The sequence below is a fragment of the Polypterus senegalus genome, chromosome 4 (assembly GCF_016835505.1).
Source record: "Polypterus senegalus isolate Bchr_013 chromosome 4, ASM1683550v1, whole genome shotgun sequence".
Classification (NCBI taxonomy): domain Eukaryota; kingdom Metazoa; phylum Chordata; class Cladistia; order Polypteriformes; family Polypteridae; genus Polypterus; species Polypterus senegalus.
This window is the reverse complement of record NC_053157.1, coordinates 245,965,565-246,037,653: the sequence shown is the minus strand read 5'-3', so window position 1 is coordinate 246,037,653 and position 72,089 is coordinate 245,965,565. Positions and strand designations below refer to the sequence as shown.

Sequence of the window (72,089 nt, the reverse complement as noted above, 5' to 3'; positions counted from 1 at the left end):
AACCATGTGAGAATTTTTAAAACTATTTTTCATTTAGAAGCTTTATTTTGCTTTTTTTCACCTGCACAAGAGTAAAAGTAGCTGGGTGTTTGAAGGTGTGTTTGGAAATGTTACTTGTACTTGTATGTGTATTTGAAATAGCATGAAGGAGGCAGGGCATTAAGCAGGAGTAACTGATATCGGCATCTGTAAGAAAATATCCAAATAACTCGTTGTAGCAATATTAGTTAAAAAGTAACTGAAACAGCGATTCCTTAGTTTAAAAGATTAAAAGGGCAGAGGCTGACTTCAAAGCAATAAAGGCTCAGCTCAGCGTTGCGCAGGTCAGCGGCCAGCGTTAAGACGCCAATCAGGCACAAGGGGCTGTAGGAGCAGATAAGGTAGTACAGTTTTATTTATTTCTTTATATTAGATTAAACAGTTCTTAGCGGTCCAGAGGTAGAACAGTTAAGTGGGCGACAGCGTAAAGGTTCATTAATACGGGGGAATATAAACAGTGTGAATGGAGAGCTTTTAAATAAGGAATAAGAGGAGCGCAAAGTTAGGAGAACAGACAGAGAAAAGTACAGTTAACCTCATAGAAAGACAAACAGCTGGGAGGGAGAACAGTACAGGAGCTTAAGGAGACAGTGTGACGATGCGGGTTCTGGCTCCACGCTCCCATTACTGTTTAGGAAGCCCTTGAACCCTACACCGTCGATAATGTCACAGAGTGAGCTAGACAGTGAGACAACATTTGAGCAACGGGGTGGTAAAAAGTGCAAAAGTGCTTTTATTTAAAACAGTCAACAAAAACAAAGTGTCCATAAAGTGCAGTGATTCAAATTCTTCAATAAATAAATAAATAATCCAATAAAAGAAAAATGTGGAGGTTAAAAATACACACAAAAACAATCTTAAAACCAGAGGTTAAAATGTTTCCTTCGGAAGCAGTCTTTAAAAACAAATGACAAACCCGGTGCTTCTTTTAACTTGTGACTCCCCTGCTTCTCCCTGTCCAGGCTTTGCAACAGGGGAGCCGCTCTCTCTCTGCACCTGCCCTTTTCCCTTCACTCACACGAGACTGGAGACCTCCCAATCCCTGGCTTCGGTCTGGCACTCATCCCAGTCCCCGAGACTTGATTTCCACCAACGGCCAGGTCGCCCACGTTGGGGACTCCACCAACAAGCCTCCCGACTTCCGCTGCCTTTCCGTGGCCTTCTGCGGCTAGTTGCCTTCCCCTGGTCACTCTCGCTACGTGGTCGCTCAGCGAGAGCAACATCATCTCAAACGCCTGGGTGTCGGCCTAACACCCAGTTTCCTTGCAGCTGCCCGCGAGCGCTCGTTCACTCGCCCACACGCTCCGCGTGTCTCTGTCTCCGACTTGCTTCCTCGCTCCCTGTAACCTCCGTTCTCTTCCTTTCTCGTTCTTTTCCTTTCCTCATCTGTCCTTAACTGACTCACGCTTCTTTTAAATGAAGAGGGGCCATGACAGCTGTAGCATATTAGCCACGGGAGCAATCACGGATGTGGGCAGTTCCTCACCTGTGCACTCGGTGACAAACGCCCACACCGCAGATCGACCCGTGGCTTGCTATGGCCCAACGCCCCCTCGCTAAGCCACCGCGAGAGCGGTAATTATTTATTTTTAAAAAATGGCCTTTGCTCAACGAGCTCAGTGAGCTATGGACCCGCTATACCACAGACAGAAGGTGTAAAATATCTGTAGCAGATCTAAGTGTTACCATTCAAGTTAAAATACTTAATTTTAAGAAAAAAAAGTTAAGGCAGATTTACTAATCCTGAATCAAATTTTAATAATGAGGCCAGTGCAATGCAAGTCCTGTTGGAGGTTGGACCCTTTAGATGATGGCTTGGAGGAGCCAGTTGTCTATGAGGGTCACATCTGCTGTTGATGGCAGCTGATCTGGCACCTCGAGCTCAGGGTTGCTGAACTAGCCTCTGCCGTAGTAGAGAATTGACGGACCTGGCCCAGGTGTCCTTTAGAGAGATAGTGTGCACCCCCAAGGTGGTGCAGGAGGAGATTCCAGACCAGACATGTAGGAATAGGTGGGTCACGGTCACAATGCGTAAGGTAAAGGGTGCACACTGTCCAGGGGCATCAACCCCAAAATTAGATGAGTCAAACCGTTAATACGTCCTTGTGGAGTTGGATGGTGTCTCTGGTAATTCTGAGGTGGTAGGCAAGGATGAGGAGCTCCATAGGCTGCCTCTAAACCACTTCTCAAAAAGAGAGAGGTAGTGATAGTTGGGGACTCAATCATTGGGGGGATTGAAGCACAGGTGTGCTCCAGAGAGAGAGAGTCTCGCACAGTGTGTTGCCTTCCGGGTGCACTGGTGGGGGACCAGGATAGAATTGAGGTTGTAGAGGTGATTAGACCACTAGGGTCAAGTGACCATAATGTAATACAATTCTCAGTATTTTGTAAGAGTGCAGATTCAAAGACTAAAGTTGTTAAGTTGAACTTTGGTAGGGCTAATTTTGAGCAGATGCGACAAAGTCTAAGGAGGATAAACTGGGATAAGCTTTAAAGTGTGGAGACAGTCGAGGAGCAGTGGAACAGGTTTAAAAATGTTTTACATGTAATGCAGGACAGATACATACCTAAATTTGGAATTCATAGGCAATTTAGTATAAAATCATCATTTGGCTGTCGCCAGGTTTATGTCAAGCGCAAAACATCAATGTTATGCTCCACAATGAAGTTCGCAATAAAAATTGATTTGCTATTTAAAGAGCGGACATGAAAAGGGCAATTTTCACATTTTGCATCTAGCTAGAAGATTCTGGAAGTTCTCAAAATTCAAAGCAGTAGACAGTCCAGTTGTGATAGCGGAGGAGCGACACAAATCAACAACAACAACAACAACATTTATTTATATAGCACATTTTCATACAAACAGTAGCTCAAAGTGCTTTACATATTAAAGAATAGAAAAATGAAAGACATAATTATAAAAAAATAAATCAACATTAACATCGAATAAGAGTAAGGTTCAATGGCCAGGGGGGACAGAAAAAACAAAAAAAACTCCAGACGGCTGGAGAAAAAATAAAATCTGTAGGGATTCCAGACCATGAGACCGCCCAGTCCCCTCTGGGCATTCTACCTAAAATCAAATGGTGTCCAGATCAAGTCAGGGTTTTTCTCAGTATGATAATAGTCAAACTTCTGAGGTGAGTACCTGGGCCGATGCAGAATTCCTAAATGACTAATCAAAAGGAGCGATGTCGGAGTACGGCGCTTGGTACGCTGAAATGCATAAAGTTCAGAAAAAGAGTACCTTATAGCCATAATCCAAGAGAAAAACCAGAGGATTCAAAAAGAAAACAGAGAGGCAGGCAGCAGACCATACAGGTAATAATATCCAGGAACTTAAGTGTTTTATCCACTGGGGAGAAACGGCAGCCAAAATGTGCCAACATAATCTCCTGTAACCCGGAAGTCCGTCAACGTAGACCCCTTATTGAAGGACCTGAATGTAGCAAAAAGTCATCAATGCAGGCTGGTGATGATGCTGTCAAAAAAGGTCCTAAGTGTCCCTCAGCTCTTCAAGATGTGTAGAAGGACCCTCGGCTTTGTCTTTTTCTTCTTCTTCCAATTTAGATGTCTGTGATCAAGTGACCCCTGAACTTTACAATTTAGCAGTGGATTTAGAGATGAGATCCCCCAACTTCAACATAAAATTAGTTTTTTAACTTTTAATATTTTTATTGTGTGTTTGTACTTTTAGTTAAAGTTTTCCTGGTCAAAGCTATGCAGCTCAAGACGGTGAAGAAATATGAAAAGTCTGGGACCATAACTAGCAAAGGTAATAAAAAAATAAACAAGTAATAAAAAAGCAAAGCAAAGCAATTAAAATAAGGCTGCATGGAGCCCAAGACATAAGCTGATCAGCAACTTGATCCCCTCAGAACTGTGGAGGACCACCGGATGGCTCTAAATTTGAAGAAGCCACCAAGGAAGCCTTAAGTGTGCTCAGTCCAGTTCAGGTCTTGTTCCTTTTCCTTTAACTTTTCTAAACTTTTTCATGACAGCTTTGGTTTACATTTGTGGTTTTAAATATCAGTAATCCAAATGTAACATTTCCTTTCACTTTTAGAGATTTTTTTTAGTTAAAAAATGTTTCACATCTTACACTGTTATACACAGCGCTGTTTTAGGATCCATTTGTTATCTTAGGTCCAGTTTACACTTCACACTCAAGACACACACATTGTGGCTGCCATGCTCGTTCATTTGACGTGTCCTCTGAGCATGTCCTCAGAAAATAACATGATATGTGTGTGAGTTGCACTACCGGTAGAAAATCAGGGGGCACAGTATGCAGTGTGACAAAGTCAGAACCTGATGTCAGAGTCTCTGTTTGCTATCTATATGTGACAGCGAGCCGTTTTGGAGATCATTCCAGGATCTATGTGTGTGCTTCAATGTATAATGAATGGTTTGATGTGGTGAAGCAAAATATTGGCATGCAAATGCATTTGTGGTGCTTTTCTTTTCATGTGTCGCATATTCCCCATCGTAATGAAGCAATTCATTTTTAAAAGTCTCACATACCATCTTCTGTGTCTTTTTTTTTGCACCTATTTGAACCACAGAGGAAAAAATCAGGGACACAAAGAAAAGGTCTGTTTTGTGATTAAAGTTAAAATTTCAGTTTTAATCTCAAAATGTTCACTTTAATCTCATTGGTTATTTTATCTTTAAAGTAGACCATCGTAATGTCATCTTAAAACCGACCCAGTTGTTAATCACTGTGTGCTTCTAGGGCTTCCTCCTGAAATGACAGTAGCAGCATGCAGTGATCACCACACAGAACACGTTACATTTATGATATTCTAACTCTCTGCACATTTAGAATCCTTAGATTTATACTTGATATCACTTTCATGATGAAATGCATTAAAGTATGTATGTTACATTTTGCAGACAAGTCGTTAACTTCATTTAAATAATAAATATTGATAATAATTACACAATCCGAGGCGGCACAGCGGTGAAGTGGTAGCGCTGCTGCCTTGCAGTAGGGAGTGACGTCCCTGGTGGTCCTTGCCTGGAGTTTCCATGTTTTCCTGGTGGGTTTCCATCCAAAGACATGAAGGTTTGGGGATTTGGTGACGCTAAAATGACTCTAGTGTATGTGTGTGTGCTTGTGTTCACCTTGCGATAAGCTGATGTCTAGTCCAGGGATTTTGTTTCTTTCTCACACCCGATGCTTGCTGGAATTGCCTCATCCCTGGATTGATGAATGTAATCATTAAACATCCATCCCTTTCAGAGATATCATGGCAAGGTGTCCTCAGAATTTAATGGATGTTTCAGGCAACTGTGGACGAAGGCTCAAACAAATAGCAGGCAGACACCAATTCTAATAAGCAGAATCTTTTATTTCTGACTTCTTGGTGAGCAGAGTGGCTTTTCCTTACAGAGAGAAAATGCAAGGAAGGCCCCCGACAAGGGGGGTTCAGCTGCATTTATAACAAAATCTTCAAAGAGAATGGATAGAAAAAAATAGAGCAGTTCCATCCAAGGCCACAGAACATTCTTTACAAAATTTTGCTGATTAGTCTTATATTTGAAAATGAAGCTTATCAGAAAGCTTGTCATATGTTTGGCATCTTACTTGGACAATAACCAGACACTGCTTGAGACAAGCCGGGGAGTGGCTGAGAGCTGCATTCCACAGCTGGAAGCACACTTCTGTTAATAATAATACCTAGCCACACAGAGAACATGCAGATTTTCATACAGAAGCTAGCAATAGATTTTAAATTCCATTCCACATTCCCCCCTTTTTAAACTTAAAAGTTTAAATAATAAGAGAGTTTAAGCTAAACAGTCCAGGTCGAAAGAAGACTGGGAAGAGAATTGGGCCTGGGAAAGAAGATGCATACGTTCTGTGTGGAGAAATTAAGCTTTAGTTATTGAGGCAGTGAAGACCAGTGAAGCTCCTCGCCACGCTGATCGGGCTGTCGACCATAGTGTGCTTGTGGACTTCCGGTTGAGTGGACGCTGGCGTGTTTGGCTGCCGCTGCTCACCGGTAAAACTTTGTTTGTTTGCAACTCTGTTTGATCATCTTGGGTCTGCTTACCCTGACGCCGACAAATATGTGGACTACTGCCTGGTTTGTGATCATCTGGGCTCTCCTACTGCCTGTACATTGGTTTGCGTTGGGATTGCTCCAGTATTCTGCTGTTGAACTTCTCCGGCTGCGTCCCTCCATGTCAACGCCTCCTCCTGCTTCTCTGCATCTCCATCCGGACATCATCTTCCAACCACGTCGGAGATACATTTATCGTGGATCCCGACGGTCCACCAGGATCCCTCGTCTGCAATAAAGTCTTTCTGGTCCAACTCTCGCCGTCCTCCTCGCCACGCTGATCGGGCCGTCGACCATAGTGTGCTTGCCAGCCTAACTAGGTCGGCTAACACCTCTACTACCCATGGGACTACCACCTTCAACTTCGGACTACTGAACATTCGCTCACTTACGAAGAAGGGGTCTCTTGTTCAGGATCTCCTCGTTGATCGTAAGTTTGATTTCCTCTGTTTAGTTGAGACTTGGCAAAAACCTAATGACTTTTCTGAACTCAATGAATCCACTCCGCCGGGATTTGTTTACATCTGTCAACCTCGCGGCACTGGCCGCGGAGGAGGTCTCGCGATGTTATACCGCGAGAAGTGGAACGTTTTGCCGATGTCTGTCCCTGCTTTCAACTCGTTTGAATGTACTGTATGCAAGTTACCTGGATCTTCGCCTACCATCATCGCTGCTGTTTATCGTCCACCTAAACCGAATAGTGACTTTTTAAATGACTTTGCTGCTTTCCTTGCTCAGCTTGTCATTGTCTCCCCTAATATTATTTTGCTGGGTGACTTCAATATTCATATGGACAATGTAAATAACCCTCTTACTAGAGAGTTTATGTCCTGCCTGGAGAACTTTGGGCTCCAACAGTTCACCAAGGTCCCCACTCATTCAAAAGGACACATTTTGTACTTAATTTGTTGCTCTGGTGTCTCTTCTCTCGATCATACAACTGATGAACTGCCTTTCTCTGACCACTCTCTCCTCACTTTTAATCTTCAACTCTCTATATCTATCCCGAAGCTACCCCGCACAATAACTTTTCGCAATATCAAGAACATTAATTTGGACTCTGTTCGATCCAGTATTGAATCACATATTGCCACTCCTAATTTAACTACCGCTGATGAGTTGATTTTGCATTATAACACCAGCCTTCATCATATTCTGGATTCTCTTGCCCCTTTTAAAACAAAGTCTGTTTCATTTTCCCTCTCTGCCCCCTGGTTTACGCGGAACTTCGTCTCATGAAAGCGAAAGGCCGGCAATTAGAGCGACTTTATAAAAAAAACTGGGCTCGCGGTTCACAAAGATATGTATTTCCACCATCTTTCACATTATAAGGATTGTATTAATCAAACTAAATCTGCCTACTATTCTAATATAATCAGCATGAATGAAGGCAACACTAAATCATTGTTCTCACTCCTCAAACGTGTCACCCAACCCCCTGATTTGTGGCCATCACATCTCTACTCTTATGCCTTTTGTAATTCTCTGATGTCATTTTTTATGAACAAAATCGAGAGTATCCACCACTACCTTGCTTTGCAATCCGCTCACACTACTCCTTCTGAATTCTTCCCATCTACTCACCCTTTTTCTTTTTTTTCTTTCTTTCAACTTCCCTCCACCTTAGAAATATCAGATATAATCCTTCATTCTAAGTCATCCACCTGTCTGCTTGACCCCTTACCTACATCACTTGTCAAAGCCTGCCTTCCATCTCTGCTCCATATTATATCTGCTATTATTCATTCTTCTTATTCAACTGGAATTGTTCCTGCTTCATTCAAAACTGCTGTAGTAACCCCAATTTAAAAAAATCGGCGCCGATCCATCTAATTTTAACAACCTGCGTCCGATCTCTAACCTACCTTTCTTATCCAAAATCCTAAAAAGTGGTAGCCAAACAGCTCCACTCTCACTTATCCCTGAATAACCTGTATGAACAATTCCAGTCTGGTTTCCGCCCACTCCATAGTACAGAAACTGCATTAATCAAAATAACTAACGATCTTCTCATGGCAGCAGACTCCGGCTTACTCTCTATCCTCATACTACTTGATTTGAGTGCGGCTTTTGACTCCATTTCTCATTCCATTCTTCTCAATAGACTATCCTCCATTGGTGTCACCCACAATGTCTATAACTGGTTCACATCCTATCTTTCTGGCCGCTCCCAATTCATACAGCTCAAATCATTTTCATCTCACTCTGTATCCGTTACCTCAGGAGTGCCTCAAGGCTCTGTCCTGGGCCCCCTTCTGTTCACCATCTATCTCCTTCCTCTGGGCAATATTTTCAGGAAATATAATATCCATTTCCACTGTTATGCAGATGACACCCAGTTTTATTTTTCAACTTCACCCACAATCACCTTCCCACCTACCACCCTTACTGACTGTCTGGCCGAAATCAAAAACTGGTTTACATTTAATTTTCTTAAACTCAACAGTGATAAAACAGAGATCCTTCTTATTGGTACAAAATCCACATTATCCAAATCCCATAACTTCCCTATTATAATTGATAACTGTACTCTATCCCCCTCCTCTCAGGCCAAAAGTCTTGGTGTCATCTTGGATAATAACCTCTCCTTTCTTTCACACATCAATACTATTACACGATCTGCCTACTTCCACCTACGTAATATCAACCGTCTCCGCCCCTCTCTCACCCCCCACTCTGCTGCAGTTCTTGTTCATAGCCTTGTCACCTCTCGCCTTGACTATTGTAACTCTCTTCTTTTTGGTCTCCCTCAAAAAACTCTTCACAAACTTCAATTAGTCCAGAACTCAGCTGCCCGTATTATCACGAGATCTCCTTCTACTCACCACATCACTCCTGTTCTGCATCAACTTCACTGGCTCCCTGTCAAGTTCCGCATCGAGTTTAAAATCCTTCTGCTAACCTTTAAAGCTATTCATGATTTAGCCCCCCCATACCTGTCTAACCTTCTCCACATCGTCACCCCTTCCCGTACTCTTAGATCATCCTCCTCAATTAAATTGACTGTTCCTTCCGCTCGTCTTTCCACAATGGGGAACAGAGCTTTCAGTCGTTCTGCCCCCCGACTTTGGAATGCACTGCCTCCTGAGATTAGAAACATTAATTCATTGTCTCTGTTTAAGTCTTCAGTTAAAACTCATGTTTTTAAACTTTCCTTCTCTATGTAAACACTGTACTGTATTGTGTGTTGGGTGTTGTGTAAAGTGTACGGTGTCCTTGAGTGTTTGAAAGGCGCCTATAAATAAAATGTATTATTATTATTATTAAGAACTTCTGGATAAAATAACGGATTAACGGAATAAGACAACAGCAAATCAAAAGAATAACAGTTAAAACAACTAAAAGGGAAACAAAAATGGATTAGAACCATTGGCCCAAAGAGCCAAAAGTGGATATAAACCATTCATAGGAAACCTTTGTTTTTAAATTATGTTCCTGGGCTTCCCACGGATTATACCCCCAGTCCTGGTCGCCAGTGTTTGCAAACACATCACTCCAGCTTGAACATTCAGATAGACTGGAGGAGGGATTTAAATCAGTCCATTTGTCTTGTCCACTGGACCCACAGGGAGCAATGGAACAAAAGTCAATCTGGAACGAGGCAGTTTTCCCTATTTGGAAAGTTAACGTGGGAAAATCCCATGTATTTGCTTCAATTGGTGAGCCCGATGGTCACCACCTGTTTGTCCTTGTCCTAAAGTCAGATGGATAAAAAAGATTACGACTAGCAAAGCAATGAATGCCATTTTTTGCAATGCGACGCGTGAATCCAGGCGGGAAGTCCTTCGACTTTAATGGCGTGAGGTGTGGATAGCAACACTTGGAATGGTCCCCTCCAGCGAGGTTGATGCCAGTGCTTCCTTCGGGTGTCTCTGACCAGTATCCAGGTTCCCAAGGGAATCTGTGACTCTGTTGGTGTAGGACTAGTTCGCCAAGCCTGGTTAACCTGCTCGTGGACCTCCTTCAGGGATGCTCGGAGACCTGTAAGACTGGAAAGAAGATCATTGTCCACAGTATGCAGATTGACATTGCCAATGACCATGCCAACAGGCATGGGCCGTCCGTCAGAATTTCAAAAGGCGACAGTCCCAACTGCCGGTGTGTCCTCCCTCTCAATCCCATTAAGGCCAGAGGTAAAGCGTCAGGCCAGGTTAAATTCGTCTGCTCACAGATCTTAGCCAATTTAGATTTCAGGGTGCCATTGCACCATTCTACCATATCTCCGCTTTGAGGGTGGTACTTGCAATAGTGATGCACATTTATCTGGAGCCAAGTGGTCAATTCATTTATTACAGAGTTCACAAAATGGGTACCATTATCAGTCTGCAATTTTTGTGGTATTCCCCATCTTGGAATGATTTCTTTTATCAAGGCTTTTGCCACAGTTTTTGCATCTGCATGTTTGGAAGGGAAAGCTTCCACCCATCGGGAGAACACATCGACAATTACCAAGCAGTATCGGTACCCTTTAGATGGTGTTAGTTCAATGAAGTCCATTTGAAGATGTTCGAATGGACCCATTGGGTTAGGTGTGATGGCGGGACTAACCTGAGTTCCTTTACCTACGTTAAATTTTTGACATAGCGCACAGCATCTGCAGAATTGCTCTGCATATGTAGAGAAGCCTACGGCTTCCCAATGTCTCTCGACATCTTGAATCATGGCATCCTTTCCGGCGTGGTCCAGGCCATGTGCGATTTTTGCCATACCTGGAAAAGAAGCTTTTGGAAGGAAAGGTTTGTTATTTTGCTTGTGAGTCCAGGCCCCATCAGAGAGGGATCTTTCCTCGGACCATTTTCTCTTTTCTTTGTCCGTAGCTGCACTCTGTAAAGAGATTATTTGATTATCAGCGTCTATGTCATCTTTCTGTTGAAATATAAAAATTGGTGTGTTATTGTAGGCAGCCTGTTTAGCAAAGTAATCAGCCAGGTTGTTTCCTTTGCTGACAGGATCTTGTTTCCCAGTGTGGGCCTGGCATTTAACTATTGCCAGTTTTGATGGTTTTATTATAGCTTCGAGGAGGGATTCGACTAATTTCTGATGTTGGATGGGCTTACCAGTACTGGTTTTAAATCCCCTTAATTTCCACAATGCTCCATGATCATGGCAGACTCCAAAAGCATACCTGGAATCTGTATAAATGGTTCAATTGTGACATTAGACAGAGTACAGAGTACTTTTTGATAGTGTATTGCCCTAGCAGTAGTGAGATGTGAAGTTTTGGCCTGTACTAAAATGGAGTATATGGCATGAGGCACCTTTACTGTTAGGGGGCTCATGAGCACTATATCTGTACTGGCTAGCACGGCCTCTGTTGTGGCTGCTACTGCTCTGAGACAGGTTGGAAGTCCCTTAGCCACTGGATCCAATTTTTTGAAAAATAGGCTATTGGCCTTTGTTTTCTCCATGGAGCTGTGTTAGTACTGCATTCATATATCCCCCCTTTTCGTCCACGAACAAAGTGAATGGACGAGAATAGTCAGGGAGCTCTAATGCTGGTGCAGAGAGTAGTGCACTTTTTAAATCACACAGAGCCTTCTCAGCCTGCTCATTCCACTGTATGCGGCCAGAAAGTAGAAGGTCAGCAGTGTTAGCTAGACTTTGCAAAGGCTGTGCTCTTTCAGAAAAATTTAAAATCCATTGTCGACAGTAACCTAAAATGCCCAATACAGACATAACCTGTTGTTTTGTGACCGGTCTGGGCAGGTTTTGAATAGTGGTTATGCGGTCTTTTGACAGAGCTCTGGTACCACAAGTGATGTCATGCCCCAAATATTTGACAGTGGTTTGAACTAGCTGCAGCTTGGCCTTAGAAACCTTGTGCCCATTTTCTGCAAGATACTTGAGCAATAATTCTGTATCTTGTGTGCATGCTTTCTCTGTTTCACTACAGAGTAATAAATCGTCGACGTACTGTATCAATGCACTTCCCCTGTCAGGCCAGAAGCCTTCCAGGTTTTGAGCAAGCGTTTGGCCGTATACACAAGAGCCTCTGTATAACCTTTGGCATAACGGTCCATGTCCAACGGCGGTTTTGAAAAGTAAAAGCAAACCAAAACTGAGAATCAGAATGTACAGGAATAGAAAAGAAAGCATTTGCTAAGTCAATAACTGAGAAATAACGTGCAGATGGAGGGATTGTAGACAGAATAGTGGAAGGATTAGGCACAATCGGTGCTCTAGGAAAGATAGCAGAATTGACTTGTCTGAGGTCTTGGACAAAGCGCCAAGAGCCATCAGCTTTCTTTACTGGCAAGATAGGAGAGTTTACAGGAGAATATTTAATAGGAATTATAGCCCCCTTTTAACGAGCTCTTTATGTACAGCAGCAATTCCGAGTTCAGCCTCGGGAGAGAGAGGATATTGTGCACGGCGAGGACGGAAGGAGGATTTTGGAAAGATTACTAGAGGTTCACAATTTGCTATTCTGCCAAAATCATTTTTCCCTTGAGACCACAGTGTGTCAGGAATCGAAGAGAGCCATGGAATGCTATCAGTTTGCAATGAACATAAAGAGAGAGACGGGTGACACAGGGAACGAACAACTGGCAGATCAATCTGAATTACTACTTTAGTAACTAGATGGTCTGAGGTGTCAAAAATAACTGGTGCAACGTTCAACCAATCAGTTCTATTTAGACATTTTTCAACCCAGTCCCCAATTTCAACCCAGCGAATGGTGTCAGATTTAGATAGAGAGACATGGGGCACTGAACCACCTAGATAGAAAATACTTTGTGAACATGTGAGGTGAACTGACGCAGCAGCTTTAGTAGATGAAACAAAAATACATGGAATGTGCAAAGTTTCAGGGCATGTGCTGGAGGAAAGAAAAGATTCTAACCAAGGAGTGTCTGCTTCAGCCGGGAAATATTGGGCAGTACAATGCAGGGTGTCCGGGACTTGTAAGTGGGAAATAGGCATGAGGGGAAAGAATGAAGGGCTTTCAAGAGGAGGGTCTGCGGTGAGATCTCAAGGGTCCATGCAGCAAAAGAGGACCTGGGGTGTGTAGTTTGGCATAGGAGCTTAGAAATGCAGCAGTAAAATCCTTGTTTAGTTAAAGAAATTGAGACTGACAATTTAGTCATAAGATCCCTTCCCAGCAAGTTCACAGGGCACAAATGATTTAACAGGAAACAATAAGTTAATGGAGAGCTGTCGGTGCTGAGTTGCACTTGCAGAGGCTTTGAAATTAGTAGCGTGTGTGGTTGTCCTGAAGCAGTGAGAACCTTCACAGTGTCTTTCCGAGGCAGGGACCCCCAACAGCGATAAAGTGGAGCGCGTGGCTCCTGTGTCCACAAGAAATACAGTTTCTTTGCCGTTTACTATTAAAGTCAATAAAGGATCAGTATCGGCATGACGAGTAAGCAAAGGAAACTGGAAAAGTGGCTGGTGGTCCCTGCTAATTCCTAGGACCAAGGAATGTCATTGGGCTCAGGGAGAGGGGGTGGCGGAGGGCTTGTGTGGGCAGTTGCGTCTGAAATGTCCAAGTTCACCGCAGCTGTAACAGGCATATGACGCTGGCGTCAGCTCTGAAGGGTCAGGCATCTGAGCGAAAGGATTATTAGGGCTTGATAATTGGAACCCTCGTCCTCTCCCGCGCCCTCGCCTTCCAAAGAAATTTCTGCATCCTCTCCCCCTAGCCGGATCAGTTCCACCAGTATAGTAATTTAGTTGTGCAGTCAACAGTTTGGTCTGTGTGTCTGACTCTTTTAATTTAGTCTGTCTCTCAGCATGCTCTGCATGACGCTTGACTTCCTCGAACGTAGCGATTTCCCATGCAAGACGTGCGAACTTTGCTTTGAATATCACTTCTCAGTCCCGAGACAAAAGGAGACACTGCAGCACGAATTCTGTCGTTTTCATTGTCTAGGCCAGAGTGATTAGCCATCAGATCTTGCAACCGGTGAGCCCATTCATCCACTGTCTTGTTTTTTTTCTGCTTAGCGGCTGAAATTTGTGACCAGTCTGTGCCCTTTTTATATTTTTCTGCCAGGGCTCCTTTCAAAGGCTCCCACTGGCCGAGGAAAGGACCTTCATTCCCGGGGCCTCGGGGAAGAGCTTCATTCCAAAGCCAAGGGGCACCGTTAAGATCACCGTGATTTACTGTTGCCCATGTGGTGCCCAGCTTTCGGCGGAGCACCAGTGTCCACTCTGCAGCATTTGGTTTATACATATCATCAAGCTGCTGTAACTGTTGCACAAATTTCAGACCACTGACCACTTTGGGAGACAGATGACTCTTCTGGTTTCTGCCATTGCAACCCAGTAGCACCTTGTGAATGATCTGAATCATCTTCCTCAGGGTCAGTATGTGAGGACGGGTCATAATGATATTGTTCATCGTAAAACCTTGCTACAGACGGTTCGTCTGAGGGGTGCAGTTGAAGAAGGGGGTGCAGGAGGTGGAATCGGGGAGTTTGGTAAGGAGGGGGTGGACAGATTACGGGGTATAGGGGGTCTTTCTTCTCGGTCTTCTTTCTTTTACTTTCAGGCTTGGGCTCTGTCTCTACCTTCGTTTTCTGCAACGCTAACAATAACTTTTCCTTTTCTTTCTGTGTTTTGACCTCAGCAGCCAGCAGCTCATTACGCTTCTGTGCCGCTTCCAAGGTCCTATCCTTTATCACCAATTCCCATCTATCAAACATGTACATTCGATACGGACCTTTGTTACAACATCCTCGTGCATTTCTACATAATATTTTCCTTATTTCTTGTATTTCTGATATGTCCACAGTCCCATCTATCGGCCATCTGCCACCACTCTGTTTATTCCATTTTTTACATGGTTTCTTAAAGTCTAATCCGGTTTTCTTTTCTATTAATTTCCTAGGTGAACCCCCTTTCGGACCTGAGTGAAAGCTCGTGTCCGAGACACTTTCCAAAAATAATCCTTCTAACAGAGACTTTTGATTTCCCAAGGGAGTCTCTTTGACCGGTTTACTATTTTGCTTTCCCATAATGAATGGCACTGGACCACAGTAGAACAATTCAGCCCCCGCGGCGTTCTGCTCCCAGTCCTGTCCCACTCCCGGATTAGTACTCAAGTGGTTTTGTGTCCATTGTTTAGCAGAATCGTACAATATTCAGCGTGGAGTCCGGAATACAAGATGTGCTTAACACCAATTCCTTCGTCGGACGCCTCCTATGTGCCAAACTGCTAGTGCATGTCTCCACCACAGAGCAACCCGTAGAAGCAGGATTATGACCAGACGTTAGGAACAGAAAACTCGTCCACCCACTCAGTGTTATTCCCAGACACTCAATTCATATGCTATGCTTTTCTTACTCCCATTCCCCTATTTAATAGGAGTGTGCCACTCACCCCTTTCTATCCCGCTCCCAGGGAGTAACTTACTAACGTACTTGTAGTATCTTACACTGTCCCCCGAGGGACCCAAGTATTATTCTCTATTTTCCAGTTTTACCATCCACTACGTTAGTGATACAGTATTTATTTTCCTTAACTTCCCGTAAACCGGTCAAATCCCTGAGCTACGTCATTCACTCAATCGGACTCCCTCGGTCTACTCACCAAGAAGTTCGTGACTTGCTAGGGAAATCCCAGTTGGTTCGACCTTTGTATTCGGTCAGAGGAGGCCAGGGACTTCTCACACAGGATACGCCCGAGGCAGGCCAGTCCTAACTTTTGCCGGAGCTGGTCCTTCTGACCCGGCCGGAGTCGGTCCTTTTACCGGTCCTCTGAACGATCCCACTCGAGGAGTCACCTGTCCGTCATCTCCGCCCCACGTTCGGGCGCCAGAAAACTGTGGACGAAGGTTCAAAACAATAGCAGGCAGACACCAATTCTAATAAACAGAATTCTTTTATTTTTGACTTCTTGGTGAGTAGAGCGGCTTTGCCTTACAGAGCAATAAGTGCAAAGCCCAACCAGGGTTTGGGTCAGCTGCATTTTATAACAGAAATCTTCAAAGAAAACAGTTAGAAAAAATAAGCTCAGTTTCATCCAAGGTCACAGAACATTCTTACACAATTTGTTGATTACAACGGAAAGCAGAAATTCTAGTCTTATATTTTTAATGAAGCTTATCAGGAAACTTGTCATACATTTGGCATCTTAATTGGACGATAATCTAGGCACTGCTAAAGCAGCTGGGAAGAGCTAAAAAACTTCACTCCACACCGGCAGCTCTACCTTAATAAGCACGCTTATTTTATCTGTTACTAGCGGAATACCTGTGCTTCGCAGCGGAGAAGTAGTGTGTTAAAGAAGGCACGAAAAAGAAAAGGAAAAATTTTAAAAACAACGTAATATGATTGTTAATGTAATTGTTTTGTCACTGTTATGAGTGTCGCTGTGATATATATATATATATATATATATATATATATATATAGCAAAATACCAAGCGCTTCGCAGCGATGTCATGTGTTAAAGAAGTTATGAAAAGAAAAGGAAACATTTTAAAAATAATGTAACATGATTGTCAAAGTAATTGTTTTGTGTATTTGGCGGCAGCGTCACGAAGTTGTTTTCGGTAGCTGCATCAGAAAATGTACCACGACGTCTGACACGCCTCCGTTTTACTGTTTTCTCACAGCTTGGATTGCTGCTGTCATATATACACACACACACACACACACACACACACACACACATATATATATTTATATACACACACATACATACATACATACACACATATATATATATATATATTGTCACACACATGTACATGGGAGGCAGCTGAAGGGCTTGGAAAATACTGTTTCTACATCTGCCCGGGAGGGGCGGGGTACGCTGACGCTCTTTCTGAGTTCTCTGCAGGTCTTACCCGGGAAATCCCACCAGGAACCACCATTTCCAAGAAGGATACATCACTTCCGGGTCTGGCACCAAGAATGAGGTCACTTCCGGTTCCGGCCCCAAGGATGATGTCACTGCCAGTTCCGGCCCAGAGGACGACATCACGTCCGCCCTCTGTCCTATAAAGCCCACTGCCTTTGCTCTGGCAGGCAGTTCTGTTTTGAACTCTGTTGTGTAAACTTGACTATAATGTCTCAAGTACGTTTGCAGCCAGGAAACCGAATTAAACGGGTGGCTGCCCCAAACCTTTTCACGCCTCAAGTCTCATCTTATTACAATACATACACATACATATCTTCATATCTATATACATATATACATATGTATATACAGTAGATATCTACATATACACACATATATATATATACATACCTATCTACATCATATATACACACACATACATACATACACACACACAAATTATATATATGTATATATGTATGTGTGTGTGTGTGTGTGTATATATATACACATACATATACTTGTGTTTATGTTTGTATGTGTCTATATGTGTGTGTATAGGTTTGGTCACTGAGTGCAAGGGAAAAATAATAAATTATAGTCTACAAGTTATTAAACAGTAAAACATTAACGTTTTAAGAAGTACAGGTACATTGAGCACTACTGGAGTGGTTGCGGGTAAACTACATTTTAAAGACTGTGTAACACAACAGGTAAGTAACTAACAGCAGCTAAAATGTATATGGATCATCTCTTGGTAGTAGATTCCTTTTGAAAGGCGCTACACGACGGCTGTGGTATAGAAATTACATTTTCTATGTGAACGTTCAAATTTGTGCCTCTGGTAATGTGCCTTACCGGCATTTAAAGAAAATTAGTTTTGTGTCCTCTGCCGTGTTAAGAGAGAAAGACTTTGGTTTGGGATAAAAGGAAAAAAGGTGTAAAGAAAGAAAGTTGCCTTTTTCTTTTATATAGTATAGAGAGATGTGTTCGCTGACGTTATGATCACCTTTTGGGGACAGTCGCGGTGGGTCTTGTGTAGACTGGTGAGACGTCCCTGCCATTAATCGGCTGTGATGGCACTGTCAGTCCTCCACTCGTGTGCGTGTCTTCATAATCTGAGCTGACAACATCATAATCGTACACGTGCAAAAGAAAGTGACAAAATATTATTTTGTCGCGGTGTAGAAAAGGGGTCCCGTGTTTGCACTTGTCTGGGCTATAGCTCAGGGGGTGGATGAAAAAAATTAAAAGTGGTCACTTTGACTTAAAGCAGAAGCGCAGCCAGCGTCTCAAAGGCCGGCACAGCTATGCACGGCGCCGGCTGCTCGACTTTTGCTGGGCAGGAGACCCCAGTTTTTGCAGACACGTTCACGATATCAAAAGTCTCAGCGCTCTTTGGAGGTCATTCATATATTATATATATAGCAAAATACCCGCCTCACAGTGGAGAAATAGTGTGTTAAAGAAGTAATGAAAAATTAAAGGAAACATTTTAATAATAACGTAACATGATTGACATTGTCATGAGTGTTGCTGTCATATATATGCCTGCATAAATAAGTCACCCTCGTTTTGCTCTTACTTTTTTACCGTTCATTTAATCATGGCTAGTGGCGGAAAAATTATAAAATGGAAGAAGGATGGCTTTACCAAAATAATTATTGATGGCGAATCGATTATTCATAAAGCTTGAATTGGTGATGTTTTTCTGTGTTAACCTCATATTTTTTCATACTTCTTCTCAAACTAAGGTGGTGCGAGGGTAAAATGAATCGGGATGCGCTGATCAATGTAATCGGTGTACCAGGAAATCATGCATTGAGAGAAGTTCCCCTTTGCTTGTAATGCAAAGTGTGATTAAATGCATTATTTTTTAACGCGTTATGGAGCACATGCATCGAAGTTTCTCAGCTGTGCTTGTGCTAAGAAAAGGAAAGATTTTAAAAATAACGTAACACGATTGTGAATGTAACCTTTTGTAAGTAGTGCCTGGAGGATTCAGTGTGGAGAAACTCTAGAGACAGCGTGTGTATTAACTTGTGGATTTTTCTGTGAGTATTTGGTGGCAGTCTGACGAAGAAGACGGCGTTAGCCGCGGAGCTCAGCTCAGAGCGAAATTAGATGAATGGGAGGGGAGATGATGACATGACTCCCCCACCCGCCTTAACTGTCAATCCCCCACAAACACAGTCTCTCAGAATTTGCATAAGCACACCCCTTCACCTACAATTTTAACTTAGTTACAAAGTGATCAAAACTCTTGTTTATATCCTGCGTTCTCTCATTAAACTTGTATCCCGCATTACCTGTGGGCATGTGAAACGCCAGCGGTAGCCTGTCTATGAACTTAATTTAAAGTTTAGGTTTACACCTTGCTTTCTTTCCGAGGTATCAGCACTCATGAATATGGTAGTATATGTCACTCGCTCGCTTCTTATTGTTTCTCTGCCTTCTCAATTATATAATGCATGTTTTCTTAAGCACTTTTTGGAGCTCTTCCTGGTTTCCTATGCACTGCGTCGACAGTCAGTTCACGTGATTACGTGGGAGGCGTGATGATGTCACACGAAACTCCGCCCTCCACGTCTTTCCAGCTCAACTCCATTACAGTTAATGGAGAAAAATACCTTCCAGTTATAACCATTAGGCGTAGAATTTCGAAATGAAACCTGCCCGACTTTTGTAAGTAAGCTGTAAGGAATAAGCCTGCCAAATTTCAGCTTCTACCTACACGGGAAGTTGAAGAATTAGTGATGAGTCAGTGAGTGAGTGAGTGAGTGAGTGAGTGAGTGAGTGAGTGAGTGAGTGAGTGAGGGCTTTGCCTTTTATTAGTATAGATTAAAATCCCAATCTAAACCTCTGCTGACTGCTCACTAGTATGGAGTGAAAACGCAGAGTTTAATTTCACAAAATGACTTTCATTCTAAAATTAGTTTTGCATGCAATTTCACAATTGTAAAATAAAAAATCTGTTTAATATGCTTTTTATTTTCTTTGTTAGGGGTGGTCAATGTTGTTTGAGGCTGAAAGTAATGAATAATGGTCTCTAAAGGTTATTCTAATATTTTCTTCCTTGATCACTCACTAACATTAACATCGTTGCCCCAGTTCTTCATGTCTCCTTCCTTTTGTCTCCACACACTTTCATTTTCCTCACACACTGCCTGCACACACATCCACGCCGACAGTTTTGCTTCACACCATTCATATAGTGATCAGAGGTAACAGCATCAGCACTCACTCTCGACAACTCCATCTAAACCAGTAACCTTTCCAAAGTTCCACAGGAGTCACACTACCAGGCGTAACCTGAGAAGAAGAGCCAACACAATGTGTGCCTGTAAGTGCTGCCTATCTGCACCATCCCACTGTCCATACTCTACACCAGAAGGCATTTTCACAATGTTTTAGTACATGGAGAAGAAGGCTGCCAATGAGAATATATTCACTCGTCACGACTGTCCACTAATAATCCTGTTCTTGATATGTGCTGCTCAGTCTTTACTAAACTGCTGTTGTTAAAAATGCTAAATAAATCAGATTTATAATCAGGTAATGAAGCCACTCAAATGTTATCTACAGCAAATTAAATCAAGATAAACCTAACTGTGCCTTTCTACCTGGAGCCAATTCAGAAACTGCTGTAACTCACATTATAAATGACATTCTGATTGAACACAATGCAGGAAACTCCACCATTATTAAAATTTTAGTCTTAAGGACAACATTTGAGAATCAGCCGGCTGGTCAGACACTGTCCTTATGTGGTTTAGTTCTTATTTATCAACTCATTTTTATTATTTACAGAACTCCCAATTCCTGCCGTCCTCAGGGTCTGATGTTGTGGCCGTCAGTGTTTTGGATGTCACTCTGAAATGTAATATCATCTTTACTGTGTAGGCTGATGATACTCAGTTGAATTTATGAATGTTTTTAAAACCTTCTTTTAATTATATTTGCAGCTTTATTGAGTTAAAATAATAAATTAAAGAAAAATATATTTTCATTTCTCAAAGAAGGCAGGTGTTTATCCATTGTCATTGTGTGATTATGTTGTGTGTTTTATCTGCAGGTCATTTTGTGTTTCACTTTACTGCAGTTCATTTGTAAAATTTGTTTAAGAATTGTACTACCATTACACAATGTCATTTTCACAGTTTCCATTCTTCTCTTTTCTTTTTCTTTTCAGGTTGTGAAGCTCCAGTTTTCACCCTACAGCCTCCTGAACCTCAGAGCAGAGTGGAGTTTTTACAATGTGAGCCTGTACTTTGATTAAATGGATCATCACAATAGAAATCATTTCTCTTTTAATATCTCAGTCTTAAGATATGAAGTGTAACCAGCAGAACATGTGGTGTGAATGTTGTGTGACTGATGAGCTGAAAGTGATGGGGGTCCTGTGACAGCTGCATTAGGGGAACGAGAGATTCAGGACTGTGATGTACCAAAGCATCTGTTGGTCCTAAATCAATCAATCTGAAGAGTCAATTGAATTCACAGGTAAAAAACACAAAAACATCAAATGAAATCCTGCCGACTACGCCAAGTCCTACATCCATTGTTCTTTTTCCCAAGATCTACAATTTTCAAAGAATTTTGTCCCTGCAAGGATTTTTTTTCTTATCTTCTTGGGGGAAAAACAAGGCCAGTTAAAGCCCACTAGGACATTCCTTGTGTGATTTTCAGCTCTACTAGAAATGCATTGTTGTTTATCTTCAATTTTTTTACCTCTTTTCCTTTGTACTTTTACTGCACTTTTTATTTTGTAGTTTCTCAGTATTATGTGGTTTTCTATTTTTGCTTGTTTGCCTTTAGTAATATTAATGATAATACTGTAATAATTATTTATGTTGTGGATTTTATCCAATGAATGAAGTCCAATGTGCTAGAAACAAAATTACAAAATCCATTACCATTAAAATACAATACACATATTCATATAGATAATCAATGTTAAAATAAAAATTAAAGTGAATTGTTATTATTATCAGAAATAACAAAAATTCCAGTAAGTGTTGTGGTCATTTACAGAACATATTGAGTAAGTGTAACAATTTAAAAATGCTGGATATTTTTCTCACTGACTTGTCGAAGATCCAAATGTCAGTGTGAAGCGTCCATTAAAACTCTGTCCTCAACGGTGATATTATGGCATTTATCGTAATTCCCGATGACTGAGACTTCATCCCCAATGTATGGTTTGCCTGTCTTTGCCTTTGTTGTCTGTTATCATCTTTTTGCTCTTTCATTTTAAATCCCCACAGAATTCTGTCCAATCAGATGAGCTCTTTACTATCTACAGCACATTGGAGTCTCATCAGCGCAGCTCTTGATTGGTTGTTGTTAATGGTCTGTGTTGTGCTCCTCCCCCAGTCCCGTTACACATTCCCAGATTTCCTCACTCATTTTCTTTTCTCTCCTTTCAGACATCTGTCCCCTCATGCTGGACATCAACACGGCACACAGATGGCTCCGTCTGTCTGATCGGAACAAGAAGGTGACACATGACAGGACAAAGACCAAATACACCAATCATCCTGAGAGGTTTGACTGCTGTCCTCAAGTTCTGTGCAGAGAGGCTCTGACTGGGTCTCGCTGTTACTGGGAGGTGGAGTGTACTGGTGAAAGTTTGAGGATAGGAGTCGCATATAAAAGAATAAGAAGGAAAGGATGGGGCTTGGACTGCAGCCTTGGACAGAACAACAAGTCTTGGAGTTCCTTCTGTTCTAATTCTGAGCACTATGTGCGTCATAATAACCAGCAGACTGTAATCAGCGCCCCCTACAGTCCCAGAATAGGTGTGTATCTGGACTGGCCTGCTGGCTCTCTGTCATTTTATAGCGTCTCACACACAATGACCCTCCTGCACAGGTTCAACACCTCCTTCACTGAGCCCCTCTATCCAGGGTTTTAGTTTGGTCTTCACTGCAGTGTAACAATCAGCCATCTGACACCATGTGACCACTGACCAGTACCCTCCAACCATCATCTGATGTCTCCACTAGCACAGGTTCTCTTCTTTTTGTAGTTTAGTGTCAAAATTAATTTGACAGGATAGGTGGAGAGAAGCTCTTAATTGACTGAATCTGGGGAGGAGAATGCAGGGTGAGTGCCGCTGTCAGGGTCTCCATTATTATTGGGTTTGATTTAATCTTTGAGTCGCCAATGAGGTGTGTGTGTCTTTGTAAGGTGCAGTGACCCCTCACATCTACACATAGAAGTCTGACCAGCAGGGGTCACTGTTGATTTACATTACATTTAAAAGATGAGGTAAGTGAACCCTTTGGAATTCCTTGGATTTCTGCATTAATTCCTACTAAGATGCCATCTTATCTTCACCTAAGTCCCAATTCTAGACAACCACAATCTGGCTAAACTAATAACATACCAACTGTTGGACTTTCCATGTCTTTGTTAGGCACATTGATTGATCGTTCACAGTGTAGACTGGCAATACTAACCGACCAAGTTTTAATTATTTAAATTTTTTTATTTAAAATGTGTTGATCCTCCTTTATCTTCCACGTCCTGCACCAAGCATTTCCTTTTCTTGCTTATAAGACCTGCACAATGTTTGGGGTGACTTATGGACCATCTCTCCCTACAAACCTGTTTCAGTTCCTCAGTATTTCTTGTTGCACAGCTCTCTTCGGATCATGCTGCTGCATCTCAAAGGGGTTACGGTCAGGACTCTTGCATGGTCAAACGTCTTTACCAGCCATTCTTTTGTTTATGTCCTTGTGTGCTTTGGGTCATTGTCTTGAGGCTTGAGGTCATGGACTGCTGCCCTTACGTGTTTTGCTATTCATTTGAATTTCTTGTTTCCTCAATATTTGTGTTGTGTCCAGGTCATGAATTAGCAAAGCAGGCCCAATCCACGATTCTCCTTCTACTTTGTGTCATAGTTGGGATGAGGCTTTGATGTTGGTGTGCAATGCCCTCTTTCACCAAACCTAGTATTGTGCATTTCTGCCAAAAAGTTCAACTTTTGTCTCATCTTTCTATTTAACATTTTCCAAGGAGCATTGTGGAACATTCAGGTGGTCCTGAGCAAACTTATGCTGCAATTATTTTTTTTTCAGGTTTGCCTTTTGTGCTGTTGGACTGATTGTGACCTCATACCCACTCCTAGGGAGTAACTATAGTCCTGAATTTCCTCCATTTGTAGACATTTTATCTTACCATGGATTAGCGAACACCCAGGTCTTTAGCAATGCTTGTGTAGCCTTTTCCAGCTTCATGCATTTCTATGATGCGTTCTTCTAAGGTCCTGTGACATTTGTTTGGATTGAGGTGAGGTTCACACTAACCACTTTAACTTGAAGAAAGCAGAATTGTCATCTGCCAGGCTTAGAATTTAATCATCTTTAATGAAACAACTTCCTCCATTTAGCTTTAGGAGAAATCATTAACACTGAGGGTCACTTACTTTGTCCAGCCTGCACTGTCTAATGATGACTCAGTGTGCTGAATAAGAATCTGGAAAGTAGAACAGTTTGTGTGTTACTAGTTTAGTCAGATTGTGTTTTACTATGAATTGTGACTTAGATGAAGATCAGATCACATTTTATTGGAAATCAAATCCATTGAAGTCCAAAGAGGTCACTTACTTTGTCTTGTTAAAGTATATATATTAAAGGCTGGGACATAATAACTGTTGTGTCCTCTGAATTTCACCTGTTAGGTAGGACAAACACATGAACCTGCTGGGGCAGCACAAATGAAAGGCTTTATTAAGGCCTCAGTATAAACAGCTATTGACAGAAATGTGTACGAGTGACAAAGGTCTCTAGGCTGCTGTCCTGTCACCACACATTTTTGCCCCTCAGTTGGTCACTCAAGAGGTTTGTCACTTCTGAATAAATTGTCTGTGAATTCCTGAAGATGAGGACTCACTAGTCACTTAGGTATCAGGCACACTGATGGAGTTTGGTGTTTTACTGAGGCACTTGATGTCACATTAGACATTAAACTGCACCTCCTCCTTCCTGCTCTCAGGTTTGCCAAAGTCACCCAAGCATAAGGAGTTGAGTCAGATGACTAACTTCTCCATCACTGTCAACATTTAAAGTACCCATCACATTTGATACCTGTCAGCACTTTATCTAACCCTAATTCACAATTCCCTCAGGACCCCTGCATATGCTGTGTTTTATTTTGGTAGAGTAATATATGTATTGCTCTACTTTCCCCTATTGTATTATTAATATGCAGCCTTAGAATGCCTAATCTCACAGACTTACCACTGTATATAAGATATTATTTTATATAACTTATCCCCACCTTCCCTTCTATATCTATAACCTCAGGCAATTAGATGTAGTAAAAAGACAAGCAGGAGTTAAGTCACACATAAAATAATGTATTACTGATAATATTCATAAATAATAACAAAATGCAAAGTACATTTGAATATTGGCAACCATACAACCTGATCAAATGGTGATGTGTAATTCAGGTGGCACACAGACTTGCAGTTACTTAAAATGTCTCTAGTTAAGGCATCGTTGGTGCTCAGCTTTCAGCCACATGTCTGTTCAATATGGCTGCTGAGCTGTGCTCTTCATTGTGTTGTCTTCATCATCACAGGTTAGCAAGAGAGATGCTTCTTCATCATATGTCAGTCAGAGAGAGAGATGCTTCTTCATCATATGTGGGTCAGTCAGAGAGAGAGAATGTGGTTGAGCAAGTACATTTATAGATGTTCTCTCCAATTCCTAGAACCAATAGGACATCATGGTACTTGAAGGCCTCTGAGACAAGCCAATTCCAAACAGCCATACCTCAGACCAATGGGTGAAATAGAACATCTTATCTCCTGCTAAAAAGACCATATATTACACTAACCTGGCTTTGTGTGGGGGATGGGGGAAAAGACTTTAGCAAAGAAATGCTCATCAAACTGTTTTAAGACACATCCCCCAAATCCTGTCATAAAATTACAAAGAAAAATCGTAAACATGGGGGGGATAAACAAGAATGCCTCTCACCAAGGTACCACTAAATTACATTGGTTTGCCGAAATTATAAATAAAGACATACAAAACATTTATCAAGTTATGTGTAAAATCTCACATCACAACATGCTGCATGTCACCTGACGACAGTCTGTATAAACAGGCAGATTAAGGTCCAGGTTGACTGCCTGTATTACACGACTAAGCAGCAGGTGGAGACTGTGAGTTCTAAATCTGTCATCTTCTTTGAGCCTGATGGGGGTCAAAAGGAAGTGAAAGAAGTAAAGAAGGAGCGAGGGGTGATAGTGAGAGTGGAGGGTGTCGGGGGGAGTAAGGGCAAGATGAACAACCTTAAGGAGCTTAGTGAATCACGTGAGTGTGCTGCTTGTGTGTCTGTGCCACTGTAACATAACTTGATAAATAAAGATTTGTTCATCCTTTCTGACTTTTTCTTCTTTGACTTGGCACACTCTGATAGCCGCCCTGTGATCACAGATTGCTTTCCTCATTGGTCAAATTTGTGTCCCAATATGTGACTGACATTTAATTCTTTAAACACTCGATCATCAGACAGGCTGTCACATGATGAGCTCTTCCCTGCTGGCCTAAACCCTGTTGTCTTCTTCTCTCACTCTTCACTTCAGCTGTCTTGTTAATTCCCGCTCTCTGACCTCTTAAAGCTATTGGTCTCTGTGGTCACTCACATACATGTCACATATGTACATTGGCAGTGATTCAGGTCAGAATCTCATTTTAAAGTTGATGAGCACATTAAAAACTTTCTTAGTCACTTTGGGTCTGTTGCCCCCTACATCGTGACCAGCTCTGCTGTTGTCCATGTCCTGATTTCAATGACAATCCTGTCCCATCCTGATGTCCATAGTTCCCTTTAATTTTAAAATGTGTTATTATGAAAGTCTATGTCATCTCACATAGTAATCTCAAGCTGAAGTTTTTCTATTGTTATCCCATCCAAACAAATAGCACAGGTAGAGACGACATTACTGTGCAAATATAAAACATGTAGTGCATCAATAAAATGTGCACAACTTAGTGCAAATACAACATGCAGTGCAAACAGACAAGACAGTGTGCAGTAAACTGACATGACAACGGTAGGACAACATCCAGCAGATCAGTTCTAACTGGATCAGTAACAGCTTGACAGCAGAGGCGACATTACTGTGTTAAAAAGGTGAAATATAAGCAGATAACAAATGTACATCTAGAATGTAGTAAGTGTTTTCCACTAATAAAGAGCAATGTGTGCATTTGACCTAAATGGTTTTCAAATTTGTGAATAGTGCAAAGTTCACAGTTCAACAGCTATTAGCGGGAGTTGCTCAGACATTAAGGAGTCGGAAAGCATGGGGAGGAAGAAACTGTCACACAGTCTGGATGATCTGACTTGGATGCTGCAATGCCATCTGCTAGATGTCAGGAGCTCAAGAAGCCCATGTGCTGGGTGTGAGGTGTCAGTCACAATGCTGGATGCCTTGTGGAGGTTGTGTGTGCTGTGGGTGTCTTGTATGGAGTGCAGAGACACACCAATGAAGTCTGTCCTTAGCTGTCTTAGCAGTCCTCTGTAGTAACCTGTGATCCGTAGCCCTACAGTCCCCATACCACACCATGATGGACCTATTCAGTACAATAACACATTCATGTGTGTGCTTTGCAAAGTGGCTTATGTGTGGTCAGTAAAAGAATGGTGCTATATAATAAGGAGTGATTGGCATGGTTGTGAACAGGGTGATAAATAGCCATTATTTCAGTGCTGGGTCATGAATAACCCACCCTGGCAACCCCACGTGAAAGACAACAACGAACTTTGTAAAGGAAGCCCATCCTTAGCAGGGCTCACTCTCTCCCGCCCCCGCCCCCCACACACACAGACACATATGGATGCTATCCGGGCCAATTACAGTAAATTAATATTTAGGCAGCATCATACTTCCATAATCTAATGTTTATAATAAACTGTACATAGGTTATAGTGTGTGTGTGTGTATGTGTGTGTTCACCTTGTGATAGACTGGCACCCTGTCCAGGGGTTGTTCCAGCTTAGCCCCCAGTGGTTACTGGGATAGGCTCCAGAGTCCCCATGGCCCTGCTCAGTATAAGCACGTTTAAACATGGATTGATTGATGGATGGATTATGTTTCATAAAATGAGGGGCTTCACTTACCTCGATGGAAGTTTAATAGCTGGGAACTTCAACTACAGAAAGAGGTAAAAAAAAAATAAAGTGTGAGCTTAACTGAATAAATAATAAAATTAATTACTGGCATTGACAAAAGGCAAAACTGGTTATGAGTTATTTGATAGATTGACATTTGCTTCTTCTCTTCCTAATATTCTTATAACTTTAATAAGTTAGAAAAGAGAACTTACTATGGGATGGACATTTTACTCAAAGCGCTCAGCAATTGCATGTTAAGGGCCTCGCTCAAGAGCCCAACAGAGCAGAGTCCCTTTTGGCATTTACAGGAGTTGAACCAACAACCTTCCTATTGCCAGTGCAGATCCCTAGCCTCAGAGCCACCACTCTGTCACCAGCTGCCAGGCTCTCACATTACAAATCTGTTTATGGTGATTTATGTGTTGTGTTTTATTTTTATTTAATTTCAGTTTGTAATAAATAAATAAGAAATACTGAAATGAGTTAAACTTTAGCAGACCCCCTGTGACAGGTCATCTATTCTGTCACTTTGTGGTCTTCACTCTCTGAGCTCCTGTCTCACATTAACAGTTCACCCTCAGTGTCTCCTCAGATGTTCTCTCTGTGAGCTCTCAGCTTTCTCTTTAAATCTCCTCCTCCTCCTCCTCCTCACTGACCACAAACTTTCACTTTCGTTTCTTCACAAGTCACTTCCTTGTTTGTTTGCCTGATTCTCTCTGCCTGCCTCTCCTCAGACTGACGATGGCTGAAGCCCAGCTGTGTGGATTACAAGACGAGTTTACCTGCTCAGTGTGTCTGGACACCCTGACTGACCCCGTGTCACTGCATTGTGGTCATAATTTCTGTCTGAAGTGCTTAACAAACTACTGGGATCAGACCAAAGAGAGCAGCTGTCCTCAGTGCAGACACACCTTCACCACAAGGCCTGAACTGAAGAGAAACACTCAGCTGAATGAAGTGATCAAGAAATTTAAGAGACCAAGACTCAGCCCTCATCCGTCTCAGAGTTATGCCGGCCCTGGAGATGTGGAGTGTGACTTCTGTACTGGGAAGAAGTTCAGAGCGGTGAAGTCCTGTCTAACCTGTCCAGCCTCCTACTGTCAGACTCACCTGCAGCCTCACTTTCAAATAGCAGCCTGGAAGGGACACAAGCTGGTTGATCCTGATAGAAATCTGAAGGAGAAACTCTGTGAGAAACATCAGAAAAGTCTGGAGATGTTTTGTAAAACTGATGAGACGTGTATCTGCATAATGTGTGGAATGACTGAACATGATGGTCACGAAAAGGTCGAGCTGGAGATGGAACGTGAAGATAAAGAGGTGAGTGGAGCTTAGTGTTTAATGGAAGCTTAATACATAAAAGAGTTAAGTGATATGTAAATGTAGTTTTGCAGAGAAATCTGTTCCTTCATGTTGAGGAGTCTCAGTTTGCTTGTATAGGGCAGCAGGAAGATGGAGCCTATCCTGGTGAGACTGGGTGGAAGACATGAAACAGTCCAGGATGAGATACAGAGTGTGATCCATGGACAGTCGAGTGAGCTGAGTGCTCTCATTAAACTGAGCGGAGGTTCTTTGTGTTCTGATCACTTGTGTCTCGAGTACCTCAGGCCTCTTTAAGTTCAGAGATTTTATCCTTCTTGTGAACTTGAAGATAATGGCTTCCTTAAAGCAGTCCAGACCTTTGCCCAGCGTCAGAGAATATTAAATATGTCAGTAAAGACAGGTGCTTACTGGTCTAAGGGTACCAGGTGGGACTCCTCAGGGTCTGCTGCTTTCCCGATATTCCGTTTCCTAAAGAGGTTTTTGTACCTCCAGGGTGGGTTGGAGAGGAATGACTGGTGGGAGGGAAGTCGAAAAGGTGAATCAGACTTCAGTGAAGGGGGTCTGAGGCGGTGACACTGAAATGGTTGTGAGAGGGAGAGGGGGGGGCTGTTGACACAGAAGGCATAGGGTCAGAGTCCAAGCAGGGGTGCATGTCCTTGTCAACCCAACAATAAAACTCATTCAGATGATTAGCTAAAATGGAGGAGGATGAGGCCTATGAGCTCTTCTGCCTGGGATTTGTAAGTGTTTTCCAGAGAACTTCACACTGCCTGCCTATTACTGCTAAAGCTCTCCAGCTGATCTTTAGAAGTTGCTTTTGTAGCTCTCAGAACTTTATTAAACTGCCACTTTGCAGATTTATATTCATCCCTCTTTCCAGACCTGTGTATCTGGGCATTAGCAGCTCTGAGAACCGTCAGCTCCTTGGTGAACTGCAGCTTGTTGTCGGTGTATCTCACAATGGACTTCTTAGGGAGACACACATCTTCAGAGCAGGAGATATAAGATGTTACACTTATCAGCTTATTCATCTCTGCTGCTACACCAGCCATCCATGGCTTTCCAATCTGTGAAGCCTAAACAGTTCATCAGCCTTCAAACAGCCTCAGGAGTCCATTTACTACTAACAGTCCTGGTGGTCTTTGATGCATCCAGTTACTGTTTATAGCTGGTGTGATCCCCGGGCGCGTACCCTGACGCAGACAGAAAGGACATGGGTTCGGCACACAACACACACTTTTATCTACAGTGGGCAGCACTTTTCTCTGCTCCCTACAGCACAACACAGTACAGCAAAGCACCACCACAGTCCCTTTGCCACCCCTTCAGTCCTCCACACAGGCTTTGTCCTCTTCCTCCCGACTCTGGCCGTTGGATGCTGGCCACTGGCCCCTTTTTATAGGCCACCCAGAAGGACTCCAGGTGCCCAACAAGCTTCTTCTGGCAGCTCTTCTGGGTGTGGTGGAAGTGCTGCAAATAGGGCCCCTCAAATGTCCATGTGCCCCCTGAACCTGCTGGAAACATAAGAGGCTGCCCTCTGTTGGACAGGGGGTGAAACTCTCCTGGAAGAACTCTTTCCCTCGGGCCTTTCATAAGGGTAAGGGCCCCAACCGTCCGCCACACTGAGACAAATCATGGTGTGGTCAGTGTGGACAAGAGGTACACAGGAGAAATGGTAAAATGACCCTTTAATGTTGGTGTAAAAGTGATCCAATGTTCTGCCCTCACATGTTGGGCAGTTGATCAGTTTGGTGGTATCTAGGCAGATCGTCTTCATGTTACTGAAGTTAAAATCCCCCATATTGAAAATGAAAGAACAGGTGAATTGATTTTCCAAATGATGAATGTTATCAGCTAGCAACTGTTCTACCAATTGAGTATTCTCTTCAGGAGGAATGTAAATACCAACCAGTATAACAGAATGAAATTCCCAGGTTAGATAGAATGGGTTGCAATGAATGACAAGAGCTTCAATATCAGCAGAGGAAAAAGAAAGAATTTCAGACACATCCCTGCATCAGCCGTTGCTCATAAACAGGCACACGGCGCCACTTTGAGATTTTTCACAAAGTCCACTGCTGTGGTCCACTCTGAATAACTGATATCCTGACAGTTGAACACTGTTGTCGAACATCTGAAAGGCATATTGTCAAAAGTGAAACACGAAAGCCTCTGCATCTCCAGCACACCTGAGTTCCAGCCTGCATACCGCAGTACCACCTGGTGAAGTGGGATTGATGGGTGGCAATCCTGTAGGCAGACCGGGACAACTTCTGCCGTAAATCTCCCTCATCACAAACAAACAGAGGAGAAAAATCCGATGGAACAAAGGCCTGTATGTTCAAAAGCTCTTCACAAGTAAAAGTAATTCTTGGAGTCAACAGAAAACACCAACCACTCAGTATACACAGAGAATGAGCGCATCAGAAAAACGTGGCAGCCTGGTCAGCGCCCAATATGTCAGGAGTTTGATTCTGTTGTCAGGTGTACCTCCTGTGCTGCTTTAGTGGCCGTTCAAATTACAAGGTGAGCCCCCCATCACTGTTCATTCATCACCATTCATTACGTTATTCTCTGGTATTTGGTTTGCTGTCTCATATTTTTTTTTTGTTCTTATTTCATTCTTCCAGTTTCCACGTCACACATTGGTATTTTGGTTGTGATGTTTGCCTCTTATGAACAGGTGTTTAGTTCTCGTCACCTCTTATTTTATTCTTTATTCTATTTCATTTACTTAGAAAATTAGGGACTCATTGCCTGGAAGAAAAAGTTTTTTTGCTCTTGTAACGCATTGCCATTTTTGAAGCATTTGATGTTTGAAGTCAGTTGATTAAATAAAAACGATAAAGCCGTAAAGTGAGTGGACCCATCTGCACAATGTGACTCACCCGATACGTGCAGGTTGCCATCTGTCACATCTTCATCAGTGTCCTTCAACCCAAAGTATGACGACTTTTATTATTATGTTAAGACTTGTTCTTGTCTTCTGTAGTCTTATTTCAGCTTCTTGTCTGACTGAATAAACACCAAGACGCTTACTGCATTACATAATTTGCGATGTCTCTTAGTTGATTGGCTCATTCATCACTGCATTGATGTTAGTTTGCAATTTCATAGATAAATGTACAATTCTGATTTTATGTAATTTTTGTGCATATTATATTTATGTATTTTTCTTTATATGAGTTCTTCTTTATATTAGCATCATTAATCACTGTATTGATTTTTTGAGGTGATATATTATTATTATTATTATTATTATTATTATTATTATTAATAATATTATGTATTTCTCTTTAAAGCATATATATATATATATATATATATATATATATATATATATATATATATATATATATATATTAGCATATATTTTTTTACTTTGTTGACTTTCATGTTAATATACACCCCAGCTTATCCCTTATTCTTATTACTATATCTGCCTGTTTCTCTTCATGAGTGTGTAACCCTGGACTTCTTAAACTCCTTGTGAATGACTGACCCCCAAAACATCAGTGCCCTGTGTTCCAATGTTACCTGTGCCGGGGGCTGCAGCTGCCTTCTGATGTAAAAATCACCCTGATGCCCCTTAGCCCTGTGCCCATCCATTATTAACCAAATCTGAGTCTCATGTTAAACTCTCTGATCTCTCCAGTCCTCACAGGAGTGTCTTGTGTCACAAACAGCACTTCTGATAAGACCTCCTTGTCTCCTCTGCTCCTCCATTTTCACTCTTTTCTTACACAATTGGCAACCTGCTCTTACTTTTGTCACTTACTGTGACATTGACAATGACAACTGGATCTGCACCTGTCTTTAAAATAGCCAAGCCACATGCCAAACGAGCCATTAAGTATCCCACCATGTTACACTTTATGTTGCACTTTGTTTTCTCATCATTATTGAAATCTGAGTTTGTTTACTTTCATTTGCCTTCTTATTTGTAGAATTAAATTGTAAATGTTGTCCAGTTTCTCTGAGGAGAGATCATGAACTGAAACAGCACGGTTCTGCACCCACCAGTATCAGTTATATCTTCTTTGTCTTTCAGCTTCTCCCATTTAGGGGTCTCCACAGTGGATGATTTGTCTCCATCTCTCCCTGTCTTTCACATCATTTTCTGACATACTGACTGCCTTCATGTCCTCCCTCATCACATCCATAAATCTCCTCTTTGGCCTTCCTCAATTCCTCTTCCCTGGTAGCTCCATCCTCATCATTCTTTCGCTGATGTGCTCCTCATCTCTCCTCTACTCAAACCATCTCAATCTCACCTCTCTCACTTGGTCATCACTCTGTCATTCCTCTGTTGTCCTCCTAATATACTCGTTCCTAATCCTGGATACCCTCATTACTCCTGGGGCCTCATGTATAACGCCGTGCGTAGAACTCGCACTATAACATGGCGTAAGCACAAAAACCGAAATTTGCTTACGCACAGAAAAATCCAGATGCAGGAATCTGTGCGTATTCCAACTTCCACGTTCTTCCGCTACATAAATCCTGATCAGCGTGAAAACTAACGCTCGTGCACGCGCATTTTGTAACGCTCCAAATCCTCCCAGAAGTACGCCTATTTGAATATGCAAATCAATATAAATTGCCCTTAAGCACAGCCTTCTGTGAAAAGACAATGGGAAAAGCACGGGGGAAAATATAAGAATTTCAGCGAATACCAAGTGGAGGCAAATGAAAAACAAACTATTTGTTCAAATAAACCGTGGTATAATCAACAAAAGGAAGTTGATCGAGTGACATAGCGTGTTGGAGAAACTTGAAAGCTCACATTCACAAAATCGCACAGTGCCGGAAATAAAAAAGAAGTCACATATCAAAGTCGCCGTGAAAAGCCGAGTTGTAGACCACCGTCTGAGTGTCATAAGAAAGCTTATTAGGGTACAGAGAAAAAAGGCACACGGTGGGGAAAAAGCACGAAATGTCAACTTCAATCTCGACATTTCCACTTTAATCACGTAGTTTATTTTGTCATTAAAGTAGAACATTATAAACTTCATCTTAAAATCGTTTAATTAACCAGTTTCTCAAATCACATCGTAATTAAAGTAGCACGTTAAATGCTTTGTTTTGTATTTGATCTTCTACTCGTATGTGCTCTATGTGTGTGAATCACTACTTGCTTCTTAAACTGGCTCTCTTCCTCTAACTGGACACAGAGTCCATTACATTCGTGATATTACAGCTCTCTGAATAACTAAAATACTGAGATGTATACGTGATGTCATTTTCATGATGATAGGAGTTAAAGCACGTTATTAAACATGTGTTTCACTTCGATTAAATAATTTATTGCAGCAGTACTCAGGGGTGGCTCTAGGCTAGTGGTGCCACTGGGCAGAGGAAGAATCGGGGGCTCCTTCGCCCACCCGTCAGTAAGGTAGCTTATCACGGTGGATGGCCACGTCCGTTGCAGACACTGCATAGCCGCCTCGTGCTCATGACACAAGCATTTAACTTTAACCGAAATTTGTCGCTGTGTTTTTAGCTGTGTTGTTATTTTCTCTTTCTGTTTTATATTCAATATATATTGGCGTAGCCGTCACTGCAGTCAGTGCTTTTCTTTCCCCAAGTAACCGATCGCCACACAATCAGCTCTGTAATAGACGTTAAGCCATCTGTGAGCTTAGCGCCGATTCTTCAAAAAGTTTAAAGAACATTGAAATATCTTCGTAGTACATGTTTAATTATTCTATCCTTAATGACACTCCCAGTGAAGAATATAGATTATTTAAATGAAGTTAAAGTTTTATCTGTATAATCTATACTAATAAAAGGCAAAGCCCTCACTCACTCACTCATTCACTCACTGACTCACTCACTGACTCATCACTAATTCTCCAACTTCCCGTGTAGGTAGAAGGCTGAAATTTGGCAGGCTCATTCCTTACAGCTTACTTACAAAAGTTGGGCAGGTTTCATTTCGAAATTCTACGCCTAATGGTCATAACTGGAAGGTATTTTTCTCCATTAACTGTAATGGAGTTGAGCTGGAATGACGTGGGGGGGCGGAGTTTCGTGTGACATCATCACGCCTCCCACGTAATCACGTGAACTGATTGTCAATGCAGTGCGTAGAAAACCAGGAAGACCTCCAAAAAGCGCTTAAGAAAACATGCATTATATAATTGAGAAGGCAGCGAAACAATAAGAAGTGAGCGAGTGACATATACTACCATATTCATGAGTGCTGCTGCCTCGGAAAGAAAGCAAGGTGTAAACCTAAACTTTAAATTAAGTTCATAGACAGGCTACCGCTGGCGTTTCACATGCCCACAGGTAATGCGGGATACAAGTTTAATGAGAGGACGCAGGATATAAGCGAGAGTTTTGATCACTTTGTAACTAAGTTAAAATTGTAGGTGAAGGGGTGTGCTTATGCAAATTCCGAGAGGCTGTGTTTGTGGGGATTGACAGTTAAAGGCGGTGGGGAGTCACGTCATCATCTCCCTCCCATTCATCTAATTTGGTCTGAGCTGAGCTCAGCGCTAATGCCGTCTTCGAAGCAACCGTCAGACTGCCACCAAATACTCACAGAAAAATCCACAAGTTAATACACACGCTATCTCTCGAGTTTCTCCACACTGAATCCTCCAGGCACTACTTACAAAAGGTCACATTGACAATCGTGTTACGTTATTTTTAAAATCTTTCCTTTTCTTAGCACAAGCACAGCTGAGAAGCTTGATGCATGTGCTCCATAAGCGTTAAAAATAATGCATTTAATCACACTTTGCATTACAAGCAAAGGGAGCTTTTGTCAATGCATGATTTCCTGGTACACGATTACATTGATCAAGCGCATCCCGATTCATTTTACCCTCGCACCACCTTAGTTTGAGAAGAAGTCTGAAAAATATGAGGTTAACACAGAAAAACATCACCAATTCAAGCTTTATGAATAATCGATTAAGCCATCAATAATTGTTTTGGTAAAGCCATCCTCCTTCCATTTTATAATTTTTCCGCCAATAGCCATGATTAAATGAGCGGTAAATAAAGTAAGAGCAAAGCGAGGGTGACTTATTTAGGCAGGCATATATATGACAGCAACACTCATGACAATGTCAATCATGTTACGTTATTATTAAAATGTTTCCTTTTCTTTTCATTACTTCTTTAACACACTACTTCTCCGCTGCGGCGGGTATTTTGCTATATATATAATATATGAATGACCTCCAAAAGCTGAGACTTTTGATATCATGAGCGTGTCTGCAAAACTGGGGTCTCCTGCCCAGCAAAAGTCGAGCAGCCAGCGCGTGCATAGCTGTGCCGGCCTTTGAGGCGCTGACTGCGCTTCTGCCTTAAGTCAAAGTGAGCACTTTTAATTTTTTCATCCTCCCCTGCGCTATAGCCCAGACAAGTGCAAACACGGGACCCCTTTTCTACACCACGGCAAAATAATATTAAGGCGATTCACACTTTCTTTTGCACGTATACGATTATGAGGTCATCACCTCGGATTATGAAGACCTGCACACGAGTGGAGGACTGACAGTGTCATCACAGCTGATTAATGGCAGGGGCGGCTCACCAGTCTACACAAGACCCACGCGACTGTCCCCAAAAGGCGATCATAGCGTCAGCGAACACATCTCTCTATACTATATAAAAGAAAAAGGCAACTTTCCTTTCTTTACACCTTTTATCCCAAACCAAAGCCTTTCTCTCTTAACAGTGCAGAGGACACAAAACTAATTTTCTTTAAATGCCGGTAAGGTACATTACCAGAGGCACAAATTTGAACGTTCACATAGAAAATGTAATTTCTATACCACAGCCATCATGTAGCGCCTTTCAAAAGGGATCTACTACCGAGAGATGATCCATATACATTTTAGCTGCTGTTAGTTACTTACCTGTTCTGTTACACAGTCTTTAAAATGTAGTTTAGCCGAAACCACTCCAGTAGTGCTCAATGTACCTGTACTTCTTAAAACGTTAATGTTTTACTGTTTAATAACTTATAGACTATATTTTATTATTTTTCCCTTGCACTCAGTGACCAAAGCTATACACACATACATACATACACACACACATATATATATATATAATTTGTGTGTATGTATGTATATATATATATATGTAGATATATGTATATATATATATGTGTATATGTAGATATGTATATATAGATATGTAGATATGAAGATATGTATGTGTATATATATGTGTATATGTATATATATATATATGTATATGTGTGTGTGTGTGTGTATATATATATGACAGCAGCAATCCAAGCTTTGAGAAAACAGTAAAAAGGAGGCGTGTCAGACGTCTTGGTACATTTTCTGATGCAGCTACCGAAAACAACTTCGTGACGCTGCCGCCAAATACACAAAACAATTACATTGACAATCATGTTACATTATTTTTAAAATGTTTCCTTTTCTTTTTCATAACTTCTTAAACACATGACATGCTGCGGCTGGTATTTTGCTATATATATATATCACAGCGACACTCATAACAGTGACAAAACAATTACATTGACAATCATGTTACGTTATTTTCAAAATGTTTCCTTTTCTTTCTCTTTCCTTCTTTAACACACTACTTCTCCACTGCAAAAGCGAGAGTATATATATATATATAGATTGATAGAGATATATATATATAGATAGATATGAGAACAACATATATATATATATATATATAGATACTGTAGATAGATATATATATATATATATATATATATAGATAGATATGAGAACAACACTCATATCAATGACAAAACAATCACATTAACAATCATGTTACGTTATTTTTAAAAAATTTCCTTTTCTTTTTCGTACCTTCTTTAACACACTACTTCTCCGCTGCGAACCGCGGGTATTCTGCTAGTTTAATAAACATATTTTGCTGAATTTCACCTTATAAATGATATCGTTTCTGTTTCTGAACCGCGAGGTCCGTACAGGAAAGGCTTTAAAACGTTTTGCAGTGGCTGAGACAGCGTGTCCTTGAAGCTGTATACCGATAATTCCCTTTCCGATCAGCTGCTGCTGTGATTCACACTCAGATACAGTGATAGAAATACTTTGAGTGGTGCAGTGAGAGAAATATTGAAAAAGACGATCCGCTGTGGCAACTCCTAACAAGAGGAGCTGAAAGAAGAAGAAGAAGAAGTGAGAGTAACAACGCTAAAGCAGTTATGGTATTTGGAATACTATGGCTGTTCCCTGTACCATTATATTGTTACAAGTTAATTACAATCAGATGCATTACACTAATAAACAATATGCGGTTGGTTTGGATGTATTTATAAAGCCGCGTCAGGAAAATAAGGTGTAACCACACAGGAACAGTAGCACTGCTTTGACGCTGGGTGCGCCAGTCTGCAAAACCGGCGGAAAACTTGCGTCACGACAAGGCATGAGGTACCGTGGAAAAGTGCGTGGCTTTACGCCAAGTGTAGGTTTTATACATCGCGATTTGAACGTGGAAAAGTTCTTACGCAACGTTTCTGTGCGTACGCACCGTTTATACATGAGGCCCCAGGTGACAATTGTAGCATCCCCAACTCTGCCACTTCCAGCTCTGCCTCCTGTCTTCTGGTCAGTGCCACCGTCTCCAAACCATACAGCATAGCTGGTCTCACCACCATCTTGTAGACCTTCCCTTTCACTCTTGCAGATACTCTTCTGTCACAAATCACTCTTGAGACTCTTCTTCACTCAGTCCACCCTACCTGCACTCTCTTCTTCATCTCTTGCCACTCTCTCCATTGGTTAAAATTTCTTACCTTCACCTCATCTGCTCCTTGCTGTTGCACACTTCAGTTATAATGTTTTCTTTAAATATTGTCATGAGTTACTCATTCGCTTTATTGTCAGATTTATCTGAGCTTATTAAACTTCTCTTCAGATTTAACTTTTTGCTGAACTCCTCAGACTCACTCGTTACTTCTCAGCTTCGGTTATGTCACTTGATCCCTAAAATGGCCAAACATTTGACAAAGTTCTCACAAGTCTGAACTCCACAATGACCTTGTAGATCCTACACTTGCAGCCATTATGTGTCCAAGTTCTCCTGGCTCTGCGTCTTCTTCATCCTGCATAGTCCTGTGTTTGTGAACGTCTGATATCCTGGTCATCAATTCAATGTCATCTAAACATCAAGGACTGACTCATACACCAGTGTGTCTTCAGACTGTCTTCTTTATTTGATGCACTCTTCAAGCCCAAAGTCCATCTTGAATTGAACTGTTAAACTAAACCTTTCTTTCAAATCTTTTGTATTATTATACTTATTTTATCAAATATTTGTGACATTATGAACTCAAATGTGACAGAAACAGTAAGTTGTGTCATGGAATGTAAAACAAATATGTTGTACAAATGTATGCACTCAGAATGACACCAAAAGTGGAAGTGAATTCTGATGAGACCGCCATGTGTCCTTTTGTGTTTCCAAACAGAAACAGCTGGGGGCGACAATGAGTGAAATCAGGAGAAGACTTGAGAAGAAAGAGAAGAAAATGAAAGAGACAAGGAGGACAGTGGAGGAGATGAAGGTGAGTGAACTTAAGAAAACACTTCATGTGAAAGTAAGAAAAAAAAACTAAAGAGGTGTCAGAGTTTCTGGTAATTATGTGTGAGGAGAGGGAGATGGAGAAGTAGAGAAGATGGTTTCTTGTGTCCTTCGTGGCATTTTAATGGTGACAGCATTTTGTGTTTTATTCATTAGACATCTTGGCATCCTCCGGTTTCTCATTTCACCACTTAAAGATGACTTGACTCCACCTAACAATAACTCATAAAGAAGATTTGTGCTGATGTTCAGATGTGCATTAAGCCTTCTAATCTATTTAACCCCATGTGTACCGGTGTGTGGGGGCACAGGTGGAAATCCTGAGATGACCACTTTGTCAGTTCTGCTTCTTAGCTTTGCACCCAACTCTTTGCCGTGCAGACTTGGCAGTCTGATCTCCATATTTCAATTGTACAATGAGAACTAGACAAGTTTGATAATGACATTTGGATCCCTCACTGCTCTGGCCAGGAGCCTATCCTGCTATCCACAAATGTTTTCTATCAGTGTACCCAGAAGGCAACACAGCATGTGAGACTCTCTGTATCTGGAGCAAAACTTCATCTCAATTCCCATAATAACTGAATCTCTGACTATGACTACTTTCAGAGCTCCTCATCCCTGCCTACTGTCTCAGAGATATCAGAGTCACTGTGCAGCTCTGCAAGTTCCTGAAAACAGCTGAACACCTCCAGCTTTGGGGTTGGTGATCCTGGACAGTGTACACCTTATACACTACACTTATATCTGATTATATATATATATAATTCACTAAAGCAAGACACCCATGGAAAGCACGCCGGAAAGGGCGTGGATTCACTAAGCCGCCGGCAAGAAAGACACCTATGGCGCATGCAGGGAGGGGCCACGCCCAGCAACTCCAAGACCATTGGATACGATGACAACTTGCAGAGCCACGTCCACCAACTCGGGCACGACGACACAGAAAGAACAGCATCATTTATATTCGTCTGTCGTAGAGGCCTCATGTACCTCCGAGCCACTTTGACTGTTCATAGAGGCATGTTTCTTGTGGAGGTGAGTCACCATATGCAGCGTGTAAAACGGTTTGCGAGGGGTATCCCATGGGAATATTAAAACAATCATTTACAACTGAGGTTAGACCACAATGAAGTAAGCAGTCTTTAAAAACCGAGTCTTCGGTTACGACGTACGACCACATGCACCATAGCAAACTGTTTTACACGCTACATACAGCAATTCGCATCCGCGACAAATATGCGTCTTCTTCACTCACAGACAATTATATGTTGCTCTCTCCAGAGTTCCATCTTTTCATTCACTTTCTGTTGTATCCTCAAACCCTCTCTTTTTAGACAACTGTGTCTTTCCAGAAGTGTTCAACCATCAATAAATAATTATGCAGCATTTGTTATGCCGCGGGTTCACTACTGTGTTGTATTTTGCTCTCCTCAGAGTTCCACCTTTTCATTCACTTACTGTTGTATTCTCACACCAACCCGTTTTAGACAACTGTGTCTTTCCAGAAGAGTTTAGCATTCAATAAATAATTATGCATTAGATTGAGCGTGTGTCTACCCGGTACAGAGAGGCGTGGGTAAGCCGTTGAGCCCCATTCGGGCTGCAATCCGTGGAATTCCCCCTAAGTGCGACTCATACACTCCCACTGGTTGCATCCCTACCCTTTGTACACACCCCCCTCCCACCTTGCTACTACCGTGGTCGGATGTCTTGGTGGATTATATATAGAAAAGCAGGCAACGACTCAAGTGACGAGTTGGAGGTGGGCACATGAGCGGGCAGTACATACTGAACGAGAATTCAGCAGACTAGCATGACGGAGAGAGCTGAATGGACGTCCTTCTCCTCTCCTCCGATTCCACACTCCTCGCCGTGCACCCCCATCCCTCCGATTGGCAAGAGAAGGCGCAATTGCGGTCCGCCAGTTTTCAGTCACGGACGATTGTGTGTTGGTTCATTTCGTGCATTGTTACAATGTTGCTTTTCTTGCCAATTTATTACATTACCGATTTTTCAAATGTTAATTTTCTCCCTGTGCTTAAAAATCATTAAAAAACCGGCCTGATTATGTGGCGCATGGTACGCTGCGGGTTGGCTAGTATATATTATATATGATATCTGTGACCCACCTGCACAATAAACCTCACCCCAATGACACTCGGGTGAGCCATACAAATATAAGTCACAGTGGCAGTTATTAGTAATCATGAAAAGTTAAATAAAGGAAATAGAGATGCAGCAACCTAAAATATAAAGACTCACAACTCTGAGGGTTACAATTAAATACAGTTGGGTGAAGGGTAATAAGCAAAGACACAATTAATGTAATTCAATTACAACAGATCAGCTTTTCTCCACAATACCAATTCTTCTTCTCCTTACTTCTCAACTCTCAATCCCAGGATGACCAGGAGAGGCTCTTTTAAACACACACCTCTGTAACACTACCAGAGTTCTCACTGGACAATAGAGCTGTCCTGACAATGACTCTCACACTTCACACAGAACCCCTTATTAAGACTGCACATTCCATACATTCTTTCAGGTGCCTCTAGAAGATGCTGCTACCCAGAGTACCAGTGGTCTGCTACGGCCCTAATTCAAATTATCCATCACTACATCAGAAAACCAAAAAAAGTGTTTTAGGACTGTTTTTGGTTTTTTTTTAAATTTGGTGACTCAATTTTATATTTTTCTCCTATTCATCCAGATCTCTGTGGAAAGAGTGATGGAGGAACATGAGAAGAGCTTCACTGCTCTGATACGGTGCATTGAGGAAGCCCACAAGAAACTGACAGAAAGAATCAGAGAACAAGAAAAGAGAGAAATGGAGAAAGCTGAAAGAGTCATGGAGCAACTGGAGAAGGAGATTGAGGAGCTGAAGAGACGAGAGGCTGAGCTGAAGGAGCTTTCAGAGACCAAGGACCATCTCCACTTCCTGCAGGTGAGAGTGACACTTCACAGGGAGTCTGATCAGACTGGGGTGTGTGGGACCTGTGAAACTTTAAAGTCAAATTCAAAGGATCTGAGGAGTTATTAAAAATGGCAAGAACAGGCCATTCAGCCCAATGTCACATTTGCCTAATATTTCCCTAATTTATGCAAAACTCTCAAAGTTCCTGCCTTTGTCTGTGGCCTTCACACAACATCCTATGGCCACCTGATAAACTCCCACCTCAATTTTACTGCACTGATCAATGTAACTCTTTTATGCCCTTTTTTAATATGAAGATTGGAAATCTCCACCAGCAGTTGACTTCTCTTGTAAACTCTGCACTTGGAACATTTTATGATCCCCTTCTTCTTCTTTTCTTACTATTTTTAAACTCCCAATTTGGTTGAAATATCTGATATTATTAGAAATTCCAAGCGCTCTACCTGTCAGCTGGCTCCAGTTTCTACTGATTTCTCTTTCCTCTCTAATAACTAACATCACACATTCTTCTCTTATCTCTGGTCTTGTTCCTTTATCTCTTAAATGACTGTGATAACTCCAATTCTCAAGAAATCTGGTGTGGATCTCTTCAATCTAAATAATTATGATACAATATGAAATTTACTTTTCCTTTAAAAACACTTTAAAAAACTGTTGCCATGCAGGTTCACTCTCACCTTAATGACAATCATTTGTTTGAACAATTTCAGTGTGGCTTTCGTCCATTTCACAGTACAGAGACAGCCCTGGTTAAAATCACCAATGACCTGCTGATGGCAGCTGACTCGGGGCTATTGACCACACTTGTGCTCCTTGATCTGAGCCCTGCCTTCGATACAAAATCTCATGATATTCTCCTTGAGAGATGAAAATCGTTTGGCATTACTGGCACTCCACATATGTGGTTCAAATCTTATCTCTCAGATCATGCACAGTTTGTACAACTAAACAATTTCAGATCCCAAGTTTGCCCAGTTGTTAGTGGTGTTCCCCGTTCCCCAGGGATCTGTCTTGGGCCCCCTTCTATTTATTATTTATCTTCTGTCCCTTGGTCATATCTTTAGGAAATATGATATTCACTTTCACTGTTATGCTGAGAACCCTTAGCTCTATCTGTCTACCATCTAACCCTAACCCTGATTCCATTCTTCCACTTTCTTCCTTCTCTGACTGTCTTCAGGAAGTTAAATCATGGCTGTCTGCTAATTTTCTAAAATTACATAGTGATTAAACAGAGGTTCTTCTGTTAGGAACTAAATCTGTTTTGGATAAATGTGATAATATTTCATTGTCTATTGATCATTCTCTAATCTTTTCTTCCTCCCTGGTTAAGAGCTTAGGTGTCATTCTTTATAGCACCATAAAATTTGAGGCGCATATTAATATTACAACTCATTCGGCATATTTCCATCTATGTAATATCAGCTGTTTATGTCCATCTCTTTCAGCTACCAGCACTGCTATTCTTGTTCATGCTCTGGTCACATCTCGTATTGATTATTGTAAGTCTGTCCTCTCTGGTCTTCCTCACAAACTCCTTTACAACTTCAGTTGGTTCAGAATGCTGCAGCTCGTATTATTACCAGAACACCTTCCATTGAACACATCACTCCAGTCCTTCACCAGCTTCACTGGCTCCCTGCTAAATATCACATTGATTTTAAGATTCTGATAATTACTTATAAGACTTAAAAGACTTATAATCTGGCTGCTCCTTATTTTTCTGATCTTCTTCATATCTCCATTCCTTCCCATATCCTTAGATCTTCTTCCTTTATTTATCTTATTACACCTCCTGCTCACCTGACTACCATGAGCTTTAAAGGTGTCAGCCAAGTGGCCCCTCAGCTCTGGAACTCTCTGCACAAGATATTTGTGATATCGACTCTCTTCTTATCTTTAAATCTCGCCTTAATACACATCTTTTTAAAATGGCATATTCTGTTTAATATGAATTATAGTTGATAAAGTTAAATTTAATTTTATTACTGTATTCATTCTGGCTTTATTGTATTGTAATATTTTATTAATTTTATATTGTGGCTGTTGTTATTAATGTATTCTGTAAGGTGTCCTTGTGTGCCTTGAAAGGTGCCAATTAATAAATTATTATTATTATTATTATTATTATTATTATTATTATTATTATTATTATTATTGTTACCTGATAGGCAGGTAAATCTGCAGTTGTTTGTTTGTGGAAGCAGATTTGTATGAAATGTGTTCTTAATAAGTTTCATTTTAAATGACACCACCTGACTAAAGAAGACACAACTACTTCATATCTTTAAACACTCCTGTCATGTCACCTCCTCAAGTCTCTGTCCCTTAATTGATGACATTCAAATCCTTCAGCATTTCCTCACAGCTCAAACCCCACAGTCCAGTCTGGTCTCTCTCTTCATCTTGACTTTCTTTTCTTCTGTTTTGTCATTTCTCTAACACACAATATTCCTGATGTGGTCTCACAAGGGTGCTCTACAGGGCAGATTACAGAACTGTGATGACAAAAGCCTCCCAAGTCTGTCTGACAAGTCACACACTTTCTAGTTGTGGACCTTCTAATGTAAAATTATACTGAATAGTGTGTGTAAGTCTTTGGATTTAATTTAATGGCCACATTTATAAATATACAAATATATTATCTATCTATCTATCTATCTATCTATCTATCTATCTATCTATCTATCTATCTATTGTGAAGGATGGCCAGTCATATATTCCGGACCACACCTCCAAGCCGCCAGATGAAGCCATCCCAGTGGCATAGAGGTTCCCCGAATTCCAGCAGAGCCTCATGGACCTTGTAGTTTTTATAAACAGCCCTGCTGGATACCAAGGGGGCCACCAGGAGCCACTATTGGGAGGCTTGGGGAGTGCTATGTGCCCTATAACCTGGAAGTATGTCCTGGACACGTGATCAGTAGGAATGACGTGCTTCCGGGGTGAAGAAAAAAGACTTTGTAGCTGACCCGGAAGTGATAGGGAATCTCATGGACTGTATGGTGGATTCACTTCCGGGTCAGGAGGTATAAAAGGACCATGGGAACTCCCAGACGACGAGTGAGCTGGGTGGTAGGAGGGCAATGCGTCTGGGAGTGGGGGAGTGTGATTTATTGAATTTGTATTGTTTATTGAGAATAGTGGAGTGGTGGTGCTTTGTGCACTTTATTATTATAATAAATAATAATTATTGGACTTTTTACCTGGTGTTTTGGCATGGTACCTGAGTTTTCAAAGCGAGAGTGCCCCTACTTCTACACTATCTATCTATCTATCTATCTATCTATCTATCTATCTATCTATCTATCTATCTATCTATCTATCTATCTATCTATCTATCTATCTATCTATCTAATTCACTTCGTCTCAGTACATTAAAGAGCCCAATGCCTTGTTTTGTCTGTTAAGTCAGTTCTCCCCCTCCCTGTCTGTTGCCCCCTCTTAGTCCACTTATCTACAGTCTGATGACTGACCTCTTATGGACTTCTGTGTGAAATCTTTTTGAAAGTCAAGGCACCTGACATCTTATGGTCCATTATAATGAAATATTCTCCTATAAATAACCAATAAATGAATGAAGTAATCTATCTAAACCCAAACTCTCTGCTCACCATGCTGATTCTCACTTGAGAGGAGGTCCTTCTTATTAATGTAACTTTTTATTTCTCCTCATCCCCTCCTCTCTCCTGATGCAGACTTTGTCACCTCGCTGTGTCCTTCCTGATGACTCGCTTAACTTGACAGTCACAGCCGATTTCTCTTCTGAGGACCTGCTAAAGGAGCTGTCAGGTCTGAAAAAGCGTCTGGAGAAGATCGGCCAGTGGGACATCCTGACATGGACTCCATCAGGTACAGCGTCTGATCATGTTGTGTTCATTGTTAAAGTCCATTCGGTGGACTAGAGTAACAATAACAAGGACAGTTAGATGCATGAAGAAGGCCTGTTCATTAAGATTTATCCATTTTTTCTATTAGGAATTTTATGAAGTGCTGTTTACAATGACAGCCTGAGTGATATCACACTCTAATACTAAGCAGCTGCTTTAATTCAGAGTTCTTGATATTGTGAAGGACGGCCAGCATCTTTACCCAGCCAGGACACCCTTAGGATGGAAGGACGGGGGTAACAGATTGTACAGGGCTTTATCTCCCCCAGGACACTAGATGGCAGTGAGCCCAGGCTCAGATTCCCACATGAGTGCATGCAGGGCATGCTGGGTATTATCGTTTTAGTGGACAGCCCTGTTGGGTCCCATGGGGGCCACCAGGGGGAGGTGCAAGATTGGGGAATCCCTACGTCATGGGGTTTCTGCCTCACATGGAAGTGCTGACAGACCGCTTCTGGAGCAGCTAAAATAAAAGGGACGGCCTGCCTCAACATCAGGGGGCCAGAGTTAGGAGGAAGGAAGCAGTGAGAGAAAGGGACAGAGAGTATTGATCGCAGTGTACTTGTGGCTGTGGTGGTGGGAAACCCTTATAAAAGAAGAGTTTTCCCACAGTAAAAGACTCTTTGCCTTTTAATCTGTGTCCGTGCCTGTTTGTGTTGGGTGTTTTGGTTTGAAGGAGTGCACCCTACTGTCCACAATATATCTCTTCCGGACATTGCTGCCATCTGTTGGACACTCAATGACATTATGCCCTGGCACAGATGTCGCACATTGGACCGTTTATTACTTTATATAAACTGCTCAAAAAAATTAAAGGAACACTTTGAAAACACATCAGATCTCAATGGGAAAAAGAAATCCTCCTGGATATCTATACTGATATAGACTGGGTAATGTGTTAGGAACGAAAGGATGCCACATTGTTTGATGGAAATGAAAATGATCAACCTACAAAGCCCTGAATTCAAAGACGTCCCAAAAATCAGAGTGAAAAAATGATGTGGCAGGCTAGTCGATTTTGCCAAAATTGAATTGCAGCAACTCCAAATTGTACGCAGCACTTTGTATGGCCCCTGTATTCTTGTATACATGCCTGACAACATCGGTGGATGCTTCTAATGAGATGACAGATGGTGTTGTGGGGGATCTCCTCCCAGATCTGGACCAGGGCATCACTGAGCTCCTGGACAGTCTGAGGTGCAACCTGGTGACATTGGATTTACCAAAACATAATGTCCCAGAGGTGTTCTATTGGATTTAGGTCAGGAAAGTGTGGTGGCCAGTCAATGGTATCAATTCCTTCATCCTCCAGGAACTGCCTGCATACTCTCACCACATGAGGCCAGGAATTGTCGTGCACCAGGAGCCACTGTACCAGCATAGGGTCTGACAATGGGTCCAAGGATTTCATCCTGATACCTAATGGCAGCCAAGGTGCCTTTGTCAAGCCTGTAGCGGTCTGTGTGACCCTCCATGGATATGCCTCCCCAGACAATCATTAACCCACCACCAAACTGCTCATGCTGAATGATGTTACAGGCAGCATAATGTTCTCCATGGCTTCTCCAGACCCTTTCACTTCTGTCACGTGCTCAGGGTGAACCTGCTCTCATCTGTAAAAAGCACAGGGCAGCAGTGGTGCATCTGCCAATTCTGGTATTCTATGGCGAATGCCAATCGAGATGCATGCTGCTGGGCAGTGAGCTCAGGGCCCATTAGAGGACATGGGGCCCTTGGGTCACCCCCATGAAGTCTTTCTGGTTGTTTGGTCAGACACATTCACACCAGTGGCCTGCTGGAGGTCATTTTGTAGGGCTCTGGCAGTGCTCATCCTGTTCCTCCTTGCCCAAAGGAGCAGATACTGGTCCTGTTGATGGGTTATGGACCTTCTATGGCCCTCTCCAGCTCTCCTAGAGTAACTGCTTGTCTCCTAGAATCTCCTCCATGCCCTTGAGACTGTGCAGGGAGACACGGCAAACCTTCTGGCAAGGACAAGTATTGATGTGCCATCCTGGAGAAGTTGGACTACCTGTGCAACCTCTGTAGGGTCCAGGTATCACCTCATGCTACCAGTAGTGACACTGACTGTAGCCAAATGCAAAACTAGTGAAGAAACAGTCAGAAAAGATGAGGAGGGAAAAATGTCAGTGGCCTCCACCTGTTAAACCCTTCATTCCTGTTTTGGGGGTCATCTCATTGTTGCCCCTCTAGTGCATCTGTTGTTAATTTCATTAACACCACAGCAGCTGAAACTGATTAACAACCCCCTCTGCTACTTAACTGACCAGATTAATATCCCATAAGTTTCATTGACTTTATGCTATACTCTCATTAAAAAGTGTTCCTTTAATTCTTTTGAGCAGTATATATAGAGGATGCTTTTTCTATTTACTCCCTTAAAAGCTTCTTCTTCATTTGACATTGTGATTCTCTTCATGTGCTCTGCGTAATGACCAACATAAAATAAGGAGCAGAAAGTTGTGTTAAACTGGCAGGGCCAGCTCAGCGTACAAATGAAGACATAAAGGAAATAAAATTGAATTGGGATCAACTTCAGTGCTTTGTGATATCATGAAGTCTGAAGGAGCTTCTGCTGTCTTCTCTGTCCTTTACATTCACTCAGATGGGCTCCTCTTTAAATGTTCACAGTAAGCCGTTGTCAGCCGTGGTAAAGTTAAACAAATTAGAGGACAGCATTAGAACTCTGGCCACTTAAGGACCACCTGAACACTCCACTGAGTGTACATAACAAGTCCACAGGGAAAACACAATAACAGACTTTACTTTAATTATAAATGTAATAATGTTTATACACACAGATACAGTTGAAGTTAATAGTTTCCATCCACTTCAGGTGAATTCTTTAAAACTCACTTTATAATCACATCACCGATTTTATACTAATAAACTATGAACATTTAAGACGTCTACTCTGTGCAGGGTAGAAGTCATTTTTTCTACCAATGTTCACAGACCTCTGAGTATTTCACTTTTTATTGACCAGATCACAATTCCAGTGGATCACAAGTTTACAGACACTTTATTATCTGTGCATATAAACAACTTGGAAAATTCCAGAAAATGATGTCAAGCTTTTAGACAATTAGACAATGAACTTCTGAGAGCCAATCAGACTCATTGGAGCCAACATGTGGATGGATGTTAAGGCCGACCATCAAACTCACTGCCGCTTTACTTGACATGATGGAAAATCAAAAGAAATCAACTAAGAGTTTAGAAACAAAATGGTGGACCTTATTTATAGGGCGCTTAACATTAGCAGTAAATCTCAAAATGCTACATAAAAAGTTTAAACAAAAGCAAAGCAAGATAAAAACAGAGATAAAATAACAATAATTATAGCATTCTTGTTAATACGTTTTCCTAAATAGAAAAGTCTTTAGATGAATTTTAAAGCAGCCGACAGCCTGCTGTGTTCTTAAGCTCTCTGGTAGGGCATTCCAGAGCCATGGAGTAGCGGCTACAAAGGCTGGGTCACCCATTGTATGAAATTTGGTCACAGGGGGGCGAAGGCGGTAGGTATTTGCAAAATGGAGGCTTCTTGCAGTGGTTTGTAGTTTAAGGAGTTCCTTCAGATATTGTGGAGCATTTCCATGGATACACTGGTGAGCAAACAAACAGAGTTTGAATTCGATATAACGGAGGTGGACAGGGAGCCAATGAAGTGACCGAAGGATTGGTGAAATATGTTCGTATTTCTGCACCCTCATCAGTTTTCTTGCAGCACAATTTTGAGTTTGTTGGAGCTTTTGAAGGCTCTTGCTGGGGATCTTGATGAGGAGGGCATTACAATAGTCCAGTCTGGATAAAACAAATGCATGAACCAGCTTTTCAGCGTCAGAGAGGGAGAGGTAGGGACGGAGTTTGGCTATGTTTCGGAGATGAAGGAATGCAATTTTATAAAGGTGATGGACATGTGTATCAAATGACAGATGGGAGTCTAACTTGACACCCAGATTTGTAACAAAAGGGGAGAGGGTAATGGTACGGTCAGAAAAAGAAATACAATTTACAGAGAAATGAAGTTGATTGGGGGGGGGGTGCCAATTAAAAGAGCTTCAGTTTTGGTGCTGTTCAGCATGGGCCACAATTTCCAAAACCCTGAAAGTTCCACATTCATCCGTACAAACAAAAATACAGAAGTTTAAACACGGTGGGACCACACAGCCATCACACTGCTCAGGAAGGAGACGCATGGTGTCTCCTACAGAATAACGGACTTAAAACTGCAAATCCATCCCAGAATAACAGCAGAGGACCTTGTGAAGATACTGGAGGACACAGGTAGACGAGTCTCGATATCCTCAGTAAAACGAGTCCGACATCGACATCACCTGAAAGGCTGCTCAGCCAGGAAGAAGCCACTGCTGCAAAGCTGCCATCAAAAAGCCAGACTACAGTTTGCAGTGACACTGGGGGACAAAGATCTGACCTTCTGGAGAAATGTCCTCTGGTCTGATGAATCCAAAATCCAACTGTTTGGCCATAATGACCATTGTGATGTTTGGAGGACAAATGGTGAGTCTGGTAAGCCAAAGAACACCATCACAACTGTCACACATGGGGGTGGGAGTGTCATGTTGTGGGGGCTGCAGGATGGGCTGGCGCACTTCACAAAATAGATGGCATCATGAGGAAAGACAATGATGGAGAGACATTGCAGCAACAACTCAAGAGCTCAGCAAGGAGGGTGAAGCTCAGTTGCAAAGCGCTCTTCAAATGGACACAGACCTCCAAAGTTGTGGCAAAATGGCTTAAGGGCAACAAGGTCACAGTATGGGAGTGTCCATCACAAAGCGCTGACCTCAATCTGGTTGAACTGAAAAAACATATGTGATCAAAGAGGCCTACGAACCTGTACCAGTGACACCAGTCCTGTCTGGAATGGGACGAAACTACAGCAACTTATTGTAAGAAGCTTGTGGAAGGCGACACAAAACAATTGGCTCAAGTTAAACAATTTAAAAAGAACACAACCAAATATTTAAAAAGTGTTAGTGAACTTGTGACCCACTGGAATAATGATATGGTCAAGAAAAAGTGAAATACTCAGAGGACAGTGGACATTGGAGGAAAAAATGACTTCTGCCCTGCACAGAGTAGACGTCTTAAATGATGTGCCAAATGTATCGCTTGTTAGTACAAAGTATACTGTGTCTCTGTAGAATCCTTTGGCACTGCTGGTTTGACTTTGAATAAGGCACATGACCTGCATTGCAAGGAAACGTCAGTTATGACGGCGCGATTTCCTGAGGGTGACCCTCATTATTGAGAACCCGATTGGCCAGACCAGGACAAGGGGTCGCCCATATAACACCTGACTATGGTAGATAGAGGGTCACTTCTGAAGGGGGGGACTGGACTGCACGTCATCCTGAGGGGGTTACAAGCCTGGATCTCCAGCTGTTTTGTCGTGTGGTGGGTGTGGCAACGCGTTGTACCAGTGCATGCCCCCCAACCTGACCTGACCCGACCTGACCTGACTTATCCTGACTTTGTACAAAATCTGTGGAGGTTTATAAAGTGCTGTACAGATTTGTTTAAATACACAGTAAGATAAAGCAGTTCTGCACTGATGAACATAAATGGAACCTAACAATGTCTGTCCATGGCCAGAACTGCTGAGCTGTGGCCATCTGACAACACAGGAGAGGATAACAGAAAGTGAGGTGACGAGGGTTAACAGGTCAGACGTGTGTGCGCCGAACTGCACTGGCACTGTTTACTACCTGGGAGAAAGTCTGAGATCCAATGGTGGACTGGACTGGGCAGTCTGAACTCAGTCAGTTTCTTATCATGGAGCTCTGAGATGTTGGTATCTAAAGCAGAGGTCAAGTCCACAATCGAGACCCTCACATTTGTCTGTGGCACATCAAAATATTATTAAATAAAACTCACTTCATCATCCACACATCGGTGGGCTCTGCGTGCAGACTTGATCTGCATGTTTTGTTGTTTTATTTAACTGCACTGCATTTGTAATAAGTGTCTAAGAATGTAACATTATAAAAGTCCATCTTAACATCCTCCATTCTTCTCTTTTCTTTGTATTTTCAGGTCGTGAAGCTCCAATCTTCACCCTACAGCCTCTTGAACCTCAGAGTGGAGAGGAGTTTTTACTATGTGAGTCTGTCAATTCATGGTGTTTATCATTATTTCACTTTTAATATCTCAGGCCAGGCTTATGATATGAAAGCATTATGTGAGTGTGGTGGGACTGATGAGCTGAAAATGATGGGGGTCCTGTGACTCGTGCATTATGGGATATTGAGATTCAGGACAGGGAGGCACCAAAGCAGTCTGTTGGACTTGAGTCTCTTAAGTGTCAAGTGAACTCACGGGAAATAAAAATGAAATCCTGCCTACTACGCCAGGTCCTCCTGTCACTCTAGTCCTACCTCCATTGTTCTTTTTCTTTTGTCTCTTTTTTTATTTCACTTTCTGCTGTTTTCCTTTTCTGTTTTCTCCTTTCTATTTCTTTTTATTTCATTCATTCCTTTACGATATTGATAAGAATTATTTATTTACACAGCACAAGTCACACAATGAAAGCAGCTCAGTGTGCTTCTCATAAAAACACAATGTCCACTCCCATTAATATCCATATACTGTATATAGTCAATGTGTGTAAAGATGAAGACAAAAGGACTGTTTTATAAAAGAATCCCAGCTTTTCTGTGAAATAAGTTAAAGCTGACTAAAGTACTTGGCCATTCTGTTCTCCATAGAGCTGACACTTTGTTTTTGATTCATAACTTAACATATTGTAAGAATAAAACTAAATGAAAATAACAGAAGAAAGTATTGGGAGACCATATATGTTAAAAGACATCACTGGATGAGAATCGATCCTCTAATGAGAATCTCAGGGGTCTTCAGTCACTCAGTCAAGTCCTCACTTAGTTGTGATGTGTCATTGTGTGCCTCAAACTGAATGAGGACAGGAGAAGAAGAGGAAAGGACGAAGGTCACAGCTGAGCAGGTCAAGGTGAAGACTACAAGACCACCTCCAAAGAGCTTCATGTCCCTGTGGCCATAGCAGCTAACATTAAGAAGTTTAAGGTCCATGGGACTGCAGCCAAACTCACTGGATGTCACTTCAAATGAAAGAATTGACCCCTTATTGACTAGAAGGACAGTTTAAGAGGTGAAGAACAAACCAAGGCAGACATCAGGACAGACTCAGGCTGATCACCACCATCAAAGTACAACAGCTTCAAATAGCACCGTCAATCACTTACTGAATGAAAGGGGGCTTCATGGTAGAAGACCCCACTTGTGAAAGACAGTATTTGAGTCTTTTCAGTGCAGCTCCTGATTGGTTCTTGTTAATTGTCTGTGTTGTGCTCCGCCGCCAGTCCCGTTACACACTCCCAGATTTCCTCACTCGTTTTCTTTTCTCTCCTTTCAGACTTCTGTCCCCTCACACTGGACTTCAACACAGCAAATACACGCCTCCATCTGTCTGAAGAGAACAAGAAGGTGGTATGGGAGTGGACAAAACCCAAATATACTGATCATTCTCACAGATATGACTGCTGGCGCCAAGTTCTGTGCAGAGAGGCTCTAACTGGGACTCGCTGTTACTGGGAGGTGGAGTGCAGTGGAGGTGATGTGGGGATTGGAGTCGCATATAAAGGACTGAGCAGGAAAGGACAGGGCAGGGAGTGCCGCCTTGGAAATGACGACAAGTCCTGGAGTTTGCAGTGGTCTCATTCCCAGTACTCTGTGTGGCATAATAACAATCAGACTGAAATCCGCACCCCCTACAGCCCCAGAATAGGTGTGTATCTGGACTGGCCTGCTGGCTCTCTGTCATTTTATAGCGTCTCACACACAATGACCCTCCTGCACAGGTTCAACACCTCCTTCACTGAGCCCCTCTATCCAGCATTTTGTCTTGATCTTCACTGCAGTGTAACCATCAGCCATCTGACACCATGTGACCACTGACCAGTACCCTCCACAGATCACTTGTTGTCTCCACGAGTTCACGTCCTCTTTGTGTTTGTAGTTTGGGGTGAAATTAAATTTACAGGATGGGTGGGAAGGGGGGGCTGCAACTCTCTGATTTAATTTGTGGATGAGAATGCGGGGCGAGTGCGGCTGTCAGGGTCTCCATTATTATTGGGTCTGAGTAACCAATCAGGTGTGTATGTCATAATGAGGGGCGGAGACACCTCAGACCTACAAATACCAGTCTGACCAGCAGGGGTCACTGTTGATTCACAGCCACATGTCCTTCAGGCTGACATCACAACATCTACTGAGGCCCCCAAGTGTCACTAAATGTCACCTGTTAAGTAGGACAGGCGTGTGGTCCTGCTGGATCAGCACAACTGAAAGGCGCTATACAGACTCAGTATGGAGAGCTCTTGAATAGTGACTATATGTAGGAGCAGAGAGTGACAGATGGGACTGGAGTGTTGTCCACTCACCGGACATGTTGTGACCCTCCATTGGTCACTCAAAGGGTCCTTCACTTCAGAATGAATTCACTGTGAACGTCTGAAGACGAGGACTCACCGGTCAGTCAGATGTCGGCCATACTGACAGAGTTTGGTGTTTTGGTTGATGTCACATTAAACTTTAAACTGCACCTCCTCCTTGTCCACAGATTTGTCACTCTTGGTACCCTGAAAGCTCCAACATCTTCACAAAATGAATTCTTGGTGAGTTGGCACACACTTGACATGGGTGCACATGTGTGGCTTTGCAGTGGTCTGGCACCCCATCCAGGGTTGGCCCACCTTGTCCACAAACCTGAAATTGAAAAGCAGATATGAAAGACAAGGAATGGACAGAAGGGGTCACTGATTGGTCAGTCGCCAAACTACTGCCTCTTGTAGCCACTCTAAATTTTACACAGCAATTTATAAAAAAAAGGAAATCTAAAAGATAAAAGCAGAAAGCATTCAGTGAAATTCTGAGCAGTCAAACATGAAAGGAGAGAATGAGAAACAATCAGAGAGTCAGACGAATGGAGACTTTAACAGGAGGACTGAGGGGTGGGACTGAAGGGCAGTGGCGCCCTCTAGTGGACACCCGCCATATTACACACATGGGAAAGGTCAGCAGTGAAGGGGGGAGAACAGAATACAGTGCAGTGTAAAAGAAATAAGAATAAAGTAAAACACAAGAATAAAAAACCTGAAATAAAGAACTTTAAATATTATATCTAAAACTAATTAAGATATAAATGGAGCAAAATAAGGATGACACGATCACACAGTCACATGACCTTCAGAGCTGACAGGTGAGCTGATTCTTCTGTAGCCAAACTGCCCCCTCTAGTGGCCACTCTCAATATTAAATGAATGGCAAGGCTGAGGGGGAGGAAAGATTTGGGTTTGAACAAATGGATATTTAGTGGAGATTTCTTAATATTGTCATTACATTTAAGGACAGCACAGCTTTGTTAGGATATGGAAGATTTTATATGGGAAAATAACATTTATTTTAATTAATCTTTTTAATAATCGTTATGTATTAACAAAATACAAATCTAATAATTTTTTACATTTTGTATAATAAACTTACACTGGTGTTTGGTGAATAAACAATAAGGATTTGTCAAATCTGCTCATCTGTGACCTTCTGACTTGTCACCACCTCTGTTCACATCTCCTGTGTTGTCTGATCTGAAGTTATAACACTCCGTATTGATGATCCATTTCTTAGTAGCACTGAAAAAGTCAGAATATGCTTTTTAATTCTCAAGACAATGCATAAAGCGCTAGGGCAGACCACCCGTGATCTCTGACTCCTCAGACCACAGTCACTGCATCAAGGAATGTCACTCATCAGTAGCTGACAGAACCTCATGGGATGACGAGGGATTACTTTGGCAAACCTCAGTCAAGCACTGCAATATGGAGTTCATCCACAAATACAACTTCAATATTCACTGTACAATAAAGAAGCCTCATGTTCAACCGTGTCCAGAAGTGGCGTTGACTTTCTGAGCTCGGAGGGGTCTGAGATGGACCATCGCACAGTGGAAGTGTGTATTGTGGTCAGGACTCCAGATTTTTATTAGAAGAAATGAATGCCGTGTGCTCCGGACCATCCAGACAGCAACAAGTCCAAAAGCCTGCAGTGCCTGTCATGGTATGGCGTTGTGTCAGTGCCCATTTATACTTCTGTGATGGCAGCGTTAATATAGAAAAGTACATTGACATTTTAGAGCAACATTGCTGAGGAAGAAGAGGGTGCATCTACTGGACTGACCTGCCTGAAGTCCTCACCTGTCCCAGTAGAGAATGGGTGGAGAATTCTGAAACGAGAAATGTGACAACGACGATCCCGTACTGTGGGACACCTTAAGATGAGTTTGGAGGAAGAATGGGACAACCAGAAAAGTCTCATCGCTTGGTATCCTTAGTGCCAATAAGTTTTTGATGTGTCGTGAGAAGGAATGGCGACTTTACAAAGTGGTGAATGCTTTACCAACCCCACTTGTTTAGAATGTGTTGCAGGTCTGAAATGCAGGAATGGATGAACATTAAGAAAGGAAATGAAGTACATCAGAGAAACCATGAAATGTCTTGGATCTGCAATGAAATAAAATTCAAAGTTCATTTAAAAATAATTGTGAATTATATATATATATATATATATATATATATATATATATTGTGGCAGTAGGGGGCAGTAGTGCACCCTCGAACCCTCAGGTACGACTCCTGACACCAGGTAACAGTCCAAGACCTTTTTATTTTTCCCACAGTGCACCAAGCACCTTCCACACTACAAATAAACACACTCTAATAAACACTATCCACACAATAACCTCCTCCTCGCCCAGACACTTTGCTCCTCTCCCACCCAGCACAGCTCAGTGTCTGGACTGAGGCAGCGTCCTTTATAGCCCCTGACCGGAGGTGTTCCTGTCCCAGCAGTCCACAGTTCCCTATTCCTTCGGGTCAGGGCAATCAGTCCATTACTTCAACCCGGAGCACGCCATACCTTCCTGTCACGTGACCGTGACGTACTCCCGGGTCATAAGGCACAACAGAGCCGATAAGTCCCCCCACAGTGACTCCTGGTGGCGCCCAAGGTATCCAGCAGGGCTGTGAATAAACACCACAGAGTCCATAAGGCCCTGCTGGACCTCGGAGCACGATCCCGCTGTCTGGAGAGCTCCTCCTGTCGGCCTGGGGGTGCGGACCGGCCTCGGAAGCCGGCAGTCTTCCACAGTTCCCCCCCCTTAGTGACGACTTCTGGGGCGGAGCGTCCGGCCCCGAAAGGGGCGTCCTCCTCCAGGAGGACGCGTCATCCGGCCTTGAGCGCGTTGTCCCTGTCCTCGGCGAACCTTGGAGGGGCGGTGTACTTCCTGTCTCTCCGGGGACAATGGCGCCTCTCGTGGCCCGGTCGCCGGCAATTATAGCACCGACGGAGTCCTCCTGGCTGTTCCCCTCTGCGGGACCAAAAACATCTCGGGAACTCCGTCAGCGTCGTCTCCGCCCTTCACCTGCCAGGGAAGTCATCATGGCGCCTGGCGGCCTCAAACCTTCTTTCCATCCTGTCGGGAGACCCACCTTTCCTTTTGGGGATCTCCCGCTTGATTTGGGGCTTGCGCTCAGCCTGAGGCTCTCTATGGAAAGGAGAGAGCCTCTTTGCTGTCTGCACACCCGTTGCCCTACGCTTATTAGGTTCCGGCGTCATTAGTACCGACTCGCCCCGATGTACAGCACCAACCAGCTGCACGGCACGGCGGCGCTTCCCCGGCACTCCTATCACGGCGTTAACCGCGACTTGAGACCGGTCGGGTCCTCGGGAGCCGTACTGCTCCGGAAAACCACGCCACGCGCATGCCCCGGGCCGTTTGCTCCAGTCCCCAACCATTCGGTCATCATGCCCCAGTCCCTTGTCGGGCACACAGTGCTTTGACACGCGCTACTCATTCTCAGCGGTGCCCGATCGCACTGTGTCCCCTTACACTCTCGACACGGGAGGGACTCACCTGTACTCCCGCATCGATCATCTCCGGAGCTTCCCGGCCCAGCCGCTGCACGTAGTCCTGTAGACCCTTTAACGGGGCTGCAGCCGTCGCTCCCAAGTCCTCCACACGTTCCTTCAGCTGTTGTAAGTCCTGTAAGAAACACCGTAGGGGTGCGAGGTATTCCTCGAGCCCCGTAAGTCAGGCGGTTAATGTTTACGGCGGAGTTGTTTGCGCTTCCGCATTTGCTTACCCTCCGGCCGGGAACCAATGAGCACGTCGCCTCCAGGCACGTGTTCCGCTGGGTCGCGCAAAGGCTCCTGGGAGTTGGAGTCCTCAGAGGGACGGCTGGCTACTACAAGCCGGCTGCGATCTGCCTTCTCCTTTACCGCGGCAGACTCGTCAGCCACAACCCGTCCCTCTTTGTCGGCGGCTTTTTCTTTCGGCGGCGCTTCGCCCGCCTTCCCCTCCCTTTCGAGGAGGCTCGGACCCGTTAGGGGCCGCCGGCCTCGTCGGCGGACTCCGGGTTTCCTCCACCGTCCCGACACCCCCCGCGGGTGACCAGTCTGTTGTCACCAACCGGCTGTCTCTAGCCGCCTTTCACGCGACTTGCCTTCTGGGAGCGCGGCCATTTTGCCGAGGCATGAGGCCGTCATCAAGACGCCGCTGCAATCCTCCCGCGGGCGTCTGCAAAATAGGAAAACAACAAAGGCGGGACGTCGGGCGGTTTACCTGCAGCCGCCTCCGTAACGGAATGCGGCACCCCCGGACCGTCTAAGGAGTACGCTGCGCCCGGGATTTGTCCGTGTGCCGGGTCCTTCGCGGCCCGGGCTTGTTTGGCCCGGATCAGCGCTTTGTCTTCCTCGCTCCCGGTCAGGAGGGTCCAGGACATCGCGGCGTCCGTCATGCCCTGCAGGCGGCTGGGACTGAGCTTCTTTTCCCTGTTTTCTTTCCCATAGTCCTGCAGAACGGGATGGCGCGCACAGTTGCAGCTTTTTCGGTAGCGGGTGGTGTTTGCACCTCCGTGAAAAGATGGGGAATCCCCCGAGGGTTGTCTGCCCACACAAAATTTGTTTGTAATGCAGGTCCTCTGCCAACAGACGGCCAGAGAATCCTGCCGACTACGCCAGTGTGGCAGTAGGGGGCAGTAGTGCACCCTCGAACCCTCAGGTACGACTCCTGACACCAGGTAACAGTCCAAGACCTTTTTATTTTTCCCACAGTGCACCAAGCACCTTCCACACTACAAATAAACACACTCTAATAAACACTATCCACACAATAACCTCTCCTCCTCGCCCAGACACTTTGCTCCTCTCCCACCCAGCACAGCTCAGTGTCTGGACTGAGGCAGCGTCCTTTTATAGCCCCTGACCCGGAGGTGCTCCTGTCCCAGCAGTCCACAGTTCCCTATTCCTTCCGGGTCAGGGCAATCAGTCCATTACTTCAACCCGGGAGCACGCCATACCTTCCTGTCACGTGACCGTGACGTACTCCCGGGTCATAAGGCACAACAGAGCCGATAAGTCCCCCCACAGCGACTCCTGGTGGCGCCCAAGGTATCCAGCAGGGCTGTGAATAAACACCACAGAGTCCATAAGGCCCTGCTGGACCTCGGAGCACGATCCCGCTGTCTGGAGAGCTCCTCCTGTCGGCCTGGGGTGCGGACCCGGCCTCGAAGCCGGCAGTCTTCCACAGTATATATATATATATATATATATATATATATATATATATATATATATATAATTTTGCATTTTCCATGCCTTCTCAACTGTTTGTTCTGATTTGAGGTTGTACATATTTAGTAAAAGACATGTGAATCCTTCATATTTCCAATTCATGAGACCACCATGTCAATACGCCACACTGCACACTGGTGAATGACCACCGGACTGATGCTTTCTGAATGTCAGTAAGACCAGAAGAAGCCTTTGTGAAGATTTCATTACATAATAGAATCCAAGTAAGAGAGACATTTCTGCAGTGCTAAACACCTTCTATCTCTTTCCCTGAATTTCCAGAAGGTTCCCCAGCTGTGAAAACATCCTGGATGCTCCCAGTGCCAAAGAAAGGGCATTCCTGTGACCCCCGAGGACTTCAGACCAGTTGCTCTTACTTCATTCATGATGAAGATCTTTGAGAGGCTGGTCCAAAAAACAGCTAGGGCTTCTCGTTTCAGCACATCTGGATGGTCTGCAGTGTGCTAATCAGACACATCAGTGTGAAGGATGCTGTCGTCTGTCTGCTCCACAGTCCTACTCTCACTTGGACAAAGCCGGCACCACAGTCACGATCATGTTCTTGGATATCTCCATGGCCTTTATCATCATTCAGACTTATCGACTATTGAAAGGTTCAAGGCTATGCATCATGATAGCCCCCTCAGACTCCTGGACTACGTGAACAATAAATGAGAGTTTGTGAGGGTCAAGGGCTGTGTGGGTGTCAGAACTGGTGGTGTGTAATACTGGAACACCTTTGGCAAATGTTCTGCTTCTCTTCTTGTTCACCCTCAACACAACAGACTTCCAGTGCAATCCCAGCACTTGCCACTGCAGAAATTCACAGAAGACTCCTCCATCTTTGGCTGCATTAATAATGGAGACGAGTTGAAGTACAGGAGGCTTGTGAAGGACATTGGCTTGTGGTACAGGGAGAACCACCTGCTGATCAAATATCAGCAGGACAAAAGAGTTGGTGGTGGACTTCAGGCAGGCCAAAGAGCCTCTGAGACCACTCGCTCTTCAGAGGGAGGATGCGCACGTAATGCAGAGCACAACTACCTTGCGGTTCATATGAGCAGCAAACTGGACTGGTCTGACCACAAAGTGGTGCTGTACAAGAAGGGCCGGAGCAGACTGGACTTCCTGAATGGACTCGGGTTTTTTGATGTGTGCAGCATCCTGCCAGAAATCTTCTAAAAATCAGGAGTAGCCCTTGTGTTGTTCTACGATGTGGTCTTCTGGGTCATTCAAATGAAGCACAAGGCCTCAAGAAACTAATCAGAAAAGCTGCTCCATCAGAGGGGAAACCCTGGACACACTGGGTGCTGTGGTGGAAAGAGGATGAGGGCAAAACTGGAGGTCATCAGGAAAAATCCCATCCGGTGGGGCTCTCTGAGGGGAATTTTTAGCTATAGGCTCATTCCACTACAGTGGGCTAAGAAGTGCTTTGCTGTCCAATGCAATGCTTCCTCCTGACAATCATGATGTATTGATTGATTGATTGCATTATTTGTCTTGTGAGTCAGCATCTTTTATTTTTTGTGTATGCTGCTGTATTTGTACAAAGTTCCCCTTGGGATTCGTAAAGTTTATCTAAATTAATTTAGGTTCCCTCTTTAAGATTTTTTGCATGACATTCCAATCAATGGGCCCTCACTTTGAAGGGCAGCTTTGGCTTAGATAGGACCAAACTGCCAACTTTCTTAAGTCTCTAATTGAGTTCAGTCTTGTAAAAGTGAGAAGTTTAAATGAGACCATTAATCAGGAGCTTCTCACACATAACAATTGAACATGGTAAAGGAGGCCTGGCTGTTTAGTCATTTGTTAAGAGTCCTCATTTCTCTTGGCACACTCATGCCACTTTAATGATGCCAAGCCTTTAAGGATGATGTCCAGTGCTGTGTGGAGTTGTGTTTGTGCTCAGGGTCAAGGGAAGACCCTTGGTGGTCATGGAGTGCACTCATTGTCTTTCCAACGTGCTCCTTCTTCAGGTCTTTGGTCTGACGTTGTCTTCCTCAGCTCACTGTTAGGCTCTTTGCCTTGACTCTTTTTGGCACAGGAGTTTTGGCACTGAAGCCCCCAACCCAGCAAAATGGCACAGAGCTAATAAAGCCCCCCAAGGGTGTCACAGAAGTTTCAGAAGGTCCAACTCCAATACCTATAAGGAGGATACAGGCTGCTTTGATTTTGAATAAAACAGCAGATCGGCCAAAGATGATGGGGTCGGCTTTGTGGCTCCTTATGTTGAATGGACGGTGTTGTTGTGTTAGCCACTAAAATCTAGAGATGATCTGCTGGACAGCAGAGTGAATAATGTCCACCTGCTTTTCAGTTTCAGCTACAACTGTCATCTGACAAGAGGAAATGTGGCTAATCAGATGTTTGCACATCGAGAAACTGCAGCAGACTCAATAGCAAAAGAATCAGAGCAGACATTGACAAAAAACCAAAGTGCTTAAAGTAGTCATAATGAAAATCACCAGCAGTCACCAACTAGAAGATATGCCTTAAATCTCGATGTTAAAACTGCAAACAAACTAAAAATGGTATTTCTCTGAAATGATCATCAATCCTATGAGTACCCACAGTGAAGTTCTTGGAGGGTTGAATGCTCAGCCTCAGGCCATTGACTCAAAACCGTACAATAATTTAAAGGCGTAACGCCACAAACATCTACACTAAAAATCTTTGAATTTATACTCACACACTGAAGATTATTAACAGTTGTATCTGCAATCTTGGATTCTGCCTCACGTGTGATGAAGGGTGTGAGGCCGAGCGTCGGTGATGTGGCACTTAATTCTAGGGAGGTAACAGTGCAACACATCCTAACAACACAGTCAAGAAGGATAAAGATACAAAATGGCAACAGGCAACACTTAGAATTTAGCAAAAAAAACAGTTTATTAATTGTCAATTCATTATTAACACCAAATGCTCATGTATTAATAATCTCTAATGTACAAGACCTCCAAGAACACAAAGTAAAGAAGAAGAAAAAATATTTAAAGTAAAAGAAAATGTCAAGAATGTTCACATTGTAACAGGCCTGGCTCATCTTTGATTAACTCTGCTGGTTATCAGATGAAACGCAGAAAGCAAGCTGATGAAATGTCGGCTAACAGGAGCGCCGCAGAACAATCCCACCACTCAGGTGAGTCCTTCTGAATGAAGACAGACCAGGGAGGGCAGCTGGCTTTGTTCACGTCTTACAAGTCTGTCCTTCTCAGAGTGCCATCCACTTTGTGCTCTGTAACAAGAATGTAAGTTTAATGTCACTGCGCTCTGTACAAGGAATTATTTTATAAATTCACTGACATGTGCAGGCCAAAGTTAGCACACAGGGGCAGCATTTAGAAACTGCTAGCATTTGGAGAATGAAGGGGACAACTGTGAAAATAGGCATTGTACTATTCCTGTATGTTAGAGATGAAATTGAATCCTTTCCTTTCCTTGTTTGGAGATCAAGGATGGGCCTACACGTGAAGAAGACAGTATAAATACTTGCACAAGCAGCCAAACACTTGGAAGCTGATAGATGAATGAGTGATATCGTCATTCGTCATGAAAATCCTTTCAGCGCAGCAACGGAAAATGGCAGACTGTATACATCAAGCTACCACCTTGGTATTGTCATGCTATAGCTTCCTCCATCTGTAATGCTGCATAAATCGTCAGTAAAGAAACCTAAGTTATTTTCTCTTATGTGATTTTTACCGCCGTATCAATATGGGAGGGATTTCGCCTTTTAATAATATATCTCTATATTTTTCGGTTACTTAAAATGCCACAATTATAAAAGAACTTATTCCAATTGGCGAGCTATATTGCCCCCTAAAGGAAACATGCTCCAGTCTCAAACTCCAAATGTGCTACGGGGTGCAGTGGGGTTGCCGATCAGGAAGTGGCACTCTATATAGGGCTGATGAATGGTGCCATAAAAATCAACAAAAGCATTTGATCACAAATGTCACATTACGTGTTTGTGTGATCTTTGTGATGACATTACAGTTTCAGAACATGTTAACCGATAAATAACAGACTTATTCAGTGTATGGACACAGATTTCAAATCAAAAACACATGAACTCTGAAGTCTGCGTGCCACGGCTGTCCTAAATAGTCCACTCAGGAGTGACTGACAGTTCTTTCCACCAATCAGCTTTCTTCTTTTGTTTTCATTTGGTACCTGCCTTTTCTGTGCTGTCCTTTCTGATTTTGTCCTCGTTACCTCTGCCATTAAGCGTATTATCTATCTATCTAATTCATCAATGTTAGCTCTTCATTTTTTGGATCCAAGTTTTTTATATTTTTATGCCTTCTTGCATTTCATGGCCAATGGCCCTTTTCAGATAAGTCCTTGTAAGAGTCAAGCTATACTCACACATTTGAGAACATCAATGAAATGAAATGTAAAAATAGTGTGGCCAAAAAATGAAATATAAACTTACAAAATACAGAAATCCAAGCAGAGAGAACCAACGCCGAGTAGTGAGGGGGCAAAATTTGCCCTTCAGTGGTGGGGGTACAGAAGGGGCCAATTCTACTTTTTGGAGTTTTCTGTCAAATAAATGAAGCTGAAGCTTTGTGTAGCTGACACTCTTTCAAAGCAGAGCTTTCTAATTGTCCATCCTGCTGTTGGAGTTTATTGAGCTCCTGTGGCCTCCAGCTTGTAGTCTCGACGTGAAGAAACGCCTTGGGTATCGATATGAAGAAGGTGCTGAACTCAAACTGAAACCTAAACTAACACATTCAGAGTATAGAGCGTCCTTCACACACCACCCCAGGATATACTGACATGGAGCAAAGGAACATCCGTTATATTTTTAGGTTAATTTATCAAATTATCAGCTGGGTCAGCAGAGATCCCTGTGTATTTCTGCTTTGTCTTCCCTTTTTCTCTTATATGTCACACAATAAAATCAGTTCATTCCATTTTCATTGTGTTCTGTATTCATTATGGTATCCCATTTCTCATAAAATGATTATTATTATTTTAAATAATATTCCTTCTATACATTAGTTGATATTCTTCACAGCTCTGGTCACCCGTGCTAACCCTAACATGCTGTTGTGACTCCCTCTTCAGGTCTTAAACATTTCTCTTTGAACTCTGAATGTTTCATTTTATTTGTATTTAAATCTTAAATTCCCACTTTTGGACTCACCCTTGACACACAGCCGATGAATGTGTTTTGTTTGTAAAGACTCTTATCATTTATAAATAATAAACTAAATTAGTGTAAAAGTCTTATAAAGCCCCTCTACATTGGTCTGTCATGTGACGGCTCTCTTTTTAGTCTCCTGCCCTCCTCGACTGTCCCTCCCCAGTATCTGATTGGACAACATTGGCTGTCAGCTGACGTCACTAAATGACTTCATCATTATCAGGGTTAAAAACGGCTGTCTGCACTGAACCCAGGCATCAGCCATCAGATGACATCCCAGAGACGGTACAAGTTCATTGCTACTCAGATAAGGCCTCATCTCCAAAGCTCTGAAACAAAAATATTCCCCTCGTTGTCAGTGGCACCTCCTGGTAGTTGGCACTGCAATGTAGATTTGCTTTGATTTCTCCATTTTTTATCATTACATTGCACTTTTTCAGTTGTGTTCTGTGGTTGAAGTTGTTATCACCACACAGTACTGTTGATACCTCATTCTGTTGTCTGGTGTTTGTATTGTTTACCATCTTATGTCACAGAACTGGTGCAGAGATGATCAGTCCCTGTATGGCTGACGTCTTGGCTGTACAATTTCTGAGTCATTCATGAAATCTTATGTGTCACTGATGACAGCTGATACAGGAGGTCCACTTTCAACATTCAGAACAGCTAAGAGGCTTACCACAAGTAGGCCAGTCATTTATGAATATGAAGGCCACTGCTGTCTGAAAAGCTTTAACCACATTCAGGACAACAATGCAGTTTTTTATTGCACCTTTAAGTTGTTAAAGAAGATTCTTCCTGTTTGTAAAATATGTGTGTTGTATCCCAGTGTTACCATACATCTAGGACCTGTTTGACACTTTCAGTGTATTCTCCACTATTTCTTATGTATTTTTTAACTACTTCCAGCTGGAGTTCATTACTGCATTCAGAAGATTTGTCTTCATTTTTTTTGCCTGAGGATTCAATGGAAAGATCATTTATCATTTCTGGGACAGGCTTTACTTAAATATGACTATGCGTGTGTCTACGAAAACTTCTTCTGGAAGAGTACCCTTTACCACATTCTAGACAGCAATAAGGTTTCTCGCCAGAATGAATTCTCATGTGGTCTTAAGAGTCGTGCTATCCGAGAAAAGCTTGCTAAAGTCAGAACAGCTTTGTTTCTTAACATAATGAATGGGAATAACATTCTACATTCAGTTCAACTGTAAGGTTTCTCTCCAATATAACTTTTCCTATGATTTAAAAGAGAACTGAGGTGTGAGAATTGTTTGCCACATTCCAAGCAATGGTGAGGTTTTTCTCTGGTGTGAAGCCTGATGTGACTCTTTAGGGTGCTTTGTTGTGAGAACTGCTTATCACATTCAGGACAACAATAAGGTTTCTCTCAAGTATGAGTTCTGATGTGGCACTGAAACGCGCATAAATCTAAGAATCGTTTCCCACATTTTAAACATCAAAAAATATTTTTCTCTAGTATGGATTTTGGTGTGTCTATAAAGACTTTTCTTGGTTGCATAACATTTGCCACATTCAGAACAGACATGCTGCATTTTCTCTTCAGGGTGAGTTTGTGTGTGAACTCGAAAACACCTACTGTTGAAAAACATTTTTCCACAATGAGAACAGCAATATGGTTTCTCTCCAGTATCGATTTCTGTGTGCCTTTGAAAAGTGAGTTTGTCAGAATATTGTTTGCCACATTCTGGACAACAATAAGATTTTTCTCCTGTGTGGCTTCTTCTGTGCCTCTGAAGATGACTTCTACTGGAGAACGACTTGCCACACTCTGAATAGCAATGAGTTTTTTCTCCTGTGTGGATTCTACTGTGTCTTTGAAGACTGCTTCTCATTAAGAACGACTTAATGCATTCCTTACAACATGTTTTTTGTCGAGTGTGAATTTTCATATGCCTTTTATGATCACTTTTGTGTGTAAATTCTTTGCCGTATTCCAAACAACATTTTTTTCCAGTGTGAATTTCGATTTCTTTCTCCACTTGCTGTCGATCAGTTTTGATGGCTTCTGTCTGTGTTACTCCAGTAGCAGGGAGAGAACTGCACTGGAAAAAGGCTGCTGTCAGGTTCTCTGATCCCCTTGCTAATTTCTTCATAGCTTTCTCTTTGTATTGAAGAGAGTGCTGACCAAATGAAGGTGGAGAGAAACTGCCATTCTTCTGTAAATCTGAAATAACACAAACATTTTAACTATTTCTTTTCATCCTACCACCTTAATTCAAGGAGACTTACAACATCTAAGACATAATTGGTTACATTTCTCTTGATCTTCCAACTGGAACACAGACAGGTCACGTGACTTTTTCATGGTCACATGGTGTCAATAGCTGAATTTGAACCTGCAACTTCAAGGATTGATATCCAAACTCCTAACCACTTACCCTTCTTTTAAAATGAATGAAACTGTACAAGTAAAGTGGTGGCACACTGGTTGGAGTTCCTTCATCACACTAAGGTGGCATTTATGGTTTGGACACTCCATGTGTGGTCTTTACATGTTCTGCAGCTGTCTGTTCAATTTCTTCACCATACTGTCATATGTGAAAGACAGGCCTGATCTGATCAATCGATCACAAATCAAAATCAGCTAATTTTTATTTCAAATGACTTGACCGATGATCAGCAAATTAGCTGATCTTAACATCTGATCTTGAATGAGAAAAAACATGCAAGACAAAGTTCCGACATTACCAAAATACAGAAACATTTCCTCGATAGTCTAACAGTTTTATTGCCTTCCTACAAGAGATAACAAGTTTGTGGTTTGTAATATATATGCAAAAAAACGTCAGTCATTTAGGATTCTCTCAACAATACAAACCTTATTCAGCATCTGAGAAGTCAACAGAAAGGGACTGGTGTGAAAAACGAGCTGTTCAAAGGCTGAGGCAACCAGCAAGCTTAGTCTAGCTCAGTAGCCTACGCTCATTCGGCCTCCAATAATGGCAGCACTTAGAAAACTCAGCCTTATAATACTGACAGCAAGAACACCAAAGACTTACTATGATACAAAAACAGCGGAATTCGTAAGCCTGGACAACCTGCCACGTTCAGTTCTGGAAGATGTCACCTTCTAGATTATTTAGATCCACGATTCCATTTGCCACTGACTGTTTGTTGACTGATTTATTTGTATAACTAGTAAAATACCCGCGCTTCGTAGCGGCGAAGAACTGCATTAAAATTTTAATTAAGAAGAAAAGTAAACCTTTTTAAACTGAGGGAAAATATACCAATAATTATTTGTTAAGTATCTCTTTGTATACCATGTTGTCAGTTCGGCCCTCCGGTTGTAACATGACCAAGCTGTGCGCTGAGCTTACTCTTGAGCATGTAACTTACAGTTGGCCATGTGAACAGTAATCTTGCCTCAAATCTCACAGCTTGGATTGCTGCTGTCATAATCGGTTTGAGTTTCATGGTTTGTTTCAATTACGACAGTATTTGCAGGATTTGTTGTGTTGAAGTGACATTCGACATCTGTCAAGCGTTGTAAGTACACAACAGGTTTCATCGATAAAATCACATCCAGCTTTTGAGAGTTTAAACATTCATAAACATCAAAGTGTCCACTACTGAAATCGTCACCTGTCAATCTAAGATGTTTAAGAGGCATTGGCGGTTGTCGAAAGGTGTAAAATATTTGGCCATTTCGGTACACTTGAAAGCGACAACCGAACAATTCAGCGGCAGACATCAACTCACATGCAGAACCATAGCTGAAGGGCTTAAGCATTTCACTCTTCTAGTGCTCCTGTGTAGTCTAATTATCTCCTGTACCGTCATCAGTCCACACCTTGAACCTGTCCCAGTCATTCAATACATAAGACACAATGTTCCTCCGGATATCAAGAGTGAGTCTGATATGGCCGTGCAATATGTAACACAGAGAATGGAAAAGGCAGGTGGTATCTCCGGGCATGGAAACCACTCGGTAAGTGACAGTTATTTGATCGACGGTGATCACCTCGATAGACATGTTAATGGGGGTACGGTTGGAACGATAAAGGAAATGTGTACCTGAACAATGTAAAGTAAGTCTAAAATACCTACACAATAACTATAATCGTAATAAATGAACAATAAAACAGCGGAGAAACCGTGGATTAAATAAAAAGGCTGCAGTTATCAGCAGGGAGACGTGAATCCCGTGGCGAAGCAAGGAAGGGAATGTAGAGACCGGAGCGACGGCCGGCCTTATATAGGCAGGCAGCAAACAAAGTGGGAGGCGTTGGGATGGGGGACCCAACGGCGCCTCATACGGTGACCGAGCTGCAGGCTATAGACGTATATATGTACGTATATAGGATTCAGTTAGCGTTGGGAATCCGCATACCAAATTTCTTGAAGATGGACCCATAAGTAACAAAGACTGTTGGAAAGTTCAATATGGTGGCTGACAGTGGTGTCTTACCACCGAAATAAGTACATACATCGGTTTTGGTTAGCGCAGGTAACTGCCTACCAAATTTCGTGAAGATAGGGCCATGAATAAGAAAATTCAGCATGGCAGATGTTGTCGACCGTTATGCGTAGAGTTTGGAAATGAAACCTGCTTAACTTTTGTAAGTAAGCTGTAAGGAATGAACCTGCCAAATTTCAGCCTTCTACCTACACAGGAAGTTTGAGAATTAGTGATGTTGGAAAGTTCAATATGGCGGCCAACAGTGGCATCATACTACCAAAATAAGTATGTCCATTGGTTTCGGTTAGCGCAGGGAAGCCGCCTACCGAAATTCATGAAGATGGGGCCATAAATAAGAAAGTTTAACATGGCGGACGTTGTCAACCATTATGCGTAGAATTTGGAAATCAAACCTGCTTAACTTTTGTAAGCACTCGTCCTATCTCATTTGAAAAACCCGAGTTGAATTTTGAACATCCTATGACCGGTTAACCCTGCGGACCCAGGCGCTAGATCTCCATCATATGGACCATTACAGAGTAAAGATTAGAGAATCTTTTGCAGTCTCCATTACAAGATCCATAGCACCCGCAGGAAGTTGGACAATGAAGTGAAGACCCTTTAGTTGGTCAGAATCATCGGAGTTAGCACCTAGGGTCATATTCTAAAATATCTTAGATTATATCTATTTAGTTAGCATGTCGGCACTGTTCATTTTCAACATAGGTGGTATATTTCCAAGACCAGGGGCTTCTTGTCAAAAGGTTAAAATAAAACAGACATCCGAGATATTCCTATTGCAACAGCAAAATTTTGTTATAGAGTGTAGAGGTTTGTCTTGCATTCTAATTCTTAAAGCTCTATCAGACTATCGTTCATTTTAAAGCAAAATGCCAACAATCATTTTGTTTATAACTAAATTAAATAAACCTGATAAATAGATCCCGGTGCTTGATAATACTTAACCCTAATTGATATCATTAAATGATACTTCTGTGTTTTATTCAGATTTAATATTTTTAATTTGCCTTTTAAGTTTTACTTAAAAATGAACTCTTTAAGACACATTCAGACTATTCTGGACTGCGCATGTCAAAAAAAAAAAAGTTTATTATTTATTTCAAATGTTTTGATACATCACGGCAGTTTTTCAAATTGTAATCACTCCACTTTTTCATGTGGTTATTTACTTTATTTATTAATTTTGGCACACATGTCCTTATCAGTCTAGTTCATATTCTAAACTCCAATATTTAATGTTCTTCCTGAATCAGGAGGAACACAAGCCTGACTTTTAGTGCCAGGTAAGATTCTAACAATAACCGGCTCATGTTAATCAGCCTCATACTAGCCAATGTTAAATAATGTTTTCCCCAACTCTTTGCCATCCCGTGGAACTGCCTACATAGATGACCATTTAGTTGATAATATACCGCAGAAAACACTTAGGTTCTGTTGTAGTGTGAGCTTGGGGTGATCCGGTCTTAAGATGTTTTTTAATCTCCTCTGTCACTTAGTATTTGTACATTTTAGTTTGTACTGTCTTATCTTTGTGATAGGGGCGAGTCAATGTTTCATTTTGGAATAATAATGTCTAGCGTAATTCTGCCCCTGACTATGATCCCTGCGCAAACCCTGGTCCTGTGACTCGTATTCAAGAAGATTGCAGACACTTGTTGACTCTTGGAATCCCAGTTCAAACTTACGTCCCTTGACCCTGAATGCTACTAAACCAAGGATGCTTTTTCACAAACAGAGGGAAAAGCAGTTTTCATAACCCGTCCTATGTCACCTGGACTACCTAAAAGAAAGAATAAAACCTCATAGTTTTAGTAAAATTTTAATCCTTGTGCTAACGCCTATAATAGATATAATGTAACTATTCACTAAAAACATTTTCCATCCTGATTGGCCTGTAGTGTACAGGTTCCTATAACCTCCTATAACCGTTCTTATTTTCAGGGTCTCATAACTGCTGTAAAATGGAAGGCTATTACCAAGCCTTCACAGAATTTCTAAAACGCTGTATTATACAAAGACCCCTGAGTACCAAAGTGTTTATAA

The 72,089-nt window shown here is 42.4% G+C and overlaps 1 protein-coding gene across 1 annotated transcript; it reads left to right on the top strand.

Moving 5' to 3' along the window:
• The first annotated feature begins 28,747 nt into the window (after nt 1–28,747).
• LOC120528996 (tripartite motif-containing protein 16-like) lies at nt 28,748–55,642 on the top strand. Its single transcript, XM_039753059.1, has 6 exons — nt 28,748–29,355; nt 39,803–39,898; nt 42,629–42,862; nt 46,552–46,705; nt 52,822–52,887; nt 54,176–55,642. The coding sequence occupies exons 1-6, from the start codon at nt 28,777–28,779 to the stop codon at nt 54,715–54,717; spliced, it is 1,671 nt and encodes a 556-aa protein (XP_039608993.1). The 5' UTR covers nt 28,748–28,776; the 3' UTR covers nt 54,718–55,642.
• Nucleotides 55,643–72,089: the final 16,447 nt, after the last annotated feature.

Coding starts and splice junctions, on each gene's coding strand:
- LOC120528996 (XM_039753059.1), top strand. CDS start 28,777: ATGGCTGAAGCCCAGCTGTGTGGATTACAAGACGAGTTTACCTGCTCA. Junction 39,899..42,628: donor GGACAGTGGAGGAGATGAAG/GTGAGTGAACTT, acceptor CTATTCATCCAG/ATCTCTGTGGAAAGAGTGAT. Junction 42,863..46,551: donor ACCATCTCCACTTCCTGCAG/GTGAGAGTGACA, acceptor CTCCTGATGCAG/ACTTTGTCACCTCGCTGTGT.